At 37.4% G+C, this 72089-nt stretch overlaps 3 protein-coding genes across 3 annotated transcripts; all 3 read left to right on the top strand.

Moving 5' to 3' along the window:
* Positions 1–24955: 24955 nt before the first annotated feature.
* Positions 24956–28995, top strand: LOC145557514 (uncharacterized). The gene is made up of 3 exons (XM_081618691.1): positions 24956–27949; positions 28227–28604; positions 28724–28995. The coding sequence occupies exons 1-3, from the start codon at positions 25003–25005 to the stop codon at positions 28732–28734; spliced, it is 3336 nt and encodes a 1111-aa protein (XP_081474817.1). The 5' UTR covers positions 24956–25002; the 3' UTR covers positions 28735–28995.
* Positions 28996–42881: 13886 nt separating this feature from the next.
* Positions 42882–45432, top strand: LOC145634971 (uncharacterized). The gene is made up of 2 exons (XM_081686293.1): positions 42882–43229; positions 43330–45432. Exons 1-2 carry the CDS (start codon positions 42882–42884, stop codon positions 45430–45432), a joined length of 2451 nt encoding a protein of 816 aa, XP_081542419.1.
* A 10206-nt stretch (positions 45433–55638) lies between these two features.
* On the top strand, positions 55639–59047 carry LOC145600272 (putative glutamine amidotransferase GAT1_2.1). Its single transcript, XM_081656216.1, has 4 exons — positions 55639–56068; positions 57092–57822; positions 58001–58210; positions 58328–59047. Exons 1-4 carry the CDS (start codon positions 55966–55968, stop codon positions 58592–58594), a joined length of 1311 nt encoding a protein of 436 aa, XP_081512342.1. The 5' UTR covers positions 55639–55965; the 3' UTR covers positions 58595–59047.
* Positions 59048–72089: the final 13042 nt, after the last annotated feature.

Here is a 72089-nt window from a genome sequence, read left to right as displayed (position 1 = left end):
CATCATCAGTTGGGATTTGGTGAGGTCGGGCATTGTCCCATTGAATGGTTATGCTCTTGCTGTTTTACGGTGGCCAATTTTGGACTATTACTAGAATAACCTTGTAAAGAAGCATGTCCCTTATGACTTCTCTAGTTACATGCTGGTGTGTTTTTGTTTCCCAAGTACCTGCTGCTCTGTTCTTGCTGTTTTTTTGTTTTGCCTTTTGTTGGTAAGTGTAGACACCTAAAAATGTCTCCCCAAAACCAAACCCGATGATAAATAACCTTTCACCGCCACTATTGGTCGGGTTTAGTATTTAATCCCGAGAGTGCTTAAAAAATCGTATTAAATTCATACTTTTGAACGGTCCATGGATTAGTCTTGATGTTTGGTAAAAAGCATAGTTTTAATTTCAGCCCAAATTTATTAATTAATTTTAAGCCCAAACCTTTTTGTTTTATTATTTATTTTTGGCCCAAACCCTTTATTTATTTTTATTTAATTATTTTCTTATTTTAGCCCGAATAATAAAGTCAGAAAAAAGCCCGAAATTATCAATCGGCACTTAAAAAGCCGAAAGAAATTAGGGTTAAAAATGAATTTAGACGGAAAAACGGACTGGAAGTTCCCGCGTCACGGCAGACTGCCACCGTGTCACGGGAACCCTTCCCGTCTGACGGTGGGACTTCCCGTGACACGGGAGGTCTGCCGTGACACGGGACGTTCCGTGTCCTTTCCGCGTAAACCCTTAACGCGTTTTTCATTCCATTTTCTGAAAATTTCCCGCGTCACTCCAAAATTGTACCGTGTCACGGGGAAGCGTACCGTCTGACGGTACAGTCTGACCATGTCACGGTACGGTCTGACCATGTCACGAGATACTTTTTTAGGGTTTTTATCATTTTAGGGTTCCGTGTGCTCCCTCAACACATTTTCCCTATAAATACCCCCTCATTTCTGATGTACGGGGCAACCAGAATTTTATTATTATTATTTTCCCTCTTCTATGCTATTAACCTAAACACTAGCCTACCCTTTTCACTTCAAAATTCCTTCTTCAAGCACTCAAAGGAGTCCATATTTTACTCGAGGTTCTGTCCTTAAGCCAAGGCGTGAAAGGTAGAATCGTTTGAGGGTTTGGCCTCAAAATCAACCTTATTTTATTTAATTTAATTTAGTTATTCTTTTATTATTTCCTTGAAGTTGCTAACTCGTTTATTATTTTGTAGTTGCAAACAAACAGATTCAAAGTAAGGATCATGCTCTTTTTTATTATTATTATTTTTCTAACAATTTTATGTTGTTGGAATGGTGATAAAATTGGTTTTAATATTAATGTTATTCTATTATATTTTTTATGATCACCATGTTGCATGTTAAAGGGAATATGTAATTGAAAATCACGCCTAATAAGATAATTTGGACAACCGGTTTAGGATCCTTTGTAATCTTATTATTAATTGAAGTGATCACCAAATTTTTAGAATTATGTGTGCATTAATTTTGAACCAATTTAGTTAAATAATAGTTTGGAGCGAATTGAATTATTGTTTGTATACCTTTGAGATCGCAGGAATCATTTTTCACTATAAGAATCGAGTAGAGGCCAATACGGGCGAATGTGACTCCATGACTCATTTCGTACCATCATCCCCGATCCTCCTTTCGTGGTTCCGAACCATATGGAGTTAGTAATCTCATGGATTATGAATGGGGTGTAACCTTCACGGGTCAATCGTTGTTGCCTATCGTTGTCCCTTATCGTGGTTGCCTTTTTATGATCCGTGAACGGTTTACAAGTTCCTTAAAAACTTGTTGGCGGCTCCCTACTTTATTTGTCCCTAATAGTATTTTGTCAATTCCCACTTCCTATGAGTGCCAAGCATATTCATCACATGCTTTTAACGTAGGCGCACTTCGAGCGACGCCTACAATTTGGCGACTCCACTGGGGAGGATTCTTAATTATTTATCGATTTGATTGATCGGTATTTAATTAAGATGAGTGGATGAGACTTGAAAGATTCTTGAAAAAATATTCCTATGATTAATTTGGTATTTTTGCATCTGCATAGACGTTTTAACGTCGCATTCAGGTCTGTCCCGTAGGAAAAATTGGATAACTTGGTTGCGCCCAAAAGCAAACAGGGCACCAGTCAGATTTTCTGACTGCCGTGTCACGGTACAGTGTACCGTCTGACGGTGCACTGTACCGTGACACGGGAATTTCTGTCGTGTCACGGCAGTCCTAAAATCAGTCCGGTGGCTTATTTTCTTTTCTCACAGTCGACTTCCTTCGATTTTTCTGAAAAAACGTATGTGTTCTACATGCGTCTTAGCCCCGGGGGATTTAAGCTCTATCGACCCAAAAATGCTCATGGCAATAAGGGTTCATCCGAGTTATTAAATTCACCCAAACCATGGAGTCGAGTTCGATTTCATCACGAACTCGCGGAGCCGCCCGTTGGCATACACCCTCAAGGGAGGCTGCCTTGCTAACGCGTCCAAACTCTTAACCATGGTACCCTTTTGACACCCAAAGCTTGACCAATAGTTGAACATAGATCTCGACTCTAGGTTGCGAACTTTTTTTTTTACATCATCGTGCCTAAATGCTATGTGGATGTTTGGTGCTAACCCTCATGTGTTTGCTCTCTTTGTTCAACCCATGACCGAGGGTTTTTATTCTCACATAGTAACTATTACGGACTTAAAATCGATTAAAATCTGCAAAAATCACAAAACTGATCTGGAACTGCGCACCGTGTCACGGCATGTTCTGCCGTGTCACGGTGAACAGTGCCGTGACACGGGAAAGTCTACCATCTGACGGTAGACTGCATCGTGTCACGACAGTCTGCACCGTGACACGGTGCCCAGGAAAGTGTCCTGTCAGTCTTTTTCTCGATTTTTGTGCGAATGCTGTGTCCAGTTTTGAGTCGTGTCTAGCTATACGGTCAAAACACGCGTCTATAACCTCACCTAATCACTCACACATTATGTCCACACACTTTTTTTAGTCATGCACCACTTTTCGACCGTATTTTAGGGAAGTCTCGTTTTTGTGTCGTTTTTTTTTCGGAGTAAGTCGGATGGTATCCTCCCATGTTTTTTTTTTAAATTATAGATTTTTAATAAATTTTTTTTTTTTTAATTTCAAAATTATAGATTTTTAATAAAATATTTTTTCGGATAGGTTAAGGTTAAGTTTGGTCATTAAAGGTGCGTTTATTTCGGTGTCACAGCGCTTGGACAAGAAGCAGGGGTAGATTGTTACGGTTCGAGTCCATACCTCAGCAACCTCTTATACCAAAGAGGCGTACAAGGAAACCACCTCAATCATCTCCACAAGATCCGTCTCCAGTCTACTTTCAACCAATGGCCACTAAGGAAGACATTGAGAACCTCAACAGGACAATCGAAAGATTGTCTGACATGATGTAGACACTCACCACTAGAGTCAACACTGTAGTGCAAGACAATCAAAACAACGTCACTACTGCTGCGATGGACAAGATCAAGGAAAAGATGAGCAAGATTTCCGAAGAGTTCACTTATGTGGAACAGCCTGTCACCTCCTCGTCCATAAGAGAGAAGCTTCCTGAGAAGTTTTCCACTACTGATATTCCCAAATTCAAGCCTACTGATAATCCGCTTTTCCATTTGAAGGCTTTTTCTGCAACTATGGCTCTTAAGGGAGTAGATGTGACACTCTTCCCTACGGTGTTTCCTCTTTCCTTAGAGCATGCCTGTCAACAGTGGTTCTATTCTCTGGAATCCAAGCATGTCGCGACCTGAGAGGATGTTACTGAAAGCTTTATGAATCGGTACAAGTGTAACATCCAGGCCAAGACTTCTGAACGTGAACTCTCCATTCTCAAACAGAAAGAGAATGAAGGCTTCACCACTTACTTAAGCAGGTGGAGAGAAACAGCTGCGCTCTTGGTGGATCCTCCCAAGGAGAAGGAAATGGTTCGCTTGTTCATTGCCAATCTGACTCATAAATACAAGCAACACTTGAAGTTTCTGCCTTTAAGTACCTTTGAAGCTGTATATGATATTGGAATCAATATCGAAGATGAACTGATGAAGTCTGTTGGTAGCAACAATAACAACAGCACTTAGAAAAACAAGAAGAACGACACTCCTTCTTCTTCGTCTTCTAAGCCCAATAATGCTACCAACAATATCAACATCAATGATGTGCTGGCCCTTAATGCTCCTCCTCAAAGATTCCAAAGGCAAAGGAGGGTTTATACGCCTTTCGGAATGACTTATGATGCTGCTTATGACCGTTTGCATGGTCAGCGACTAATTATGCCAATCGGACCATTTCCAGAACCTCAGCCTGAGAATAGGACCGCTAGCTATGACCCCAATGCTTATTGCAAGTATCATCAAGGCAAGGGTCATAACACTGAGAAGTGTTGGAGGCTGAAAGATGCAATCCAAGACCTGATTGATGTTAACCAACTTCCTGTCCCTCCAGGGGGCAAGAAGCCTAACATTCAAACAGGTCCTATTTCTTATGATTTGGCTATCATGGGAGATGAAGTCTCCTTTGATCCGTCAATACTCATTCAACTTGTGAATGCACCTCTGCCGGAAGTTGTATTTATCTCAAGCACTGAAAAAGTGAATGGGATCTGGGATAGTGATGATGAAGACGTCTATCTCAAAGACATAGCCTGTTCATCTCTCGGCACCAGTGAAGATGTTTGGGGGGACCTTGAGGTCAAGGTTCTCACCAGAAGTGGACGGTTGCAACAACCTAACCCACCTCCACCTCCACCACAATCACACCCGATAGTTGATCCCATCGACCCTGTGAATAGCGATGTGGTCAAACAACTGCAAAAGACCAAGGTGGAGATGAATGTATGGAAGCTTTTGGCCACTTCCCACGAGCATCGAAAGGCTGTGATGAATGCTCTGGTGAAAATAGGATTCGATGATGACATGACTCCTCAAGGATTGGTCAACTTTCTCACTACTGAGCTGCCGAGTACTAGCAATCTGATTTCTTTTTCTGATAAGGATCTACCCCCGGAAGGGGACCAACATAATAAGGCCTTACACCTCACTGCAGTGTGCAGGCAGATGAATGTTCCCATGAGCCTGGTTGATAATGGCTCTGCAATCAATGTGTGCCCACTCCGTACTGCAAAGAAGTTGGGTATAAAGAATGAAGAATTGACTCCCTCCACTCAAGGGATTCGAGCTTACGATAATACTCGTCGTCAAGCTGTGGGTACTATCGTACTGAATATAACTACTGGGGCTATTGAACGTCGCACCAAATTTCAGGTGGTGGACATTAAGGCCTCTTTCAATCTGTTGTTAGGACGCCCTTGGCTTCATGAGCTAAAGGCGATTCCGTCGTCGCTTCAACAGAAAGTGAAAGCCATAGTTGGAGGGGTTCCGATTACTATCGATGCTTCTCCTATGCGCATTCAAGTTATTGATACTCCTATCGTCCATGTTGAACATGACGAAGAAGATGAAGATCTTTGGGGGTTTTCACTAGATGATGTTCTTGTGATCGAAGAAGAGGAAAAGTGTCATCTCGACTTCGATCCCTATTCAAACACCAGTATCAACGTCATTCTGAAGAAGCAAAGTCACTTCCCTGGAATGACCCTTGGGCTCAAGAAGAAAATGGCTAAATCTTGGGGCCATCCTGGTGCGCTCAAGAAGGATACTTTCGGCTTAGGATTCGAGCCAACAAAGGAAGATCTGAAACAAGCTGCATTGAAAATGAAGGCTCGCAACAACGCTCGAATCACGAAGACGGAAATAGCCATGGATCCATATCCGTTCATCCTCAATGGCCAGAACATCAAAGAAGGGGAAAACTTCCCATGCTATGAATTCCCTGAACCATTTGTCCATAATGGGATCCGTGAACCGGGATTCGAAGTGTTCCTCGATTGTGACTTCATCAATGAAGAGCTCTCCACAGCCGAGAAGTCAGCTAGCCTGAACTCTGATGATCTGGGAATCAACCTTCTTTTCGGAATGGAGAAGAATGAATCCAAGCCGGTCTGCAAAGATAACTCCGAGCTCGTTCAAGCCGTCATAGCGAACAAAGATTTTGACCCCTCCGAGTTAATCGTCCAAGCTGACAACATTTCAAGGGGATGGCGCAAGACATTGAGGATCACTACGCCGAGTGGAGAGAAGTTGGAAATAACAGCTGGCGAGGGTCCTATGTTTGATGAGTCTGAATCGTCTAGGTCCGAGTCCGAGTTTGAGTCTAAGTCTATAGACGAGTCCTTAGAGTCTGAGGCCGACCCTCTTTCTGCTATAGAGTTCAACCCTGAGTCTCTTGTTGAGTCCTCTCTTTCTAGTCCTAATAATTCTGGTGAGGTCGCAGCCGACCTTGCCTCTCTTGATGTATTAGCCAATAAATTCAATGAAATGAGTACCTTTGCTTACGATGCGTGCCATTCCCCTAGCCCTGATCAATATTGCTTTGCTAATGATAAAAATGACAAATAAATAATAAAAGCAATGGAAGAACACGAAAATAAAACAGCAGTTATTGAAGATACAGAAATAGTTAACATTTCCAATGATACGACTGTTAAAGAAGTAAAAATTGGATTAACACTAAGTCAAGATGAACGCAAAGAGCTAATTAACTTGCTTAGTGAATTTGTTGATGTATTTGCTTGGTCATACCAAGATATGCCAGGAATTGACAGGGATATAGCTCAGGATACGATACCACTCATTCCAGGTATGAAGCCTGTCAAACAAAAGCTGCGCCGAATGGAACCAGATGTGGCTCTCAAAATCAAGGAAGAAATCAGGAAGCAATTGGCTGCAGGTTTCATCAGAGTATCCAAGTATCCGGAATGGATAGCAAATGTGGTTCCAGTTCCAAATAAGGATGGAAGGGTCAGAATGTGTGTTGATTACAGGGATCTCAATAAAGCAAGCCCAAAAGATGGGTTCCCTCTACCTCACATTGACATTCTGGTCGATAATACAGCAAACCATGCACTCCTTTCATTCATGGATGGTTACGCCGGATATAATTAGGTATTGATGGCCGAAGAAGACATGGAGAAAACAACATTCATCACACAGTGGGGTACATATTGCTATACGGTAATGTCATTCGGGTTGAAAAACGCGGGTGCCACCTACCAAAGAGCAGCTACAGCATTGTTACATGACATGATGCACAAAGAGGTGGAGGTCTATGTCGATGATATGATTGTCAAGTCTAAAGATCGCCCAGGCCATATCGTCGCACTTCGCAAGTTTTTTGAAAGACTCCGTAAGTACAACATGAGATTAAATCCAGCAAAATGTGCATTCGGAGTCACGTCAGGCAAATTACTTGGATATGTGATCAGTTCCCGAGGGATTGAAATAGATCCTTCAAAAGTAAAAGCGATCATGGCCATGCCACCACCTAAAAATGAGAAGGAGATTCGAGGCTTCATTGGAAGGTTGCAGTATATAAGTAGGTTCATATCAAAGCTCACAGCAATATGTGAACCTATATTCAAGAAGCTTAAGAAGAATGTCCCAGTCACATGGGATGATGATTGCCAAAAGGCTTTTGACAAAATCAAAGAGTATTTGACAAACCCACCTGTGCTAGCGCCAGCAATACCTGACTTTCCTCTTCGACTCTACCTTACGGTCACAAGAGAAACGATGGGAGCAATGCTAGCACAAGAGATCGAAAGCAAGGAGAATGCAATCTATTACTTGAGCAAGAAACTCCAAGGATATGAGACGCGATACACGCCACTCGAGAAGTTGTGTCTCGCACTTGTATGGGCCGCACAGAAACTAAGACATTACATGCTCACTCATACAGTGCATGTCGTGTCTAAGATGGATCCTCTCAAATACTTGTTCGAGAAAGCAATACTCAACGGCAGATTATCAAGGTGGATAGTCAATCTAGCTCAATTTGACTTGAGATTTGTGCCACAAAAGGCCATCAAAGGTTCTGCAGTTTCTGACTTCTTAGCAGACTTTCCGCTAGAAGAAGCTGAAAAAGAAGAAGATGAGTACGATTTCCCTAACGAAGATTTACTTATGACCGAAGACGATAGTTGGACGCTCTATTTCGATGGAGCTTCAAACCAAAAAGGATGTGGTGTAGGAGTCTTACTCGTATCACCCAATGAAGAACACATCCCAATTTCCATGAAGCTCGACTTTGATGTCACCAACAATGCCGCAGAATATGAAGCATGCATTTTGGGGTTAGAAACAGCTGTCGCCTTGGGAATTAGGAGACTCAGAATCTATGGTGATTCCTCACTAATCATTAACCAAATCTCTAAGAGATGGAAAGTGAGAAGTGAAAGTCTCGCTACGTATCAAGCTCATTTGGAAACTCTCACGGAGCAACTAGATGAAGTGGAATATACGTATTTTCCAAGAGAAGAAAACCAGTTCGCCGACGCACTAGCTAAATTAGCATCAATGGTGCGAATTCCAGCTGACACAATCAGAATGCCACTGACCATAGAGAGAAGATATGAACCAGCTTATGTTCATGCACTTGACGATGAACAAGAACCACAGGAAGAAGATGAAGAGCCATGGTATACGGACATCCTTAATTATGTGACAAGAGCAGAATACCCTCCTAATACTGATAAAAGGGCACGCCGTGCTTTGAGGCTCCTGGCCTCACAGTATGTGCTCATCAGGGGAGAACTCCACAAGAGAGCTGCAACGGGAAGGAATCTCTTATGTATAGCCAAGAAAGAAGCACATAAAACCATGGAAAACCTTCATGCTGGTATATGTGGAACTCACATGAATGCTAAGATGCTAGTCCAAAAGATTTAACGACAAGGTTACTATTGGACTACTGTGGAAAGAGATTGTCACGAATACGTCAAGAAATTTATGAAGTGTCAAATCTACGCAAACTTACAGCATGTTCCACCTTCGCTTCTCTACACGTATACTTCTCCATGGCCTTTCTCTACTTGGGGCATTGACATCATTGGAAAAATAACACCACCAGGACAAGGGGGACATGAATTCATTCTCGTAGCAATCGACTATTTCACCAAATGGGTCGAGGCTGCCTCATATGCCAAGCTGACGGCAAAACACGTAGCTCAATTCATTGAGAAAAATATCATATGCCGCTATGGGGTACCACATGAGATGATCAGTGACAATGGAACACATTTCCAAGCCGAATGCGCGGAATTATTGTAAAAATATCATATCAAACATCACCGATCATCACCTTACAGACCACAAACAAACGGAGCAGTCGAATCGGCCAACAAAAATGTGAAGACCATCATCGAAAAGATGACGGAAAATTATAAGGATTGGCCAAGTAAGCTACATTTCGCCCTTTGGGGTTACAGAACCTCTGTTCGTACATCGACAGGGGCTACCCCTTTCTCTTTGGTCTATGGAGTTGAAGTTGTACAACCAATCGAGCTTGAAATACCTTCTCTTCGAATCGCATTGGAAAGCCAACTAGATGAAGTCGACTGGATTAGAGCAAGATACGACGAACTGGTCTTGCTTGATGAAAAACGCTTGGCAGCTTTGCATCATGTCCAAACCTACCAACAGCGTATGGCACGACATTTTAATAAAAAAGTCAAGACTAGAAATATCAAAAAGGGTGACCTAGTGCTTAAGGCACTTCGTAAAAATGTGTTAGATCCAAGAGGCAAATTCAGACCGAACTGGTCAGGCCCGTACATTGTTAAAGCCATCCTGTCTGGCGGAGCGGCATAATTGGTAGACATGGACGGTAACGGCTTCCATAATTTAACCAACTTGGATCAACTCAAGAAATTCTACGCCTAGTCGCATGGGTTCATGACCCAATAGAGCTACGTCTGGCCTGATTCCTTTTTAGGATACGTAGGCAACCCCTCAAGGGGGCCCGGCCACTTTAAAATAAAAAAATCCTCCCTCTGTTAATCAAATATGCGCGTCGGTTCAGCATTGCGTCACGGTAAAAAAAAAAAAAAAAAAAAAAAAAAAGGGGGAATTGCCGCGACACGGGATACCCTACCGTGTCACGGTACTGTTCACCGTGACACGGTGGGCCTGAACGAAGAAAAAAGGAAAGAGGGACTCCCTTGACACGGGAATTTATCCCATCTGACGGGAGAAATGTCCCGTGCCACATCACCCCCTGTCAAAATAATAATAATAATAATTTGTCGTGACGCGGGAATTTGTACCGTGTCACGGGACCCTTTCACCGTGACACGGTGGAATTTCAGTTTTTCCGTTTTATTTTTGGAATATTGGCGCATTCGTTGTGAATTAATTGTTCGAGTTCTTATTTTCGTTCTTCCATTGCGTCCGACTCCTTGACTCGGATAAATAAATAATAAATAAAAGTCATTGTAATTTTTGTTTTTAAGGCTGAAATAAATGTGCTATTATTAAAATAAATGCGACTACAAGTATTGGCATCATATGCCTTATTTTAAATAAATTATGAATAAGCAAAGCACTATTGATCTAATCTCTCTTCTCTTTAGGAACATCCTTCTCTTGCTCAATTAGGTCGGCCTTCACCATTAATGTGTCTTTTGTAGCCCGAACCGTCACACCCCTAGTCGAACTTTCACCCCTTTCACTTTTCTTGAACCTTTTCGGTTGTTTCTCCCTATACACCATCTTTTCTTTACCCTTTCCTTTCACATAGTTCTTCTTTCTTGGCATCTTAGGAGTCTTAAACTCAATTCCTTGTGTTCTCGGACCTAGACGATCTTTAAGAGGAGCTTTCTTATCTCCAAGACGACTCTTTACATCAGACTTGCGTGATCCGAATCGTTCCCTCCTACTTCTAGGGTTCAACCATGCCTTGTATGCACTAGATAAAGGAGGAGGAGCTTGGTCACTTGCGGAAACGGTCCACAAAGGTCTTCCAATCCAATAAACCTCGTACTTGTGAACATTACTTTCATGCAACGATACTTCTCGAGGACTATCGTTATAGCGTGGAATTACTTGTTCAAGTCCATACTGCCGCATCAGTCGAGAGGGACAGTAAAAGGTCAGTTTGGAGATACTAGGAACGCGGCAATATGGAGTTCATTCGTGCCAACCATCCTAGTAAGCCTCCACCAAGGCACCACGCAACAAATGGAAAATTCCCTCTTTGCAAAGAAATTTTTCCAATCTTCATACGACATGTTCGCAGAGTAATTCTTTTTCCTACGGACTAAGTCGTTAGGGCCATATTTTTCAATATCGTCGGGGGCTTCAAATAATTCCAAACGCTCCATCAACCAAATCTGCAAAAAAAAGAAAAGAAAAAAAAAAGAAAATTAATCAAAATAAAAAAAAAATGCAGATTCCCGTGACACGGCAGTTTTAACCGTGTCACGGCAGACACCCACCGTGACACGGTGCCTGTTTTGTGTCACGGGGGCTATTCGGAGCGTGTTTTTACCTGCAGTAGTACCAGAGAGCCCTTCCTGATGGCTTTCCGGTCAGCTTTTGCCTCGTCAAGACCACGAAATGTTTCTCCAAGGCACATCGGCATAGGAGATCTTCCGGATTCAACATGCTCAAGCACAGACGCTAGACAAGCATGTCCTACCCTACCGTTTGCAAATAGTAGCTTGCTAAACATGCAAAAAATATATGCCCTTCTATGATATACATGATAAGACTCAGAGATAGGGCGATTAAAATATAAATTAGCAAGTTTTTCTAAGTCTACTTCATTACCACAAACAATTCTATTTAAATTTGGATCTGTTAGATTCAGATGGCGTTCAAAATCTTGGTAATAATATTCACGTAGGGTAGGCATAGCAATAAGATTTCTAGCAGGGAATCCAAAGATTGCACCAAATTCCTCCGGCAGAGGACAGATTTCATCATAATCAAATTTGAAACAGTGTGATTCTGGACTCCAATAATCTAATGCTGCCCTAAGAAAATCATGTTCGATAGCTACGTGTCGCAGGGCTAGCAAACCCCTGACATGAAATAATTCTAACTCTCTTTTTTCAGCATTGGTCAAAGAATAAGACCAGTCGCGCAATGTATTATCAAAATTCTGAGACATGATTATTGAAATATGAAATTCTAAATTATTTTGTGTTTCGTAATTATGCATATCGTGAATAATCTGGTCTTATTTTATAGCAAAAGCGCTCGAAACTGCCCAGAATTTATCTTTTCATACGCGTAAAACAAACCGCTGAATAATACGCGTCCCGTGACACGGGAAGTTCCACCGTGTCACGGGAACCTTTGCCGTGACACGGAAAGCCCTGCCGTGACACGGTACACAGTGCCGTGTCACGGCACTTTACACGCTTTCTTTTTTCATCTTTTCCCGTATCTATCCGGATTTTTTATAATTTTTTATCTTCACCGTTTATTTTTCAGTTTTTTCTGAGAGTTTTATTTCTAATAAAATTCTCACCTTTTTCTTTTTTATTTTTATCTTTATTTTTTTTATTTTAAGATTTTATTTTTTTTATTTTTATTTTGGGGAAGATATTTTTTTATTTATTTTATTTCTTTATCATTTTATTTTATTTCTTTTCTTTTCTTTTGGGAAAATAATTTTATTTTGCTTGTCTTTTTATTTCTTTTTCTTTTGGGGAAGGTCGGTACCCTCCATTACTCCACTTATGTTTTTTTTGTCGCGTCGTTAATAAATACACAATCACACACAAGGAGTCTCAAACACACACTAACACACACAATAATAAATATATAAACCGTAAATAATGTACAAAGAGTCATAATACATAAATATGTCAAGTGTCATCATAGTATGTACAAACAAAAACCCTCGGTCAAAAGTCCCTAGAGCCAGAATCAGTCTCATCTCCACCCTGTGCATGTGGTCCACCCTGTGCATATGGGAACGGTGAACCGAAGAGTCCCTCGACCATCCGAGTACGGGGAGTAGCGTCCCTGCCAGTCCCCGTAGGCCCAGCAGTAGCCAAGCTCAAGGCAGGACCCGTCCAGCCGGAAAACGGAGTAGACTGGCCCAAAGATACTGGAATCGTCGGTGAAGGCATCGTCCCATACATCGGAACCGAGAACAAGCCCGACAGCGGTGGAGGAATCCTGGATAATGGAGCTGAAAATGAACCAGGATCCAAAGGAGACCCAAACTCGGGAACTGGAGGCTGTGAAAATGACTGACGCTGCCCCTGACTCTGGCCCGGAAAACGCCGAGAAGACTGACCCTGCTGCCACTGAGCCTCCTGAAATGGCTGAGTAGTCTGAGGCTCTCGCTGAGAACGCCGGTGAGCCTCAGGAGATCGTCTACCACGACCAAGCTCCTCCTCGTCCGAGCCTCTGGGCCTCGAGCGCGAGCGGGACCTCCGTCGCTCCTGAAAGATACAAAATCAAAAGGTGTCAACAATGCAAAATAAAACAAATGGTAGAAATGAAAAAAAATAATAAGTGATACCTCAAGAACGTCGCTAGAGCTCCGACAACTCGCACCACGCCGAAGCTTGATGATGCAATACTTCAGCACGTCCACCAGCTTCATGAATCCCATCATCTCCGGGCGGTTAGGCTGAGGATAAAACAAAGAAAAATCAGTAATAAGCAGCATTAAAAGGGTGGATAATGCGTCGAAGAAAACTCACCGGCTCAAAGACCTCGGGCAGAGACTCCTGCGCCTGTCTATAACCCTCCGGCGCGTCAGCAATATGGTCCTCCGTGATACCGATCGGCCCGGGGTAGCGGACAGACTGAGGAGGAATCTGAATCCTCCCCACAAGGTGGATGGTCGTCTGAAAATATGATCGAATAATCAAGTTATTCGACTATTTAGAACAGAGACTAGCAAAGAAGATTCTCAAAAGAAATCATACCTCGGGAAGACGGGGTGGAGGAGCTAGAGAGGGAAGCAAATCCCGCGCATAGTCGCTCTCCATGTGAACGAGCTCCTGCCATGGAAGAGTGTAGCGCTCTCCCCTGTTGATCAACTCTCTGATCAAGCGGGAGTCCAGCATCGACTCTGGCGGAGAGGAAGGCACCACAAAGCGATCGCCGCTATGCTGACGGACGACTCGCTCCCCCAAATACCAGACGAAGCGCCCGGTACCAACCAAAATGGTACGGTACGCTAAAAGACGCAGGGCCTCAGGTAGATCAGTCATCCCGGCCCAAGGACGATACTGGACATCGATGGGAACCTGGAAACCATAAAAAGTTAGGCGTGAAACAACGGAAACAACATCAGAAGGAAAGAACGCAACAAAACTAATCCTTACGCCAACGGAAGAGGTGCCTCGGCGTAGTAGCCCACGAAGTGCCGGAACAGACTCCACCCGCGACTCTCCTCGGTCACGCCAGCTGGCCCCGACGGGGAAGTCATGGACCGCTCCCCGACGCCGGCGAGGAGCCAAGCCTGGGAAGTACTCGTAGAACCATAGCTGCAACAAAAATAATATTTAGCACACGAGTCGAACAAGCTAAAATGAAACAAAAAGGGAAAAGATCATCACCTCTACGACTCTCCACAGGCCATAAACGGTGGTAGGGGACTCGTCATTCAGCTGCCGGCAGCCATGACGAAGAGACAAAAGAAGATCCGCGTACCCAAGACTGGCCCAGCTATAGGATCCTATCTCGGGGATCTTGGCCAAAGAGGGAAGGTAGCAAAGGAGCACGCGTGAACTCCTGTCTGGAGAGAGGGTCATAGAGATCAGGATCAAGATGAAGATCCGCACCCGCTGCTCGGCCGTTGTATCCTCCATCTCGAAGCCGCGATCTAGAACTGAAGCCAGCTCTGATCGTCCACTCCTAGGACCGCCTCGAGACACTGGTCGGGTCCTGATGTGCTGAACAATCGGACCCAACAAATCAGCTACCTCAGCCGATCCCCAAGATAGATCGGACATCTGGCCTACAGCTCGGTCAGTGAAGCGCAGCCCGCTGATCATGCTGAAGTCTAGGGGGGTCACCGTCATCTCCCCCCAAGCAAAGTGAAAAGTGTTGGTAGTATCCTAGAAATACTCCAACAATGCGCGAACGACCGTCGCGCCGCAACCCCAGGGGCTGCGAAACCCTACAACTGCCGCGTAGAAATCTACCAAGCCAGTCGACTCCCATAGGGCGCTCGTAGCAGGATCCCTCGTAATAACCTGGTGAAGTCGAGGGATCAAATCGCCGGCTCCGAAACCATGCTGGCGAAGTGTGCCATCGACTATGCTGGAGAGTGCGCGGTGAGAGACGTGGTTTTCACGGCAGAAAACCAACTGGTCTGGGGTCCACGGAGGTGGAACCCACCTACCCCTACTCGTAGAAGTCCGAGGCTCGGACTCTAAGACGTCGTCGTCCATGCCCTCAGGGACAGTGGGAATGTCCTCCCGAAAAGCTCGACGCCGGCCGTGGGTAGAAAGGTCGCAATCTCGTCTAGGCATGCTATTATCAAAATCTAAATGTTTAGCATCATTTCCTAAACATTTAATTCAAGTTGCATATTTATAAAAAAAATAAAAATCTAAATACTTAGCATCATTTCCTAAGTTATTTAGTTGTTTATTGAATTATATGCTAAATTTTATTAAAATCTGAATGTTTAGCATCATTTCCTAAACATTTTAAGTTGCATATTTATAAAAATCTAAATACTTAGCATCATTTCCTAAGTTATTTAGTTGTTTATTGAATTATATGCTAAATTTTTACCTCAAGGCTAAAAATTGGCAAAATTATGGTATTTAGTTTCTCCATGAAAAACTAATACTACAGTTCTCCTAGCCGCATGATACTATGTTCTCCATGACAATATGGTACATATGCAAAATATGAATCAACACATCATTTCACAAGATTCACCACCATTTTTTCACCATTTCAAGAGCAAAACATGAACATTATTTCACAAAGTAGCACCCAAAAACGGTGATTTGCTCAATTCTCCATCAAATCATGCAATTTTTGTCTCAAATCTCTCACAAACACACATGTATACATATACAAGTAAAATCATGGCAAGAATTTCAACATAAAACTTCAAAATCAAAAACCCCCAAATTGATTTTTTAGGGTTTGTCATGAAATTATTTATGTGAAGCAAATTCAAAGCAATAATCAAAGGAAACTTACATGGATGTTTGTAGAGAGTCGAAAATGAGGAAAATAGCAAGAAATTACAGCAAATTGGTGAAAATTCGAACTCCAAAGCTCGAAAAAACTTCCGGCCACCAGCAGGACCGCCGCGACACGGTCAACGAAATCCGTGACACGGCGAAGCTGTCCCGTGTCACGGTGATCTTCAAAGCTTGACGGAGCTCTGGTGATCTCGACGGCAGCCCCGGCGGAGACAGCAACAGCAGCAGCGAACAACAGTAGCTTCCCGCAGCAAAAAAACCGAAAGCAAAATAAAAAAATAAAAAAAAAATAAAAAAAAAAAAAGAGAGAGAGAGAGAGGGAATGCAGGAAAACCGTGACACGGTTGGTAGAAACCGGTCGACGGGAAGGCAAGTCGAGCGCCGGTGAGAACTTGACGAGACACGGTAAACCAAAGGTTTTTCTTTTTTTTTTTTTTTTTGAAACTTTTGGAGTGAGAGAGGAGATGTGAAATGGTGAAGTAGTGAAACAGAAATGCGTTTTTAAAGACAAAAAAGTAACTGTTCGTGCTTTGACCGATTCAAACAGCGAAAAAGAAAAAGAAAAAAAAATGCAGTCCCGTGACACGGGATCTTGTCCCGTCTGACGGGGAGTCATTCCCGTGTCACGGGAAGTGTTTGACGTGGCGCGACAATTCTGCACTTGGTCAGGGAATATTCCTGGCCTTTTTTTTACTAGTTTGACTGATTATTCGAGATTATTGAGCGGTTATTTTTCGCTAGAATTACGCGGAAAATTCTAACTGATATTTAAGGGGGACTAAAATTACGATTTTACCCCTGGCAAGTGTCAAAGTCTATTTTTTGGCATTTTAAGCATTTAATACGGTCGGATAATCGGCTTAAAATTGTGAATCATCTGCGGCCCACGTTCGGAGATAATCGAACCACCATATACTTACCAATTTCAGCAATAGTCGGCTTTCCTCAGGCTTGGAAAGCGTTATCGATGGATTTTTCTTCAGGTATAGAAAACCGCCAAGTCGGCTTTCCTCAGGCTTGGAAAGCGTTATCGGTGGATTTTTCTTCAGGTATAGAAAACCGCCAAGTCGGCTTTCCTCAGGTTTGGAAAGCGTTATCGGTGGATTTTTCTTCAAGTATAGAAAACCGCCAAGTCGGCTTTCCTCAGGCTTGGAAAGCGTTATCGGTGGATTTTTCTTCAAGTATAGAAAACCGCCAAGTCGGCTTTCCTCAGGCATGGAAAGCGTTATCGGTGGATTTTTCTTCAAGTATAGAAAACCACAAAATTCCTTTGTCGGCTTTCCTCAAGCATGGAAGGCATTATCGGTGGAATTCTTCAAGCATGGAATGACACCAAATTCGTTCGTCGACTTTCCTCAGGCATGGAAAGCGTCATCCAGTAGCTTTCTTCAGGCTTAGAAAACTACCAAACTCTTCAGTCGGCTTTCCTCAAGCATGGAAAGCGTTTCAACAAATGTCACTCGGTAGATTCCTTCAAGCTTAGGAAGCTGCCAAATTCGTTTGTCACCGACACACTGGTGCCAGATACGTATTCTATCCCGTTACTCTTTTATCTGTGGAATTAACATTTTCTGCAGGTATCGGCGTATACAGAATGATTTAGGGTCGCGGAACGTCTTTAATCATTCTCCGTCCCTATCGGCTACTTTGACTATCGTTTTCGAATTGACGTTTCTACAAACTCACTCAAAGTGAGGGCTTCTGTAGACACCTAAAAATGTCTCCCCAAAACCAAACCCGATGATAAATAACCTTTCACCGCCACTATTGGTTGGGTTTAGTATTTAATCCCGAGAGTGCTTAAAAAATCGTATTAAATTCATACTTTTGAACGGTCCATGGATTAGTCTTGATGTTTGGTAAAAAGCATAGTTTTAATTTCAGCCCAAATTTATTAATTTATTTTAAGCCCAAACCTTTTTATTTTATTATTTATTTTTGGCCCAAACCCTTTATTTATTTTTATTTAATTATTTTCTTATTTTAGCCCAAATAATAAAAGTCAGAAAAAAGCCCGAAATTATCAATCGGCACTTAAAAAGCTGAAAGAAATTAGGGTTAAAAATGAATTTAGACGGAAAAACGGACTGGAAGTTCCCGCGTCACGGCAGACTGCCACCGTGTCACGGGAACCCTTCCCGTCTGACGGTGGGACTTCCCGTGATACGGGAGGTCTGCCGTGACACGGGACGTTCCGTGTCCTTTCCGCGTAAACCCTTAACGCGTTTTTCATTCCGTTTTCTGAAAATTTCCCGCGTCACTCCAAAATTGTACCGTGTCACGGGGAAGCGTACCGTCTGACGGTACAGTCTGACCGTGTCACGGTATGGTCTGAACGTGTCACGGGATACTTTTTTAGGGTTTTTATCATTTTAGGGTTCCGTGTGCTCCCTCAGCACATTTTCCCTATAAATACCCCCTCATTTCTGATGTACGGGGCAACCAGAATTTTATTATTATTATTTTCCCTCTTCTATGCTATTAACCTAAACACTAGCCTACCCTTTTCACTTCAAAATTCCTTCTTCAAGCACTCAAAGGAGTCCATATTTTACTCGAGGTTCTGTCCTTAAGCCAAGGCGTGAAAGGTAGAATCGTTTGAGGGTTTGGCCCCAAAATCAACCTTATTTTATTTAATTTAATTTAGTTATTGTTTTATTATTTCCTTGAAGTTGCTAACTCGTTTATTATTTTGTAGTTGCAAACAAACAGATTCAAAGTAAGGATCATGCTCTTTTTTATTATTATTATTTTTCTAACAATTTTATGTTGTTGGAATGGTGATTAAATTGGTTTTAATATTAATGTTATTCTATTATATTTTTTATGATCACCATGTTGCATGTTAAAGGGAATATGTAATTGAAAATCACGCCTAATAAGATAATTTGGACAACCGGTTTAGGATCCTTTGTAATCTTATTATTAATTGAAGTGATCACCAAATTTTTAGAATTATGTGTGCATTAATTTTGAACCAATTTAGTTAAATAATAGTTTGGAGCGAATTGAATTATTGTTTGTACGCCTTTGAGATCGCATGAATCATTTTTCACTATAAGAATCGAGTAGAGGCCAATACGGGCGAATGTGACTCCATGACTCACTTCGTACCATCATCCCCGATCCTCCTTTCGTGGTTCCGGACCATATGGAGTTAGTAATCTCATGGATTATGAATGGGGTGTAACCTTCACGGGTCAATCGTTGTTGCCTATCGTTGTCCCTTATCGTGGTTGCCTTTTTATGATCCGTGAACGGTTTACAAGTTCCTTAAAAACTTGTTGGCGGCTCCCTACTTTATTTGTCCCTAATCGTATTTTGTCAATTCCCACTTCCTATGAGTGCCAAGCATATTCACCACATGCTTTTAACGTAGGCGCACTTCGAGCGACGCCTACAGTAAGTAAAATGGAAAAATTCCATACATACCATCATGGAGCATTTCACCATTTCGATGAAATAATGGTTTCGAAATGAGTCCCATAAACATGGCCTTTATCTTGAATCTCCTTGACATTTGGCACATGTAAGGTTCATCTTCTTTTGCCAATAAGTAGAACCTCCTTGTCTCTGGACTGAGATAAAACCATTTTTTGTCAATATGAACAGTATGTTCCATTAAATCAAATGTTGGATCTCTAGGTGGAATTGCTGGTTGAATATGTGAAAGAACCCACCTAATTCTTTGCACCTTGTGATTGTCTGTCAACTTTGGACGGTGAGTAGATGTGTGAGTTCTTAATATCCCCCTTTTTTCAGCCTATGCACTGTGACATGACTGATTTTTAAGGCACTTGCATAGCTTCTTTCAGTTGTCCTCAAATACAAAGGGACTGATTAGAGTAATTCAATTGAGTACACTCTTGGTTTAGGCCCTGTTCTCCCAAATTTTTTTGTCCTGACATCAACCACACCCCCTTCTTGTCTTTTTTGAGCAAGTCGTGAAAAATTCGAGTGATTGTTGACTTGTGCACACCATATTCTATTGTAAGTTTTGCTTTATATCCTCTTGGTAATGCACCATCTGTTTGTTTTTCTAACATGGCATCAACAATCATTCTTTTTTCTATAAGAGTAAGCTCTGGCCTCTTCCTTTTGTTCACAATTTGATGTTGTTGATGTTGTTGATTATCTGTTTCTACTTCTGTCTGTGCTTCTGTCTGTGCTTCTGCTTCTGAAAACATCTCTGACATCAACTCTTCTTCCATTAAAATCTAATTAAGGTTGTAAAAATCATCATCATCCATTGTTGCTATGCTTCTGTTTTCCTTACAAATGTAGATAAAATGAAGTGAAACTTTGAAGATACAGGATTTGCTGAAGGGAAGATGATTAAAGGCTGGAGTTGCAAGAATTGTTTTCGATTTTTTTTTTTTCTAGTGGGTTTGTAATAATTTTAGGGACATTGTGTTTAATGGAGGGAGTCAGAATTTTGTGAACTTCAATGAATGAAGGGGTCTGTACTTCTGTACTTGTGTATTTATATGGTCTCCTTAATTTAAGTGGAAAATTTGGAGGGATTGTTGTTTAAATTTGGTGAAAAATTTTGACGGAGGGAAACTTTCTCTCTCTTAAAAATTCTGGAGGGAAACTTTCCCCCTAAAAAATCTGTACAGATTTCCCTCCCCCAATTAATGAAAATTTGGTCCCACTTTCTCTCTCCTCAATGTTTAATTGCTTGCATTTACTCACTTAATTTTAGCTTACCAAATTTTGTCTAGGAGTCCGGGAAGTTGCCAAAGTTGCAACTAATAAGAAATGGGGGTAGTAATAAAAATAAACCAAACTGAACCGACCCGAAATTATTTAAAACCGACCCGAACTGGCCCGATAACAATTCTAACCTGTTAAAAACCAAACCGTTACAAACCAAAAATCGATAAACCGAACCCAAAATTGAACTGCAAAGTCGATTGACACCCCCTATACACCATTCATTTTTCAGGCTTATTGATGAATAAAAAGTTATACCGCAAATGCACGGTGTCTGTTGTTAGCAGAGACTTAGCAAATACGGGTCGAATCCCACAGGGAGACAGGTTCTATTAGTTTTTGCCCAATTATTATAAACTATTTCAATAAACGAAGAGTGGTTTGATGATTAATTAACTAAAGTATGACAATAATAAAAATAAGGTTGCTCTCAGATAAATTAAAATCTAGGGCATACGTTCGGTCCACCATGCTTATACCAAACCAAGAAATGCAAACAATCCATTAATAAACAAATTAGGTCGAATAATTAAAGCACTTGTTAATCCTACGGTCGGGAATTAACACTTACGAATTAACATATGTAGTTCGGTCGCTAACATAATCAAATTCGCCAATTGTAATTAAGCCTCTAAAAATATGATCTTTCAATTTTAAATTTTATTAGCTAAATAATTAACTCATGATATTGGCCAATTACATGAATCAAACAATAAAGCATAAATCAATTAGAATTATTCAAACCCTAATTCATAAATTTATAAATAATTAAGAACAAATAATCATGGTATAAACATGGCTTCCCTCACTTAACCCTATAAAACGACTACTTACTCATAATTGAAAAAAACAAAACAAAAGAGATAAATAAACTTGAATTCATAATTAATAAAATAAATAAAGGACGAAAAGAATAATTGAAATACCTCGATGATTGAATTAATGGAGAATGAAAAGCTAGGGTTCAACAATGGAGAGAAAGAAAACTAAGAAGCGTTTAATCTAGAAAAATAATGCATAAAGGAGGAAAATAAAAATCCCTCGAGTATTTATATTCAAGCGTAATTCTAAGCTAATTAAAATAAAAATAAAAAAATGAATAAGCTGCAATATTATTGGATGGTAGATGATGATATGGCAACAAATAAAGTCAGTAGACCGATGACGTGAAAAGAAGTAAAGACTTAAGGTCGCTCGTGGATTCAAAAGGCTGCTCAACCACTCGACCAGACCCGCGGCCGCAGGGTGGTTCCCGCGCCCTGGCAGTGGCGGCAGCGGGCATCGGGTGGCCGCAGGACAGACCCGCAGCTATATCCCTCGGGTGGCTGACTGCATTGCTTAGTTTCAAACGCTCATAACTTCTATTCTAGGAATCTTCTCGGGTCCTGCAACCTATCATTGGAAAGCTCTTCAAGTCTAGTTTCCAATGCAACTTGAATTACTTCATTCCGATTTGTAGAACTCTAGTTATGGTCAAAACAGTGAGAAAAAATCATTTTTGACACCTTGCAAGCCTTCGTTCTTCTCCGTTTCTAACTCGAATTCACTTCCGTAAGGTCCATAGCGACTCTCGTGGATGCTATTTTCATTTTCCATGCATAGAATCCTTAGAACCAACATCCATGAGAATAAATCCCTCGATAAATGAACTCGATTCATCGATTTCCATTCAAATATCATCCGAATCATCTCTAAACACTTCGAAAGCTTCCAAATGACTATGGAATCACCTGAAACATTAAGAAAAACACAAAGGGATCGTAATAGAGCGACATATAATGACTTATGCAGACATGACTCCAAAATCGACTAAGAATACTATGAAAAAGCTCTAAAACTAGCATAAATGTACCTAAATAAAACTATATAAATATGATTTATCACTTATAGCCCTCTAAGATTAGAAAAGATTAAGATTTGATTGATTCCAGTAGCTTTATATAGCTTGAACCAGAGGATAAGTACTCTTGTTTCTCAGGTAGATTTTTATACATGAAGATTTTTAATAATATTTACATTTATTTATTTTAAACCGAATATTTTATATTTATCACCCTTAAAAAACCCCTTTTTACTTAATCACGACTTTTAAAAATTATTTTATTTAACCACTTGAAAGTATTTTTTTTTTTTAAAAAAAAAAAATTAGATTTCATCACCACTTAATTACACACCCTTATGTTCCATTTTTTAAAAAATGCCAACAACTTGCTCTATTAGGTTTTGGGGGACGTTTGGTACATATTTTTTATTAAGATAATTCAAATAAGATTTCACATGACTATATTTTTATTCGTATTTATGTATGAATCATAAAAAGACCATCAAAGGATGAATAACACAAAAGTCAAGGGAAAAAAATTCTAAGATATAAAAGACAGAGAGAGAGAGAGAGAAAAAGAGTAATAATACTTTAAAAGACATAATCCTTCTATTTCTTTTTAAGTGAAATATTTTAACTCTTTATCTAATCATGTTGCCCGGAAATTGCAGGCTTAGAATAAATTATTGCATGGAATTGAACCATACAGAATTGCTGCAAATCGATGCTTGAGTGCAATGCACCCAGTATATAAGTCATTGCATCTTCATTTTCGATAAACGCTCTTGTTCGAAAACAATTGATTAACCTGGTTGAGCTCTTAGAGTTGAGCTCTTGTTCGATATACGTGGCGCTTTGATCATGGGGCCTTAGCAGCTGACCTTATTAGCAGGTATTATTATTACTCCGTATTATTTTTCATGGGCATTGTCTTAATAAGTCTCTGTCTTTAAACATTTAAACTAAACAGAGGAATGGCGGTTGAAGATCCATCAACACCACATGGAATTAAGCTCGTTTCTAGTTTGACAAAGACTTGAGTTGAAAAAATCAAAATGACGTGAAGGGGAAGGCATAGTCATTGACTTGATGAGTCATTTGTAGTTTTATTAAGTCAAGTCAAGCGGAAATAATTAATATGACATCTCCCTCAATACGAGTCACTTGTAGTAGGCTTTTCATCCGTCAAATTTGCCAAAGAATATTCAATAAGAGTATTTTCCATCTTCATATATTCATTAAGGAAATTTTGACAATTACCACCTTCTGTTATGTTCATTTTAGCAATTACCACCATCTATTTTTTTTTTTTTGAAAATTACCACCTTATACTTTCAAAAACATCAAAAGTTACCACCTTCTTGCCCCCCAACTACCACATGACATCATTTGAGACCTATTCTTTCCCTTCCCTCCTTATTTCCCTCATATTTCTCATTCCTATTTGGATTCTCATCTCCCCTTTTACTTTTTTCCCCCCAAACCACCAATAATTATTCGTCAATTTTGATTTGGAGGAGTTAATTGAAGTGTTTTTGATTGTTTGGGGGAAAAAAAGGGAAAGGGGGATGAGAATTGAGTTAGGAATGAGAAATGTGAGGGAAATAGGGAGGAAAGGGAAAGAATGAGCTCAAAATGATGTCATGTGGTAGTTGGGAGACAAGAAGGTGGTAACTTTTGATGTTTTTTTAAAATAGAAGGTGGTAATTTTCAAAAAAAAAAAAGGGTAATTGCTAAAATGGACTAAACAGAAGGTGGTAATTGTCAAAATTTTCATTCATTAATTAACTCCAACTAGTGTCGTATTATGAAGCATATGAATGGGATGTACTTACTGCTGGTAAAATAGGAAAATATACTCGAGATCAATAATATGATAGACTCCGTTACTTTTGCTTTTGCTTCATTTCAAGATCCAAATCTATTCTTACTTTTGCTTCATTTCAAGATTTGTAAATGTTATCTATCTTTCTATCCTATATTGCCCCATTTGTGATACCCACTTAATTTCATACTCTCTCACCCTTAAGAATTTCAAAATAATTTATGAAACTCCATTAAAAAAACGAGTCATTTTCACATTCACCTCATTTTCTTTGTAACTTGGCAAGTATTGCTATTAGGTGTGAGAATAATTTTAACAAAAAGGAGTATTTGATCATTTTAATAGGTACAATAACCATACCTTATAAATAACAGCTACTTCAATAACAATTTCATAAATACGAACTAAGATTTACAACTTTTCAAAGCTAGATATTTACTTGTATTATATGTGAAAAGGACATATGCTATGCGTGTGGAGGGTAGGGGGATTTAAAAATTCTATATAATGAGATGGGAATTAAAGCTAGAAATCACCTCAAAAACAAAACCTGAAAACAAAGAAATTAAAACAAACAAAATGAAGCCATTTCATCCTCTGTTTTTCATACAACCAACCCTTTCCTTGTTGCTCCTTGTTTTAACAATGCAACAACTTACACCAATTCATACCCTCGATAGCACTAATTATCGAGGGAACGAAACCGATTATATGGCATTGTTAGCCATCAAGAGCAAACTTATCGACCGTAGTCCTGACGGTGTTTTGAGCTCATGGAATCACTCTCTTCACCATTGTTTATGGGAGGGTGTCACTTGTGGGCTCCGACATAATAGGGTCGTTGAGTTAAGGCTACCCAGAAAAGGTTTAGGAGGAACCATATCTCCCTTCATTGGAAACTTGAGCTTCTTGAGACTGATTCGATTTTCAAATAATAGTTTGCACGGTCAAATTCCCCCTGAGGTTGGTTGTTTGTTTAGGCTACAATCACTATATTTGTACAACAACTCTTTAAGTGGGGAAATTCCGGCAAACATATTAAGCTGCATCAACCTACAAAATCTTTCTTTAGCCATCAACAATCTACAGGGGGAACTTCCAGTGGGATTAGGAGCATTGTCCAATCTTAAAAACCTTTGGGTTCACTCTAATAAACTCACTGGATCTCTCTTCCAAATAATTCAAAATCTTACTTCATTGGAAATCATACAAGGCCAGGACAATGATTTTACGGGAAATATTCCTGACAGCATTTCTAGGATGAGAAACTTAACTTGGTTGAACATCTCATCTAATCAGCTGTCAGGTATAATTCCCCCATCCATTTCAAACCTGTCCTTGCTTGAGGAATTGGACTTGTCTAATAATCAACTACACGGGGAACTTCCAGTGGGATTAGGAGAGTTATCCAACCTCAAATGGTTATGGGTTCACTCTAATAAACTCACTGGTAAAATTCCTCCATCTATTTCTAACCTTTCCTCTCTTCTACAATTATTATTGGATGAAAACCAACTACATGGGAGACTTCCGATGGAATTAGGAGCATTGCCTTGCCTCCAAATTCTTGGTGCTTCCTTCAATAGTTTGACTGGTATGATTCCCCCATCCATCTTCAACCTTTCCTCCCTTCAACTTATAAATTTGTCGTTCAACCAACTACATGGAAGATTGCCACCGCTTTTTGCTTCACTTCCTCAATTAAAATATATACATCTTTCCTCTAACCAATTTTCAGGACCATTACCAATATCCTTATCAAACCTCACAAGCCTTCAAGTAATTGAGTTGGGTATGAACAACTTCTCAGGTAGCATTTCCAAATTTCATTTTAGACACCTCCATAACCTGCAAACGCTAGATCTTGGTGGAAATAGTTTTGAAGGTGACATCTCTTTTATTAGTACATTGGTTAATTGTAGCAAATTGGATTTACTAGAATTGGAACAAAATCAATTCACAGGATTACTACCGAGAGTAGTAGTCAATCTTTCCACTACTTTAACATTGTTTGGTATTGGTCAAAATTTATTAAGTGGAGGAATTCCTAAAGATTTTAGTAATCTCATCAATCTTAGATACATATCCATGTCAAGAATTGGGCTCACTGGAACCATCCCTCAAGACCTTCAAAAGCTTCAAAAGCTAGAGATATTATATCTCGGTAACAACAAATTGACAGGTGATATTCCTATTTCAATCGGAAATTTATCGCGTTTGAGAACACTAAACTTATCATATAACAATTTGCAAGGCAGAATACCTCCAAGCCTTGGCAATTGCAAAAACCTGTTAAATTTGTATCTATCGAATAATAATTTCAATGGACCATTGCCTAAGAATCTCTTTGCAGGATCTGCCAAGTTTATTGTATTAGATTTATCTTTTAATAAATTAGAAGGGCTCATACCTGTTGAGATCAGCAAGCAAGTCAATGCGATAGAGTTTCGTGTGTCTGGAAATAAATTGATAAGCGAAATTCCAGATGTCTTTAGCAGCCTACCTGAACTTGAAATACTGTATATGGGTGATAATAGGTTCCGTGGTTCAATTCCTACAACATTCGCCTCTTTGAAAAGTCTTTCAGAAGTTGATCTTTCTAAGAACAATCTTTCTGGCATCATCCCTGAATATTTTTCTACCTTTCCCATGATATACCTGAACCTATCTTACAATAATTTTGAGGGAAGTGTACCAACTAAAGGAGTATTTGCGAATACAAGTGCAATAATAGTGGATGGCAATAGTAGGCTCTGTGGTGGAATTTTGGAGCTGCATCTACCAAGATGTGTGGAGAAAAAAGGGAAGAAAAGAAGAATGCTTCTCAAGCTGACATTTATGATAATATGTGCTTTTGTTGGGCTATCAGTCATGGCCACATGCATATGGCTCTACCTGAAACGTCGTAACAAAAAAGGGAAATCTACCTCATTCGATGCACTACGGAAGGAGTCATTCTTGAAAGTGTCCTACGATATGCTGCTCAAAGCAACTGATGGATTTTCTTCGAGTCATCTACTTGGCTCGGGTACTTTTGGATCTGTGTTTAAGGGGATGCTTGATGGAAAGACAGTTGCCATTAAAGTACTCAACTTGCAACAAAGAGGTGGGTCTAGGAGTTTCATGGTAGAGTGTGAGGCATTGAGGAATATCCGTCATCGTAATCTGGTTGGGATTTTAACATCATGCTCAAGTATGGATTTCCAGAGAAACGATTTCAAAGCTCTTGTTTACGAGTTCATGCCCAATGGAAGTGTTGAGAGATGGCTACACGAAGATGGAAATATGAGCCTTCTCCAAAGGTTGGATATAGCCATTGATGTGGCTCATGCAATAAATTATCTTCATTATGAGTGTGGAAGCCAGGTTGTGCACTGCGATCTAAAACCGAGCAACATATTGCTTGACGATGACATGGTTGCCCGTGTAGCAGATTTTGGGTTAGCAAAGGTTCTTGATCTTCCCATGCATCCAAATCAAAGCAGTTCAATTGGCATTAGGGGAACTGTTGGCTATGCTGCTCCAGGTAATTAATATTATGATGTCACTTTTTTTTTATGGACAATCTTCCATTAAATGGTATATAAATCACTTCATCATCATGCATGTGATTTATTATAGTAATGGTTTCTATAATTAATGTCTAAACTATTTATTATATAAAATTTCTACAAAATATTTGGGGACAATAAATATAATATGAGTATTCCGTTTATTATTATAGGCATACATAGGTAGGAAACATAAAATTCTTTTGCATTTATGGATGTAAACTATTTGATGGAAATTTGTTTGTCTTTAAGAGTATGGCTTGGGAAATGAAGCATCTCTTGAGGCTGATCTCTACAGCTACGGAATTCTACTTCTTGAGCTAATGACAAGAAAGAGACCCATCAACGTTATGTTTAATGACGACTTCAACCTCCATATGTATGCAAAGGCAGCATTACCAGATCAAGTGTTGCAGATTGTTGACTCAACACTTTTGGAGGAAGAAAGTGATGAAGCAGATGAAACAAGACCACGAACTCAAGTGGTACTTCAAAAACGAGAGGAGTGCATGGTGTCTGTCATTAAGATTGGAGTTGCTTGCTCAAGTCAACATCCACATGTTCGAATGAAGATAAAAGAAGCTATAAGCGAGCTATATCATGCAAGAAACATCCTTTGCAAACCAAGAGGTACACTAATATAAAACTTGTCCAATCAACTACTTTTCTTGTCATTCAACTAATCTAAAACTTGTCCAATCAACTATTATTATTTATGGTAATGTACTAATGTTAGTGCCTAATTGCAGGGGCAACTTAATGAGCATTACATGAGATGATTGGCCTCGCCGTCCTAAATCCATAGCAAGCCAAAGAAGCTAGCATGTTGCTACTCAAGAGGTGTCCTGCGCATGATTATAAAAGAAATGATACATTTTAGTATGAGCTCAAATAAAAGTTAATTTCTTTTTTTTTTTTTTTTTTTTGCCCGTAGCTATTATATCATACATGCATCCAAGTATTGTAAGTAACTACTGTTCTTTCTTAACATTATAATCAAATCATGTTCCATGATTATGCCTATGCAATAGTTGAATTAGAAATTTCAAACTAATTGTTCTTTTATTGTCCTTAATTTTTGACACTACAAAACAGAGTTAAACTCATTATTGATAATGACCTTAAAGTTGAAAAGTATACATAAAAAAAATATATATAATAATAATAATAAAAATAAATAAAAAAAAAATAAAGAAAGAAAGAAAGACCTTGACACCAAGTGACCTGCTGGACTATTCAATCCGTATGTAAAGGTTGTCTCCCTCAAATCTTTAAGGATTCTCAGTCATCACAATTTCCCAAAGATTATTGAATAATTTTGTACGAAGTAAACAACTAAGCTCGCCATGATAGACACGGTAGAAATAAAAAAACAAAAGCTCGCCGTGTTAGACAGTGTACCATTTTTAAAATCTTTGTGAACTTACAATAAGTTATTGGATGGCTATAATTCAACACAAAACAAAACCTGCAATTGAAGGTGGCTACATTAAGTTATTGGATTATCGTTATACCTTACACGAACTATATAATGGAATGGAAAAGGATGGCTATAAGCCTATAATTCAACACAAAACAAAACCTGCAAATACTTTTAAAAAAAAAAATCATACAAATTGAAGCCAAGCCATCCCAACTACCAAGTCTTTCATATGTACAATCACAAGCAATACTTTCCCTATTGCTTGTATATGGAATGCAACATCTTAGAGACGTCAATGCCCTTATTACGAATAGGTCACAAAAACCCATATTACAACCAAATAATACTTTTTAAAAAAATCCATCCTACAAACGGAAAGTACTACAAATAACGTGTTACAAACTAATGTACGATAGAACATTTATTTAAAATATTAAAATGGGATGCACAAATATAAATACGTAGTATATAAATAGAACAAAAAAAATAAAAACAAAAATGAAACAACTTTAATTTTAGTATAACCAGTGCCTTTAAATATAAAAAGAAAGCAATGTGAAACTCTTTGTTTTTTTTTAATCGAACTTTAATTTTATTTTTTTATGTTTTTTTTGGCTGGTGATGTAACACCCCGTCCTTTTGGAACTGGAAGCGTTAGCGGAATTACGCTTGAACGGGAGGCTACTTAACATCGATTAGAAAAGTCAAGCTTAACCTAGGTCTAAAAGTCAAATTTAACTTATTCACACATCCAAATTAAGTTGTTTAAGCTAAGCGCAAACTATGTGAACAAAAGAAAATAGCAAACAAACTTTAACATGGACAAATCAATTACATTCAAAAGCCAAGGGCAGAACAACCCTTATCGGCCAAACTAGACTAAATTCAAAATAATTAAACAGTCAACTAACAACAAAGGCATACAAGCCTAAAAGTTAGGTTCTAAACTCTCAATCCCCAACCCAGCGTCACAGATATCAAATAAACAAATGAAACCTGCAAATTATAACAATGTTCCACAATCAGTGGGGAGCAACTAGCAGTTCTCCCTCAAATCAGAAATAGAAGATCTTAGACTTAAATTAACAGAAAGAAACCATAACCACAATCAACTTGAAAACTCGAATGAAATCACTTAAAACCATCAAATCATACAAACAATGAAATATTTCAAAATAAACTTAAAACAGAAATATCAATATTAAATCACTCAATTTCAATCATATTAATATATAGACTTCAAATAAGTAATAATTTATTAGATTAAACATTTCAAAACCAAAACCTTCAAAACAGTAGAACTGGCATGGAGGGAACGCTAGTGGCCTCGCAATCCACTTCCTAAGGTTTGTCAGGACGAACCCCCGGTCATCTCGCAGAGACCGTGTCTAAGATTGGCCAACTCCCGGTTATGGGTAGATGCCTATAAGGTCTTACACACCCCCGGACGACAACAATTAACCCAGGTTGAGCTACCTAAGACTCGCAATCCAGGTAGTTAGCATGTTCATTAACCATCGGGAAGCAACTCGGCCTCACACTCGACTATGGCCCCACACACAATTCAAAAATCACTTAAAATAGATAATACAATATATTTCACTCAGAAATCTGCAGAGAAGCCAAAAATGGTCTTACACTCAATTCAAACTGCATAAGAAAATCATATTTCTTAAATTCAATTGAAACTCCCTTTCAAAACACACTTCAACTTAATAAAACACAAAAGGTATCATCTGAGTTTGGGAATATAATTAATTCACTAGTAGAAAAAAAGCATTAGGCACCCCCCATATGGCACCGGTTCAGCCTAAACCGGTGCCAAAAACCGGTCTAGAATTGGGCGGCTTTTTACCAAAAGAGAAAAGGCACCGGTTCAGCCTGAACCGGTGCCAAAAATCAAAAAGGCACCGGTTTGAACCGGTGCCTTTCAAACCGGTGCCATATTCAAAACAAAAAAAACCGCGTCTTTCCTCTTTTCTTCCTCTCTTTCTCTTTCCTTCCCTTCCCTTCCCTTCATTCGTATTCATCCCTTAGCTTCTTTGTCGTGCCTCCACCTTTTCCCTCCACCACAGCCGCCACCTTCACCGGCGCTTTCAGGTGTCGAAAACCACCGCCGTGAATCTCCCTGCCCTACCCTGCCCTCCACCACCTTTCTCTGTGCGAAACAAACAACAGCTGCAGCGCGCACCGCCTCCACCTCCACCAGTGTGCACCGCCTCCACCTCCACCAGCGCGCACCGCCTCCACCTCCACCAGCGCGCACCGCCTCCTCCACCAGCGAGGGTCTTTTCATAAACAAACAAACAACAACAACTGCAGCGCGCACCGCCTCCACCTCCACCAGCGTGCACCGCCTCCACCTCCACCAGCGCGCACCGCCTCCACCTCCACCAGCGCGCACTGCCTCCTCACAGCGAGGGTCTTCTTCCACCTCCAACTAATTTAGGGTAAGTTCATCTTTTCAATTTAATGGGTTCATCTTATTTTATTTAGATTAAAATTGTGCTTAGATTGTATATGAAATGCAAAGAAAATTAATGGGTTCATCTTATTTTAGATTAAAATTGTGCTACATTGTTGGGATTAAAATTGTATGTTTGTGCTACATTGCTGGCTGTGAAATTTGTTTATGATGCCTTGTTTTGGGGAGTTTGGTTTTTGATAATTGAATCAGTTTAAGGATTTATTACTGAATTTTGTTGCTTGGATTCGATTTCAGCTGAATTCTGGCAAAGTTCTTGCTGTTGGACCTGGCCTTCGTGACAAGACGGGGAATCATATTCCTGTTGCTGTCAAAGAAGGGGATACCGTGAATACGGAGGAACTACAGTGAAGCTTGGTGAAAAAGAGTGAGTTTATTTTTCTCCATGCACTTTTCTTTTTGTTCCAGATGGTGATTTCTTAGTCAAATTATTGTGATTGAATGCTTTGACTCTTGATCCTCGATTGAATATATTAGTAATTTTGCATTACCTTGTTCCTTAGTCGAGTTTTTGTATGTTTTAATGTGTATATTAGTGACCTTGATTCTAATTAGTTGTGATTACATTATAGATTTGTGAATAATTTAGAGAATTGTGATTAAATTAGAGAATTGTGCATAAATTAGAGAAATAGTGATATTGCCACTTAATTAGTTGTGAATAAATTAGAGAATTGTGAATACATTAGAGATTTGTGAATATATTAGAGAATTAGTGACGTTGCTAATTTTTGTTTTTTTAATATATAGATTCATATGTGAATTGAAGCAAGAGTTTAATTAGCTTGAGGACTACGTACATATTGAGCTCAAGTGGGTAGTTGCTATATTGGTATGACTACTAAACTTTACTTAGCTATATTTCTTTCTATTCATCCATTTAATAAAAGTTTATTCATGAAATTGCAACTTGTGTATTGTTTAATTGCAAATAAATACAACAATATATAGAATACTTGAATTGCATCATCATATGCCTAGATACCCGTTCAAGGCTTTCTCATTAGGAGAAAGTCTTGAATAGTCCCCAGTTGGGACTGTTCTTGAATGTGTACTCTCACTTAGGTGGTGAATGTATGTTTTCTTTTCGATTTTAAGGAACATCTCGGCTTACCATTTCCTCACTATGTTCTCTGGGTACATATGTGGGTAATTAATTATCTACATCGTGTACTTGGAGAACTAGGGGGAAATGCTGCCGGATTTTCCTTAAAATTGGAAAGTTGACATACATTCACTAGTGAGAGTAGACATTCAAGGATGGGTTAGGTTGGAGTGATAAGGACCCTTTGGAAACATGCATTTTTTCACTATATGAATGGTATATTCACGTTTTGTACTTGAATTTGATTTACATAAAATATGTAGCACTTACACATTATAATTATATGGTGCTATATATATGTTTAGAGACAATTTACTAAATGGAGAAGGATCGTGGTTAAATGTATGGTAGACGCGATACATTGGAATTTTGGAATGGGGTTCAAGAGTTTTGCGAGAGGGCTTTAGCTTATCAACGCACACTGGGAGGCAAAGGCCTTTATTGTCCTTGTGTTGATTGTAATTGTGTGAATGTGGTCGATAGTGTTGAAATCATTAGAGATCATGTATTATATCGTGGGTTTAGGCAATTTTACCATGTGTGGATTTGGCACGGAGAAAGTGGAGAGAACAGTGGGGATCTTGATCGGAATGATGTGCGTGTTAGAAGCAATGAGATTCATGTGGACGAGGAATACGAGAATGATGAGTATATTGTTGATAATGGTGAGGATGGAGCCGATGAAGATCAGGCGGATGAGGTCGAGGATGAACAAGTGGATGAGATGTTGCAAGGTGTTGAAGGTGAAGTGTTTGAATTATTATCGGAGGCTTCCAAAAAGCCTTTGTATCCCGGGTGCAAAAAATACTCCAAACTATCGGCCGTGCTAACACTTTTCAACATTAAGTTGAAGCATGGGTGGACGGACATCAGTTTTACTTCTTTGTTGACCGCATTAAGTGATATGTTGCCTGATGGGAATGAAATTCCTAAGTCTTATTATTACGCAAAGAAGCTCATGTGTCCCTTTGGTTTGGAGTATAAGAAGATACATGCATGTCCTAATGACTGTATTTTGTATCGAAATGAGTATGAAAAACTGCAGGAGTGTCCACGATGCAAGCGGTCGCGGTACTAGCGCATGAGTTGCAATCCTGGCACGGAGGGACCTCCTGCTAAGGTGTTGTGGTATCTTCCCATTATTCCAAGGTTTAAGCGTTTGTTCTCAATACCAAAAGACGCTAAAAACTTGAGGTGGCATGCAGAGGGAAGAAAGAAAAACAGAATGCTGAAGCATCCAGCTGACTCTCCACAGTGGAAGAACATTGATTTGAAGTTTGAGGAATTTGGTAATGAAGTCAGAAATTTAAGGCTTGGGTTGTGCACGGACGGGATGAATCCATTTGGCACTCTTAGTACCCAACACAGCACATGGCCGGTACTTTTAGTGATTTATAATTTGCCTCCTTGGCTGTGCATGAAACGTAAGTATGTAATGCTTTCATTGCTAATAACTGGTCCTAAGCAACCTGGAAACGACATAGATGTTTACCTTGCGCCGCTTATTGACGACTTGAGAAAGATGTGGGACGAAGGGGTTTCCGTTTTCGATGCTCATCAGAACGAGATGTTCACATTGCGTGCAGCCCTTATGTGGACCATGAATGACTTCCCTGCATATGGCAACTTGTGTGGGTACAAGGTCAAAGGGAAAAAAGCATGCCCCATATGTATTGATGACACATCAAGCGTATACCTGACTAATTCTCACAAAGATGTGTACCTACGGACTCGAAGGTTCCTTAGGCGTGATCACCCGTACCGTAGGCAGAAAAAGGCTTTCGATGGAACCGTGGAAGAGGATACTGCGCCTAGACCATTGACTGGTGCTGAGATTAGTGCTCGGGTGAAAGGGATACAAACGGTGTTTGGAAAATCAGAAAAAACTGTGGTCTCAGCTGCTCTGTTTAAGAAAGAATCAATCTTTTGGAAGCTGCCGTACTGGAGAGAACATGACGTTAGGCATTGTCTTGATGTGATGCATATAGAGAAGAATGTGTGTGATGCTCTTTTGGGGACGCTTATGAATATCCCAGGCAAAACAAAGGACGGAAAGGGTGCACGGTTAGATTTGCAAGAGATGGGGATTCGTCCAGAATTGTGGCCTCAAGAAAAGGTCAGAAAGGGAAAGGAGCCGAGAATAGAAGATGAAAGTGTTTCGAAAAAAGGGAAGGAGAAGAGCAAGGGAAAGGGAAAGGCTAAAGATGCGTCAAAGAAGAAAGTTAAGGGTAAAGGGAAGGATGAAAAGAATTATTTACCCCCGGCTTGCTATACATTGTCAAGGGTAGAGAAGCGTATGTTTTGTGCATGTTTGTACGGCATTAAGGTTCCATCAGGGTACTCATCTAACATGAAAAGATTTGTAACCTTAAATGGAGAATTGAAGCTGACAAGTATGAAATCCCATGATTGTCACATTATGATGCAAGTATTCCTACCGATTGCAATCCGTGGTATTCTACCGAAACACGTGAGGGAAACGATTACAAGCCTTTGTTCGTTTTTCAATACAATTTGTAGCAAAGTTCTTGATCCTTGTACACTAGATGCTTTGCAAGCTGATGTGGTTGTGACTTTGTGCAAATTTGAGATGTATTTCCCACCCTCATTTTTTGACATAATGGTTCATCTGGTTCTTCATTTGGTGCGTGAGATTAAGTTGTGCGGTCCAGTGTTCATGAGGTGGTGCTACCCTTTTGAAAGACACATGGGTACATTACAAGATAAAGTACGGAACCGAGCCCAACCTGAAGGAAGTATAATGCAAGGGACAGTGGGTGAGGGTGGAGAAGCATAAAAGAATTGATCAACCTAAGAAGAAGCTAAGTGAACAACAGTCCAAGAGTTCACAAGCGTCGAAGTTGCACTCTTCGAAAGGTTCACCCATGCCACCTACTCCACTTGTTGAAGACATTGTTCTTCAATCGCTCTCTACTGACATGACCTTTCTTCACAACCGTGCTTGTCATTTGGTCGATCCCATGGAAGTTGCACTTCCTAAGGCAATGTTCCACTATGATGAGGATGCAATTGCATGGATCAACAAAGAAGATGTGAAGGAATTTCTACGTGGTGCAAAGCTTAACATTTCCCTCATTCAAACATTCATGAGGTACTTCAATGCCCACATAATCTATACTTTTTTCAAGTTATTCAAATTGATGGTGATTATCCTACATCTGATAAATTAATCAATGTTCATGCACGCAGAGCACTATAGGAGCACTTAACTGACACTGATTCTCCTTGTAAAGTTGGGTGGTTATGCCCCGAGCAGTTATCCACTACTAAAATCATAGGCAACCCCCATGATGTGTTGTATTATGTTGAACAGAGTATAAGGGAATCAACGCGTGCGGGAGACAAGTTCATATTCGCCCCATGTTATAGAGAGTAAGTCTAACCATGTCAAATTCAATCGATTTAGCCTCATTATATGTTGACTCCTAAATATTAATTACCTTGTCTATTGTGAACTTATGTAGGGAGCATTGGAGCCTCATGGTGATTTGTAATTCCACTAACACAATTTATCACCTTGATTCAGCTCGATCATCGGAGAAGTGGCTCGTGAAGTCTATATTGCAAAAGTAAATATATATAGCAACCTATAGTGATGATTATTGCTAATAATAACTAATTTAGTAATCATACGACTAATCAAATTTGATTGTATTTTTTTATACTACAGTGTTATGAAGAAGCTACATTGTCGTGCTCCAAAGGGTCCAACATGGAAGACACCGTTGGTAATTTACATGATATTATTGTGATTATCTTGAAAATCTATGGTAGTAAATATTTGCTCATTTCCTTTGCATGTTTCACTGATGTGATTTGTTTGTCATATGCTAGTGCGCACAACAAGAGAATGGACTTGATTGTGCTTTGTATGTGATGAGATTCATGCTTGACATTGTGACTCATTGTACGGACACTCAACAGCTTGATGAGGTAATTCCTAAAACTTCTTGAAATGCTATATTGATGTGATTTCTAGCCTTAGACACCTAATATTATCCAACAATGACATGTTATGAGAAACAAAAAGGCTATTTCACAAGAAAGGTAGAAAATGGGTTGAATAGAAGTCATATGGGCCATATTAGGGCCATTTTGTGTTAATATGCTCTTTTGATGTGATTTCTTTCCTTATACACCTATAACTAGATAATATTGACATGTTATGAGATAAATAAAGTTCATTTAATAAGAAATGTAGGAAATGGGCAAAGTAAGGTCATATAGGCCATATTCGGGCCATTTTGAGTAAAAAGCGTCGTAAACCTTAATAAAATGCTCTCCTATACAATTTTAGGGCTTACACACATACAACTACCCAACATTGACATGTTATGAGAAAGAAATAGTTCATTTGATAAGTAATGTAGAAAATGGGCTACATAGAAGTCATATAAGCCCTATTTGGGCCATGTTGAGTAAAATGCGTTGTTAAACTTCTTGAAATGCTATATTGATGTGATTTCTAGCCTTAGACACCTAATATTATCCAACAATGACATGTTATGAGAAACAAAAAGGCTATTTCACAAGAAAGGTAGAAAATGGGTTGAATAGAAGTCATATGGGCCATATTAGGGCCATTTTGTGTTAATATGCTCTTTTGATGTGATTTCTTTCCTTATACACCTATAACTAGATAATATTGACATGTTATGAGATAAATAAAGTTCATTTAATAAGAAATGTAGGAAATGGGCAAAGTAAGGTCATATAGGCCATATTCGGGCCATTTTGGGTAAAAACCGTCATAAACCTTAACAAAATGCTCTCCTATACAATTTTAGGGCTTACACACATACAACTATCCAATATTGACATGTTATGAAAAAGAAATAGTTCATTTGATAAGTAATGTAGTAAATGGGCTGTATAGAAGTCGTATAGGTAATATTTGATAAAAATACATATTTTTTGCCTAATTAATTATTTTTAAAATAATGTTTTTGTATTTCAAGTTTTGCAAGGTCCAAAAGGATGGTCCGTTGACAATCAAGGAGCTTAATGAAGTTCGTGACATGTTGGCGTCTTTCATCACCTTCAACATGTAAATGGCATGCATTGTAATTGTAAATTATTTATGTTAACTTTTGAACTATATATAACTTATTATTCATTATATATGTGTACTTACTATTATTTGTATATGTAATCAACTTTTTTTTTTTGTATTGCGTTTGGGAATATTTATATCTCTATATATATATAATTGAATTCTTGTATCTAATATTATTTTTGTATATAATAATTAATAATATTATTATTAGTTATTATAATAATAAAATTATTAATTATTATATTTAATATAATTGCTGGAATTACAGGTTATTATTATTGCAGGTTTTTTTTAAAAAATATTATTGCACGATGGAAAAAAAAAACGAAAAAAAAAAATTATACAAAAGGCACCGGTTAGGCAGGAACCGGTGCCTAAACTATCTACCACCCAAAAAAAAAATGGCGGGAGAGCAGTATTAGGCACCGGTTAACCGGTGCCTATTCTACTCTATGGCACCGGTTAACCGGTGCCTATTAAACCCTATGGCACCGGTTTTGAACCGGTGCCAAAAAGTAGGTTTTTGGCACCCCTCAAATAGGCAGCGGTTCAAACCGGTGCCTTAGACCGGGTTTGAACCGCTGCCTAATGCGTTTTTTCTACTAGTGATTATCGAAATTCAACAATTAAGTGCATTCACAACTCTTGGCGAAGTGATGCTAAAGACAGTGTTATCCTTCTCTAAAGCATTACGACGTCGACAATACAATTACAACCCACACATATTCAAACACACATAGAAATATTTCACCTTAGGGGTTTATAATACCCAAAAATTCACAAATCACTTATTAACATATAAATTCAACTAACATATAATAGTTATAATAAAAATCCCATAAACTCATTTTTATTAAACAAGAAATCCAAACTAGAATTTCATAAAACAACCAAAACAGGACAGCAACATGTAACTCTGAAAATCATCATAAAAACCCAACCAAACATGCTTAAAATGCAAAATAAAAATTAAGGCATATACATACACTCATTAGGCATCATATAAAACCATTCTGGACTTAAAACTCAAGAGGGAACATGCCAAAATAAAATCATGTTTACAGCAGCCTCTACACTAATATACAGCAGTACTAATCCTACCAAATCACCCAAAAACCCACCTTAAACATGAAACTAAGCTTAGCCCATTATAGTACAAACTCTAAAAACATAATAGCACCGAATGAGCTTCAGGTTAAGCATGAAAATTGAGCAAAACATATACATAACCACCTCTATTTACATCATACATGAACTGATGTGGCAGCATTGCGTATGTGTAATTATATCACTTTAAAACAAACCAAAGCTCATAATTTAACTTAGCCCAACAATATACAATACCATAAAACATACTAGGACATAATAGGCACAAGTTTGAACATAAAAAATTAAGCAATTCACTCCCTAATTTTCCATTTTCGTACAGCTCCCAACCCTGAACATACAACAGACCTCAACCTCAATCTAGGGCACGAAATCATACCAAAACTTGCCCCTAAACATGACTCTATAAATTAGGGATGTTCCTTACATGATACTAACAGTAGTAGGGCAGAAATCATGGTAAAACCTTCCATAAGCATGCCGTAAACACTCAAACATGGCAACACTCATAATCAGATTTTAAAGCCCAAAAAAATCATATAAAGACCTAATAAAACATCGTGATAATATCATACAACAACTAGGCTTTTATACCAAATAAATCCAAGCATGAAAAACATGATTTAAACCCATAAAACTCAATTAAATTCAAACGAAATTCTGTCATAGAACCATGTACGAAAATCAGAAAATAAACCAACCCTAATCATGATTTCTAACCTATTAATCCAACCCTAAAACCTAGCATTTCTAACCTAAGGGAAGAAAGGCTAGTTACCTCTTAAATGAAGGCGATAAAAATCAGATTAAAGTGCAGCAAGGGTTGCTCACCAAAACGCCCCAAACGAAGCTCCATTCACCCCTTTGTCTTGATGTTCTTGAGTACAATTGAGTGCTCGAATTTGAGAGGAAAAGCAACAGCAAATTAACCACGAAAATCCCCATGTTTGAGCCTTGGGATCACACAAAATTTTTGAGGGAAAGAAGGAGAGAAACAAATGAGATGCAAGCAGCGAAAATAACGCTCAATCATCTTGTTTTGTACCCTTAAAAGAGAGGAAGAAGAAGGGTCTTGGACAGCCACTTAAAGAGGAGTAAAGGGGGTTTTATTACATGAGTAACTAGGGAGTTTAGGCTTTAAAAACTGATTAATAATCAGCCTTAAGGCTGCCGTGAGAGAGGAGAGAAATTGGGCTTCAAATGAGCTTCATATAAACCCTAACTTAAGGTACACTTATGGGCTTGCATGAATGATTAATTTAGGCTTAAGAATGAGATTAGGAAAGCTACTTATCTTAATCTATTTATTCATGAAAGTTTTAAGGGAAAAACCCGACCCATAGATAAATGCTAGTCGGCTCGAAACTAGACTAGAAAAGGAATGTAACGGAAGGCATTTTAAAACGCGTTCAACTGATACCTCAATAATAATAATGAAAATAATTATTTAAATCACAATATTGAAAATGTATATAAAGTTCATAAGTACCGAAAAGCGACATAAAAGACGAAATGTGACATCAGTAATATTATTCATTTATAATGACCTAATTAATAAACGGACATTATAATGAGTTTTACAAATAAAAGAATTAAAGAATACTTTATAAACAATACAATACCAATTTGATAAACGAGTTGACGGAATCACCCAATACAACTTTATTTATCGATAATGATATGATTGTATGTAAAACGTTTTTAAAACCCCAAAAATCATTTTATACCTATTAGATTGGTACTTTAGTCAAGGAATCACCCATGATGACCTGTATCAATCGCAATAGATTAGATATTAAAATTACATATAATTTAGTAGCACTTACTAAATTGATGCTTAAGCTTAAGGAATCACCCTGTAAGGCTAATATCAATTTAGACAAGTCAAATACATTTGAAATGATAAAAACTCAAATATAGAACCTTTTTAAATAATAACTTTCAAACGTTATGTCCAAAATACTATAATTAGAGTCTAAAAAGGTCGGGATGACCTTTAAAACAAAGAACGGTCTTAATAATTAAATTAGCATTTTAATTTAGAAATTGAGATTTAAATTAAAAATTAGGCTTTATAGGTTGAAACACACACAAAGTAATGGTTCGAAAATACGGGGTGTTACAGGTGATGCGTGTGCACCAATGTATACCTACATAGTTCCGCCACTGTTTGTAACGAAACAGATTATATGGCGTTGATAATTGACCGTCAAGAGTAAACTTATCGATCAGTACGGAAATTCCCACCAACATTTCCGACGTAGCTAACATTTCGGGTTGCAATAGTTTACAAGTTCGGGTTGCGTTAGCCTACAAGTTCTTTATGATTTTATGTAGCTAACAGCTATATGAAGGGAAAACTTCCGATGGGATTAGGAGCATTCTCTAATCTCAAACAATTGTCCAATAACTTACTTTCATAATCAAGTTCTTTGGAGGAGTATGATCCAAACCACTGTGATTAAAATGCAAAATCGAAAGAAAATCTGAAACGGAGGTTTTGCATCTAAAAACCTGTTCATGGAGTCAAATTTTGGTTTATCTACAGTTTCTACTTCTAGTTTTCTACTTTTCTACACTTAATGCCCCTTGTCAGTTGTCACTTGTAAACAAATGTGTAAAATGATGAAATATTATGACTTGATTAATCCTTAATTTTTCCACACTACAAAACACATAGTTTATTTCATTTAAGGCAGGCAAAATTGATAATGACCTTAAATACATTCCATACAGTGGCGGACCTACACGTGTGCACGCTGGGTCACGTGACTCAGCAGTGCCAAAAAAAAAAATTAAAAAAAAAAAACAAGAAAGAACGGCTGAACGACAAAGCACAAAGGCCCAAAATGCGTGAAAGAAACAACGGAAACCTCACAACCCTAAATCCCTCTCTCGCAATCTCGCATCCACCGCTACTTCGCCGGAGCAACCAACCACGCCGGAGCAGCCTACCTTCAGTTCATCCGTTCGTCCCCTTCGTCGTTCAAACTTCAAACAACAGTTTATTGGTGGAATCGTGGTTCGTCGTTCATCCCTAAGGCCCGACTCGGGCGACTGCCCGACTGGACGGCGCCCTCACCCCTCGGAATCTCAGATCTACGCCAGTAACACCACCGAGCACGGCGAGCAGCCGTCTGTCTACCACGGACCACCGAATCACCGATTGAAGGATTTGAACTTTGAAAGTTTGAAGGCAGGCGCCAGGAAGCAGTGAAGCAGCAAGGTATTTACTAATTTACACCTTTTAATTTGTTTTGTTAATTATAAATTTGTATAATTTTAGTCATTTGATTGATTAAATTGAACTGAATTGTTGATTTGTTGTTCATTTTTGTGTTAATTACTTAATTAATTATAATTTCAGATTTTCAGTCATTTATAAATTAAAATTTCATAGTCTTGATCTCTTGAAAATTTGATATTAACAAAATGACAGGTTGTTGGCCTTGTTGCTTGTTGTAAATCTTGTAATGTTGTTCATTGTGGATTTGTGGTATGGATTTGTGGTGTTGAAATGCAGAATTGTTGATTAGGTGGTCATTTGATTCAGATTTGATTGATATTTGAATGTATTATGTGTATTCAAATGAACTGAAATTGTGTAATGTGTATATATGATTGTATAAATGAATTGCTGATTTTTTTTTTGTAATTGCTTATTTGCTTAAATGATTTTCAGAATGAAGCGGAAACGTACTCCAAATAAAATGCAGAATATCGCTAGTTTCTTTGCTAAATGTAATCCTCATCCTCCTAGTCAACAAAATTCTTCTCCAAATGAACAAATTTCCACTCCACATCATATTAGTGAACAACATACCTCTCCCACACACAATTCACCTCAAATTTCCCCTCAAAGATCACCTCATAATTCCACTCACAACTCCCCTCAAAATTCCACTCACAACTCCCCTCAAAATGAAGTGGAACACTCTAGTCCTCTTAATGCTTCGGGAGATGGTGTTAGATTAAGTGAAAATGATCTTGCCAATCTTCCTCACGACCCGGGATTGAGAAGAAAGATGAGTGATTTCCATCCTGATGATAGAGACTTAGTGAGGAGAACTTACATTCAAAAAGGGCCATGCCAACCTAAAAACCATGTATTTCCTCAAAAGACTCATTGCCCCTAAAAAACGTTGATTTTGTGTGAAGTGGTTTGAAACTTGGGGTTCTTGGCTTGAATATAGTGTGGAAAAGGATGCTGCCTATTGTTTCATTTGTTACTTATTCAAGGATGAAAATGCATTTGGAGGTGATGCATTTGTTACCGATGGTTTTCGATCTTGGAATAGATTAGACATACTAAAAGCTCATGTTGGTAAGCACATGAGTGCTCACAACAATGCCGTGTTAGCTATGGATCTGTTCAAGAAACAAAAGTCAAGCATCACCACTACATTTTCAAAACAAAGCAAGGAATCTATGAGTAACTATAGGAAGCGATTGGAAGCATCAATTATTTCTGTACAATGGCTTTTAGTTGGAGCATTGCCTTTTCGAGCTCACGATGAAAAAGAAACTTCTTCAAACAGAGGTAATTTTCTCAGACTTTTGACTCTTGTTTCAAAACTACATCCTGATTATTCAAAAGTTTGTTTGAAAAATGCTCCTGGTAATTGTCAACTTACTTCTCCGGTTGTTCAAAAAGACATCATAAATGCATGTGCAAAAGAAACTACTAAAGCAATACGTGAAGATCTTAATGGTGGTTTTTTTGCTATTCTTGCTGATGAGTCGGCTGATATTTCTGATAAGGAACAAATGGCTCTTTGTTTGAGATATGTAAATAAAAAAGGAGAAGTGTGTGAACGTTTACTTGGTATTGTGCATGTTGGGGATACAACTTCTTTAACTCTTAAGGCTGCTATTGAGTCATTATTAATTCAACATTCTTTGTCTTTCTCTCAAGTAAGGGGTCAGGGTTATGATGGGGCTAGTAATATGCAAGGTTCAATTAATGGCCTTAGAACCTTAATAGAGAAAGAATGTAAACAAGCATACTTTGTTCATTGCTTTGCTCACCAACTTCAGTTGACTCAAGTTGCACTTGCTAGAAAGAATCCTGATTGTGCTTGGCTCTTTAGTGACATGCTTGCTCCTCTCTTGAATTTTGTGGGTTGCTCACCAAAGAGGAAAGAATTTCTTCGTGAAAAACAAGCTCAAGCAGTTGTTGATGCATTATCCCTAGGTGAACTTGAAACGGGTTCGGGTTTAAATCAAGAACGGGGGTTAGGAAGACCTTGTGACACCCGTTGGGGTTCCCACTTTAAAACACTTGTAAATGTTCTTGATATATTTCCTTCAATCCTTGGCTCACTTGATGACATTGCTAAAGCTGCCGAAGCAAAATCTATGGCAGATGATTTTAACAGAGCACAAAGTATTATTGGATGGTTAATGACTTTTGATTTTGTGTTTGTGGCTCACTTAATGGTAACTATATTTGCAATTACAAATGAGTTGAATGTGGCTTTACAAAAACATGATCAAGATATTGTTAATGCAATGGCCATGGTTAACGTAACCAAGACTAATTTGCAAGAGTTGAGAGATGAAGGATGGGATTCCTTTATGGAAAAGATCTTGTCTTTCCCAACCAAATATGAGATTGAGGTTCCAGATATGAATGCGACATATGTTGTTCCCGGGAGAAGGATGTTTAGAGGTAAGCGTCCGGGAGTGTCAAATCTTCATCATTTTCGAGTTGAGGTGTTTATTAGTGTCATTGATCTTCAGTTACAAGAGCTTGAAAATCGATTTCCCGAGATAAGTAAAGAACTTCTTGTGTGTATGTCTTGTTTTAGTCCAGTTAATCGGTTCTCTTCTTTTAACAAAGTTAAATTGACCAAGCTAGCAACATTCTATCCAAATGAATTTTCAAGCTCGGAATTGATTTACTTTGAACACACACTTCAAAATTACTTTGTGGCCGTTAGAGATGATGAAAGGTTTTGGAATTTGAAGAGTCTTAGTGAATTGTCAAAGAAACTCGTTGAGACGGGATTGTCCGAAACTCATAGTAGAGTATACTTGCTTTTGAAGTTGGTGTTGGTTCTCCCCGTTGCAACGGCAAGTGTTGAAAGAGTGTTTTCTAGTATGACGATCGTGAAAGATAAATTGCGTAATAGCATGGGAGATCCAATGTTGAATGATTGTTTGATTACTTTTCTAGAAAGTGATTTGTTTTCGAATGTTAAAATAGATCACATTATTGATCGATATCAAAATATGAAAACTCGTCGTGAACAATTGTAATAGTTTATTGTATTATGTGATTGTAATATATTATTTGTAGTACTTTTAGTTTGTAAGATGAATTATTTAGGTACTATTTGGTTGTAGTATGGATTATTTTTGTTTGATTGAATGATTGAAATGAAGGTGGTTGTCATATATATATTTTTGTTAGTATTTTTGGATTCGAATTTTTTTTTTTTTCTTTTACAGGTGATCAATTATTCAAGGTGACTCACAAGGACGGAAATCCTGGATCCGCCACTGATTCCATATATGATGTTTCCGCATCAATGCACTCAAGTGACCTTGACACAAGTAGAGACAAAGACCTTGACTCAAGTAACTAGAAGGTGAAGGCATAGACTTGATGATTCATTTGTAGTTTTATTAAGTCAAGTCAAGCAGAAACAGTTAAAAGGACGTCTCCCTTAATCTTTATACGCAGTATGTAGGTGGGGCATCTCATTTGTCAAATTTGCCAAAGAATATTCAATACAATTATACAAGTATTAGCTGAGATCAAAATTCCTAGTGTTTTCAAAAAACAAATCATAAAATGGAAATTGACAAATCTATGCCTTGGACAGTTGGACTCAAGGACACATAAACTAATACTGGAATAGTGGTATATAAAATTGAGTAATAATGACTAAATGAAATACAATTGCAGAACAAAATAAGAGCAACTCCAATGGCAAGCTAATTGTCAAATTAGCTTGCCATGCCACCTAAGATTGCAAGGCTATTATTCCTGCTAGCTAATTCATACCACAATGGTTAGGCTAATTAATATTTAGATTTTTCAGCTTTATTTTTTAAATAATTAGTATTTTATTAGAGACAATTAATTTCTAAGCTAATTAGCTTAGGTAAACTAATTTGCTTGGCATTAGCTTGACCAAGCTAATTATTAAATATACTCCAATGGTTGGGCTATTAGCTTGAAAATTATTAAAATTGCAAGCTAATCCTTGAAAGCAACCATTGGAGTTGCTCTAATGAACCATGAAATGTTCTGCAGATATTGACGGCCTCAAAAGAATGGACAAACAAGAGAGGAATTATAGAATGTAGGATCCTACAATATTGTTTCGGGTATGAATTTCATGAAGTAGATACAACTTCTAGATACCCGACGACATACCTGGTCACTTTGTTGAATGTTTAGCTCCCATATAAGTCTTCCATGCATATTGATGTTACACTCCATCCTTAGACTCCTTACTGGATTTTATCTTAAAGCAGGAGAACATCAGAATTATAGAAGCAGAAATATTAGAATGGAGTAAATTGAAAGGAGAAATCTGAATATAGGACCAAACATAAACAAGAGCACAATTTTGTATGATTTACTACACAAATTTTGCATCACGTCCTTTTAAATAAATCTTTTTAAATAAATCTCCATCACAGAAGTTGTATGTGACTTACCCACCTAGCTGGGAGCTTTGCGTCTGCCGTCCGGCCTTCCCTGTTGAGCTGTTACCCATACTGGTATCTGCATTATCATACATGAGTATGTCTATCAGCACATATTCTGAATTTATTGATTAATCATCACAATAGCTCAATCCACTCGAGTAATTTTGTTAACATAATATCATATATATTTAAACATAAACAAGAGCAAAATTTTGTATGCTTCCCTGCACAAATTTTGCAATATATCCTGTTAAATAAATCTTCATCACAGAAGCTGTATGTGATTGAATTACCCACCTGGGTGCTTTGCGTCTGCCATCCGGCCTTCCCTGTTGAGCTCTTACCCATACCGGTATCTGCTTTATCTGCTATACATGAGTATATCTGTCGCACATAGAGAGTATTGATCAATCATCACAAGAGCTCAATCTACTAGAGTAACTTTATTAACATAATATCAGACGAAGTATATTTTAACCTTTTGGTGAAAGTGAAACTAAAACTATGCAAAGATCTTAATCTGTGTGGTACCTCCAATTAGTTTTTGGTGTTACCATAGGTAAACAATACTGTCATATGAAGCATATGACAAATGGGTCATATTTCGGTATTCTTAAACTGTGAAAGGGATGTACTGACAGGTAAACTGTGAAAATATACACGAGATCAATAACATGACAGACCCCGTTACTAACAAAGCCCAGATAAGTCAACAAGTTTATGCTTTAATGTAAATTAAACTTTGATAAGATTTCAATGAGTTGACAACAAATTAAAGTCTGGCACCTCAGGGATCAGTCATCAGATCAGTAGGGAATAAAATTTATACATGAAATCTGCAGCAGATGAAACAGGGTATAACTAAAAAAAAAAAGCTTTGTAAAGTTGACCTTCAAGTCAAATCTAATACTACTCAAGCATGGCCCTCTGATATTCGGAAATGTTCACTCAACCCGACGTGTGCCAGCAGCAGCCATACATGAGTGAGAAGCTCCCCTCCTTGAGCCAACTCTTGAGCATGGTGATCTGACCTACATTGGCTTGCAGCATACACTAGCATCTCCACCCATACGCCGACAATAATCTTCCATTTCCAATCTCTGTTTTGTAAATATTTTGCGAGGCGACAAGCATCAAACAAGACTGACCTGGCAATATATTAGTTTTTATAGTGAGCAACCTTTGTCTGGCTGTTTTAGCATTCTTCACAGATCTTTCCTGAATAAAATCCTTTGCCTCTGCCCAAGTATCCTGAAACCTGATTTTCCCTATTCCATTCGGCGACATGAATGGCCTTATTACTAGTAGGTACAACATATAATTTGACAACAGCTTGCTCACTTGACACTCAACATAGCAAGCTGATTCAGGTCCCGAGTTTTCATCTGTGTGATAGCATAAATCAGTAGCAATATGCCAAACAAGGATGCTTTGATCAAATTCTTTCTCAATGCTCCAGTTGATATCTTGTGATTGGTATCTATCCAGAACCCATGAACCTCGCGAAGTGCAAAATGCCCTATCTTCCTTCAAATCTGATGTATGCTCAAGATTCAGCATGTCCGGAACTCTTTCTGTTAGCTCTGTTTTGGTCTTCATTTGGAGTTTCCGATAGAAATAACAGGGAAACAGTATGCATGATTTAGTTGGATCCGCTTCAAAGCATGAATTTATCAGATTGTACTGCATCATGTGATTAGACCACTTACTGTCGCTACTGAAAATTTTAAGGCATGAGATGGCCTTGTAGATTTGCTTGACTGGCTTCTTCTCATGATGGTCCAGCTATATCAAGGCCCAATCTAAGCAAAGCCAAATAACCATGCCAAAAATCTCAAGAGAAACAGCTCCAACCAACAAAGTGTAAGTTATAATCACATCAACTTCAGAATACTTGTGCTTTTGTGAGAAATAGTAGGCTGCCAATGTGACTAAAGTTGAAGATACAGTGATAAGCCGCAACATGCGACCCCATCTGGTGTAGTTTATGGCAGCCTTTGTGTAAATAGAATCAAAGACAAGAGCAAGCTCTATTTCAACAACATTAAACGCCTCTTTCCATTCACTGTGTAAGAAAAAAGATTTGCTCATCTCAAGCTCTTGAAAGCCAAGGATAAGGTCTGCAAAGAGGCATTTATATATCTGGAAGTATTCATAAGCTCTTTTGGGAATAGATGCTGCTTCAATATGGAAATCTCTTGTATTGTCTGTTACTAAGCTACGAACAACCACCTTGGGATCCTTCATTTTCGTCCATTGAATGTTATATCCTTCAGCTTCTCTCAAAACATATTCTTACATGAATTTACCATAGTTGGGGCCCGGATCAAAGCTAGGAAGAAGCAAGTCCCTGAATTGGTCACTGCTTGCAGACCTTAAAGCCCAGGTTCTCTCTCCGAATTTAATGATTCCAGAGACAAACATTGGGGTAGCGACATAGTTGAGCTGGGTGAGTCTCAAAGACTAGACAAAGATGTAAAATGAAACCAATACCTGTACTAAAAGCCCCAGTAAGTGCCGCAACAACAATGCATTGTCTTCCATGGAGTAAGCAGTAATAGTATCTAGACCACCAAGGTGCAGGAGAAGAATTGTCGCCCACAATGCTGTTAGTACGTTGCTGGAATCGACTGTGTCATCACCTTGTTTATTAGACAAACTGCCAAGAGAAACAGTAGCAACCCAGTCAGCAGATAAGTAGGCAAATCAAAGTGTGCACAAAATTAATGGGAGAGAATTTGGTCAACGTCACCTATTAAAGCAGCTGTGGAGGACATCAATTGGAATCTTGGAAGCGGGAGATATAAGGGCTAAGGATTAATGCCAATGAAGAGAAAGAATAATGGAAGCAGAACTGACGCTTATTGCGTCGCTAACTATGGATCAAAATGGGTTCAAACACGGACAATTACAGATAGCTCTATTCCAATGTGAAATGAACAGCATCGTTAGGAGGTTTTTGATCCATTTACAGTCATCACCATTGCTGTGTTTGACGATTATCACTTTCATGATTATGGTGGGGCAAATGACTAGCATGGGCAAGGTCAGAATTCGTGTTTCTACCCTTGAATCTGGACAGATTAACAGGCATAGGTACCTACTACTAGTCCTGTATTCCTCAGCGGTGGAGATGACAGGGGAAATTAAACTGGTTGTAAGCAGCACTTGTAAATCATGGATTAACATGCTGCAACTTTATTCAAGACCTCTGCTCCCTAAAATGCACTACATTCACCATTTGTGTGTACGGAAGCTTGACCCCTTGAAAGACATAGCCACTCAGATAATCTCAAACTGGCTTGGTAAGGAGATAGTTGACTACATGCTAGAGGTAGACTTGAATATTTGGAGTTTAAGAAAGAGCAAGGAAAATTCCCTCAGAGTCATGAATTTTCTAAGATGGTTTGATCAGATATATAAGCGTGAGAGACCTTTTCTTACTATTTTCTTCCACATTCTTCTCACAACTCTTTTGCTCTACCCTAAGGCATTGCCATTTATTATCTTTTTCTCACTCTTCTTGATTAGCATCTGGAACTACAGTCACAGGGCCGTAGCTGACCCAGGGCAACCGGGGCACATGCCCAAGGCCCACGGATAGGAAGAGCCCAATTTTTCTAGCTTTTCAATCTATAGAATAAGATTATATACATTTTGCATGCAATATTGATTATGTTTTCTAATGTGGCCTGGTGGTTGAGTAACTTATATTCACTTTGGCAGGTCAAAGGTCAAAGGTCAAAGGAAAGGTTTGAGACTCATTGTCTTCATTTTTTTAAATTTACTTCTTCCGTTATGTTAATATTGCAACAAGGAGGAAATTACGCATCCCGAAACACCTTTTATATGCTAAATATCTATAATTGTGTAAGAGTAAAAATTATAAAAAGTTGATATTGTGAAAGTATTTTATGAGACAAATCCAACAAGATCCCACTTGACTATATTTTGCTTAACGTATAACTCATATTATATGGTCAAACAAGAGTGATGAATAGTGCAAAAAGTCCATTGTTGCAGTATTAATAGAACGGAGGAAGTATTTATTTTATTTAATTAACGTTTTTCCTCATTAACTGCTTAATTTTTTTATTTTTTCCTATTTGTAAAAAAAAAACCAAAATTACTTATACTATCAATGACCCACTGAAATTGAAAATACAATATACGGTATATTATTTAAACATTTGAATTTGTATCCAATTTAAAAAATACCTTAATTCATATTTCAATTCATTTATTTTCATTTAATAATTTATACTAGAGAACAATATAATTATCATTTTTGCTCTATTATTTTAATATGTTTGCTAGATATTGGATCACGAAGATATTATCGATGAATTTCAATTACTGGAGAAGGTCGATCTTAAATTTTAATATTTTGGCAGATGAGGCATTTGTATTTACATAAAGTTGACATTTTTAATAGATAGTATGTATTTTACAACACCTATTTTTGTATAAAAAAAAATTAATAATATGATGTAAATTTTAGTAATACAAACCGTTAAAAAAATAGATGGTTTAAAAAGCAATAATAGGAATTTATCTCATACACTTATGTTATAAAATATAGGGCCCAAATATGTTTTTTTGCCCCGGTCCTCCTAAATCTCAGAAACGGCCCCTTACAGATGGCGACGTGCTTGGCACCCACCTCATATGGACTCTCACTTGTCTCTTTGTGATATTGATGACCCCGATGATCAAGATGAGGAATTTGATACATTCCCAACCTCCCAACCATCTTATACTGTCAAGATGAGATATGATCATCTCAGAAGTAAAGGGAGTAGGATACAAGCTGAATTAGAGGAGTCGGCTACTATAGGTGAAAGGTTTCAGTCCCTAATTACCTGGGCAGATCCTAAAGCAACTCCAGTGTTTTTGCTTTTCTATATTTGTACCTCTGTACTATTATGTTTCATAGAATTCAGGATAATTGCAGCTATACTCGGCTTTTACCTACTAAGACACACATGGCTCCGCATCATCAAGTTTCCTAAATCACTAGTCAACTTCTTCACAAGGTTGCCTTCTAAGGCCGACTTCATGTATTTGTAAACTCTAATACAGCTTTTTGCTTTGATGATAAAAAAAACAGTGAAATCAAGTGTGATGATCAACTCGTCTGATCTTTTGTTTATACATACATTGTAACATCGTTTATTCAAGATTTCAATGTATTGTTATACAACTTAGAACTTCTTGTTTATTCCATAAATCTTACTCTCTCCATCCCATAATTTAGAGTCCTATAAAAGCCCTCATTTCTAAGAATTCTAACACACTTCTCCTTGCGTCTATCCTAATAATATTACTCCTAAACATGTGCACAAAGTTACATAAATAGGACTCTTCCCAATTCATATGGAACAAAGAGAGAATCACCATCAAATACCGTTTTTATAAGATGTGCACCAATACACAACAAAAAATTACCTAACGTTTACCATAACCCGCCTTCGATACGAGCTCAGCCCCAATCCTTGTCGGCTGGTCTTAGGCTCAACTTAACTTAGCCGTAATACTACCTACAACTACTAATTACTAAACAACACCATAGTTGGATTAACAGGCATTCAATGAACTGGGTAATTAATTTCTTGTAAAAAAGAGAAGAATAATTTTTACTTCACAATATCCCAAAAACAGAAAATCCCAATTCAATTCCAGAAAAAGAGGATCAAATTCACAATTAATAACCCTGAACAATATACAAATAGGTTCCGGTAATATAAGTTCTGGGTATACTAAAGCAATTATACTATACAATTATTAACAGAGAATTAAGCAGCAAGCCAAAAATACAGTTATGCAAGAAAAGATATATAGTGAACAATATAATCACAAAATAAAGAAAGAATAAGGGAGAATTTAGCTACTTACCAGCCCATGAAAATAAGGGTAAATATTGTTGGGATGTAATCAACAAATTGCTACTGTATTTTACTTGATCTTGTGGAATTATCGCCATTGATGATGTAAATGGAAGTGTTCAGCAGATAATTATTTCTTTGTTTATTTTTGAGGGTTTGGTTTTAAAAAGTCCTACACTCCTACTCAGTACTCACTCAATTCATTTGGGGGGTATTTGGTTAAAGCATACTCCCTCCGTTTTTAAATACTTTTCCGAGAAATTGGAAAAAGTAATAAAATATGGAGGTAGTGGGGTTGGTGGAAGAATTAAAAATTGAACAAAGCAAAAGTAGTGGAGAAATTGGAGGAGAGAAAATATGAAATTAATAAAATATGATATTTGTTGGGTCCACTAGGTGAGAAAAATGAGTTAAATATTGTAAAAGCTTTCCAAATAAGGAAATGGAGCAAGTATTTAAAAATGGCCGATAAAGGAAAGTGGAGCAAGTATTTAAAAACGGAGGGAGTATTAGATACTCCGTATAAGATATAGGGGTGAGCAAAAATTCCGGATACCCGAAATTGGAATCGGAACCGGCAGGTCCCGGAATTGGACCCGGTGGTTCCAATTCCGGGTAATAAATTAAGGACCCGATTATAACCAATTCTCAACTTTTTGGAACCGGAACCGGTTGAGTACCCGGTTACCTAATATATGCTAAACTAAATAAACTTTAAATATTAAAAATATGTTGAATGTATCTAATTTGTAAATTAAAAAAGTAATATTAATACCTAACATAAATACAAATAGCTTCATGCATATAAAAAATATAAGTATTAAACGCTAAAAATGAATCTAACTAAAATAAAAATTATAATTTTTATTATATTTTAACAATTACATACATAAGTGGCTACCCGGAACTGGAACCGGTACCCAGTGATTCCAATACCAATTCCTAAATTTTAGGACCCGGTTGAACCAATTCCAATTCGGATCCGAATTTTAGGACCTGGTTCCAACCAATTCCAAGTCCAGGTCCTAAAATTTTGACCGGGTACCCGGTTTGCTCACCCCTAATAAGATATGGGTTTGTAATGACCAAAATTTATACCTTGTGTTTGTTTCTAGAAATTTCATTTTTTTAAACTCATACCTCAAACTTCTAAGGCATGGGTTTTTGAATCCAAGTTGAGAGGTGGGTATGACCCATACCCATACCTTTAGGTTTAAAATTAAATGAAAACAAACATTTCTAGATAAAAACCAAACACATGAAATTAAGTATCAAGTTCCAATCTCATACCATCCAGGTTTCATTCCTCATTACAAACTCATACCATTGTTTGAACCAAACGCCTCCTCATTACAAACCCATACCATTGTTTGAACCAAACGCCCCCTAATGTTTTTTGAGCTAAAATTATATTTATTTAATTTAAATTATATGTGTGACTATCAAGTCTATCATCCATTAATCTATCACTAGGTCTAGTACTCTACATTCTCACTTATGTAGGTGAGGTATTATAATTTATAAGTCATCGATAATGTATTTTTTTCACTAGATAAGTCATTGATAATTCGATTTTAACTGGCTTAAAGATAAAAATGACACAAGAACTGATCGAATGAGATTATGAGAATTCTAATACTCCATAATTATTAATGACTCGTATAAAAAATGACACACGAATGACTTGATATCGATCCAATACTATGGTAATAACTCAATAATTACTCTAGCTTAATATTAATCTTTTTTATTATTGAACTAGTGTGTACCCCGGGTGATGCCCTCGGTTGCTAGTTTGTGTACTTCTTTAACTTCATGATTATGTTCGACTATTTGAATAGTTAGTGTGTGCAGTGGTTCGGGCGTTGCCTCATGTGTTACTTTTTTCTTACATCATTTGCATTTTCTAATCTTGTGAAAATAAATGAATTATATTATCTCTAATTTACTTAATAAATGAAAGGAATATATAATATTATGTGAAATTTGAAACATTAATAAAAGATGGTTGAGGTGGTACATTTACTATCTATATGTATCGGAGGTTATGAGTTCGAATTTTGTTTTGTTAAATTAAGTGGCTAATTACATAGCACGGATATGAATCGGATTGATTCAATATTGAATTATCCTTATCTTAATCAAACTAAACTCAACCGAACCGAAATCAACTTGATCAAATGTCCTGAAACTAACCAGGTTAAACCATTTTGAACCAGATCCAAATTGTCCAAACCGAATATGAACCAATATGAAGTTTACCCGATCTTAACTCAATAGACTTTGACTCAAAATCAACCCAACCTGAAAGTGACTTGAATCGACTTGAGACAGATTAATAAGGTAACCTTACACCACATACCATATCCGTTATAAGTTAGCCCAAATTACAACTTATTATCCAAATGTCACCTTTATTAAGAGTCTAATCTATACATACGTGCATAGAATGAAAGTTTAGAATAAAAAAAAATACTCCGTATCGTATAGAGTATTGTACGACAAAAACTTACGTCAACACTAAAATAGGGATAGAGAAATGTGGGCCTCGTAGTCCTCAGGATTAAATACACATACACTGAATTTGTCCGTATGTCAAACCACATACGGAAAAAATAAAGATAAAAACGGGGGATTCAATCTAAAAATTCCACCTCAGCATCTAATCATCGTTGACTTCCAAGCTGTAATACACAGCCAGGATAAAGCTGGTAATCTTATGAAATTAAGAAGTATTTAAAATATCATTATATTTTAAGAAAATTACCATATTTGCATGTGTACATATATATACACAAATGTCAATCTCACAAAAAATTATAAAAAATAAAATAAAAAATACCAAAAATCTCCCTTTATTAAAGAAGCGGCGACCCGACCCATGAACGTGATCTAGCTTTAAGTAGTTAAGCTTTCTTTTTCTTTCACACATATAAATTTTTCTTCAACCCTAAAACTTTATTCTTCCAAAAATTTAATCTCATATATAATCTCATTTACAACTAAATCTTTTCGTTTTATTGTGGAACGGAGAGAGTAATAATTTTGATTATAACAATCCTTTGTTATTTCGAGGATTTGTTTTATGAAAGGAAAATTGTGATTTTCTTTTTACAACTTTTTTTTTTTTCTATCCATACATATCTAGAATTTAAGATTTTTTAAACTTTACCAAAGTTTGATCGATTATTCATATTTTTTTTTGTATTAAAATCAAATCGTTAATCTGGTATTGAAAAAAAAAATGACGTCGGAAAAAGTAAGCTCGGATCTCTCGATGATTTTGCCAAGGGTTCTAATTGTTTCTCGCCGTACTGTGCGTAAGAACAAGTTCGTCGATTTTGTAGGTTCGTTCTTTTTTTTCTCCTTGGTTATAACGATATAATTGATGTTTGTTTTCGTTGATTATGAAATACTCACTTTGTCTCTAAAAGTTTTTTTAGATAATAACCATTGAATTATGAAAAACTTTTAATTTATATGTTGAATTATTTGATTGTATGTTAAATTAAATAATTTTAGTTGTAGGTATGAAATTTCAATTGAAATTGAATGCTTGCCTATGATCACCATTATTTGTAACTTTGTTACATCCACTTATTCACATACGTTGTTACGTTACCGGTTTAAATTATATTTGTTTGTGGTATTGTTGAGTATTATTCGTAAAGATTTTGAGGAAGTTAGCAATTGAAAGGGATGTGAATTATTTTAAGGGAGTATTGTTGAGTATGTTGGTCAATGCTGTTTAAAATTAACCTCATTGGGAAAGTACTTTTATTTATTTTATTGAGAATCATTGGTTAAAGTACATGAAAGCATTGGTTTGTACTTTTTTCCTTTGAAGATGTGAGAAAAAAAATTTAAAAATGTTTTAATACTATGAAAAACATAATAATAAAATTCAAAATTTTAGCATGTAACTTGGTCAACTTTGCCAATTACATGAATATTGTCAAAGACGGAATATGCCATAAATGTTTTGATCAAACTCTTAGTTAGGTGAGTTTTGATGTATGTCCACCAACTCTTTAAGTGCTTGGATCAACAAGTTAAAGTTAATGAGTTGTTCCGTCTTAACCAAAGCTCCTTCAGTTGGTGATTTCCCTTACTCGAATCCAGACTAGTCAGAGTCTAGCATAGATTACTAAATGATGTCTCTTAAAAAAAGTTTGGCATAAACATGTTATACTTTGGAGTTAAACATTTGTGATTGAAATCATCAAAGTATGTTATACTAATATACTCTAATGTAAACACCATGTTGTAATTTGTAACATTGTTCGTTATTGGGGAATTATCGAATAACTTCTATTGTAGTTTTAAGTCATTTCTGGAAAAAATTATAACTGGTTCACTTTTTTACTCAGGGGAATACCATTTAGACCTTATAGTAAGCTATGGTGCAGTACCAGTGATTGTCCCAAGAGTTAGTGGTGTCTCAACGTTGCTCGAAAGCTTTGAGCCAATTCATGGAGTACTCCTTTGTGAAGGTGAAGATATAGACCCTTCTCACTATGATTCTGAACTGTCAAACTTCACTGCTGAGGAACTCGAAGAGATAAGGCGAGCACATGCTAGTGATACAGCTATTGATCAAGAGAAAGACTCAATCGAGCTAGCCCTTGCAAAGCTTTGCCTTGAAAGGAACATACCTTACTTGGGAATATGCAGGGGATCACAAGTCCTAAACGTCGCTTGTGGTGGTACTCTTTACCAAGATGTTGTGAAAGAACTTTCTAGGGAACGCCCCGAATGCCAAAGGGTAGCCCATATTAACTACGACGATTATGATGGCCATAGGCACGCGGTGGAGGTGGTGGAGGATACACCAATACATCATTGGTTTAAGGAGTCCTTGGCAGAGAATAATATGGAGATTTTGGTTAATAGCTATCATCATCAAGGTGTTAAAAAGCTGGCGCAGAGATTTGTTCCTATGGCTTTCGCGCCTGATGGATTGATTGAAGGGTTCTATGATCCTGATGCTTATAATCCAGAAGAGGGCAAGTTTATTATGGGGCTGCAATTCCATCCAGAGCGAATGCGACACCCTTCCTCTGATGAGTTTGATTACCCTGGTTGCCCTTTCGCTTATAAGGTAAACTCAGCTTTTTAGTCATTCTATAATCTTCATGTGCTTGCTGTTGATATGGCCTTGTGGGTTGTTATAATAATGTACAAGACTGATAGAATACGTCGATTTTACTGTGAAGTACTGAAGAAATATTGTGCCTGTAAAGATTATCAGTACTGAATATTGTTTGGAAGGATTGCAGGAATTTGTGAAGGCTGTGATAGCTTATCAGAAGAAGCTAAGCAGTCAAGCAAGCGTGCCAAAGGGTCCAAAGCTTAATAAAGAGCAGGAAACCAAGAGAAGAATGATTGTCAAAAGCTTCTCAATTGCAAAGGACATGTATATATCAGGACGGAACTCTGCTGTTGCTGTCAAGGAATCAGAACTTGAACCAGGCGCAGTATTCCTTGAGGTAACGACAGCTAACTTTGAGCTACTATATATATCAGCAAACAAGAGCTTCTTATTGCTTCTTTTGACTTATAATCCGATTCAAACACATTTTAATTAATAAAATGAACATGAACAGGAAAATACAGCTTACAGTGTATTGAGTTTACAACAAGAACATAGGCTAAGGCAGATGGGTGCAACTGTGAGGAACGGACATGGTTATAAGAAGCTGAAGTTGAAGGAAGAGCGGGAGAAAGTGGCAAGGTCAATCATAGGGAAGATGTCAATCGAACAGCTATCTGATATGATGTCGTTTTACTACATGATGGGGCAGATTTGTTCCGAGGTTTTAGAGACCAAGCTTCAACACCTGGAATTGCTTCATGTGAATGATAAGTCTTAGCAGTGGACATGTTTTTTTTTTTTTTTTTTTTTTTTTTTTCTAACTATTATTGAAATAAAAAGGGTAATAGTTGAACTTCTTTGTTACTATTACTTGCATAGCCTCCATTAATGATAAACCGATTTTTGAGATGTATATTTGTTCATCTCATTCAAGGGGTGATATAAAAAGTAGGAGGATGAATAGAGGGCAACTTTTTATCTAATTCTAATTGTTTTCCTCTGCGTTATGTCTCAAAAATTACAATTTCAAATGACAAGTTTAAAGTAGGCAAATTTTCATTTTGGTGCCCTGGTCTATAGCTATTATGATTTAATTTTAGTCATCGTTCTAATATAAGGCATACCTGATGTGAATTGGTGTGTTTGCTTTGGATGTTTCGGTGTGAGCTGCCTTGCTTTGAACACAGGTTTATATGATTTTCCTTCCATGATGTTGGTTGTGCCTGTTCGGACAAGAAATTTAATACCAGTACAAACATTAGGATATTAAATTTGTAAATACAAATTCACAGGGCACCAAAATGAAAATGTAAAAAGAAATGAAACTCGAGATAAATGGTGAGTAATATTGGTTTTTTTTTTTTTTTTTTTTTTTTTTTTTTTTTTTTTTTTTTTTTTTTTGTGTGTGTGTCCTTTTTAAGGTGCAGCTGTAGGTAGTACATACATTTAAGTTGAATATGAATGATGTATGAAGTATTCAATCGCTTGAATATGTTGATCATAGGGGTTTGGGCGACTGGCTAATTAACATCCAATCCGTAGCTCTTGTCAAATAAAAACTTTGCATTTATCCTTCATGAATTGTGCTTAGAATGTTTTATTGATTTGGTAGCGTAAATAAAAGATAATTATCTGGTGGTTGTCCTGTTTTTGCTGACCTGTTACTTCGAGAAAAATGGAGTTTTCAGGGCTTCATTTCGTAGATTCTATGGGAAAATTAATATCAATGTTAAAACTGTCATGAGTTGCTGTGGGTCTTGGCAGTTATTCGGCTGTTTAGACTATTTGTTGTTTGTGTTTTACGGCTTGTGTTGCTGTCTTTTTAGTAAGACGATTCTAGCTTTCTTTGTTCCTTCCATTCCAGGTATGTGAAGAGTGTTTTTCCATACTTTCTTTTCTCGCTGTCTCACTCTTTGTTTCCTTGTTCTTAAGCTTAGCTTTTAAGTTACAAGTTATAACGTTTGTTTTATGTATGTGTTGCCTCCACTTACAGTCTTCCTAGATGAAATTATATTATAACATTGATTTATTAGACGCTAGTTGCTACATGATAGAAAGAACAAAGTAATAAATTGCAAAATTCAAGGTAAAAGTGTTCTTGATCATGTTACACAATCTGTAGTTTACTCAAGATTGATATGCTTCTTCAACTTGAGTTAGTCTCTTGTTATGCATGATATTTAATGACATCCAAGAAAAAATTCCGACTGCCAAGTTTCTGCAGCAGGCGTACCTTATAAAATTACATATTACGACTTGAAAATTAGTAAGGTTTCAAAGTATGAATTCTAGCCTCTCTAAACTATGCTTCTCCTTCTCAATCTCATTCACTTCATGTCAGCATGCTGGTTTTCACCTTGCACGCGGTTTTACAAATAAAATGGCATCCCCTTCTCTTTCTGTGGGTTCACATTTGCATTCATACATCAGTATTTTCCTTTAAGCTTGACCTCTAACTTCTACACCCGCGTTAAATTGTCCTGCTTAGCTTGTGGTTGTGAAGAGTCAGCAATTTTGAAGCAACAATTGCATTGAATTTGTTACGCACTTGACACCATTGGTTGAACATTAGCTGTTTGTATTATCAATTGATGCAGTTCGATCTTCTTTCATCTGATCATAATTTTTCAGGTTCATATTATTGCCCGTCTTCAACAACGTTAACTATACTTATTGGATTGTTTTCCTGTGGAGGCAGAATTCCAGGTTGGTGATCAACATTTGTTCTTTCCCAGGTTAGGAAGATTTTCTGCTGAATGACAATACCTGAAATTTTCTGCTATCTTATTGTGGTACGTAGTAAGATTTATGCATGTTTTGATTGCTTATTCACTTTGTTTTTCATCTGTTGATTTACTGCATTCTTGTATGTTTGTCATGATATTCTACACGTATTCTGCTTGTGTTCATGTGTTGGCATTCCCATAGCATGTTTTTAATCACTTTACATTGATTAAGGGAATAGGGAGCTTGAATCTGAACATCTCTAGACCCCGATTAAGGCAAGGTTTATCATTCATACCTAGCTTTAATCTCGTACAACGCATAGTTTCTACAAAATATTTATGATGAATTACAACTCTTAGTTTTTTTACAAGAAAAATTATTTATAATATCATTAATAATACGGCTTCTACAATAAAAATTTGTAAACCATAGATTTAGAAAGTAATAACGTAACGTTTACAATCAAAACCGTAACTATTTTGCATATTTGACATAGGTCACACTCCACAGCTTCAAGCTTAATTGACACGAGCGGTGTTATCGATGTCTTCACTTCTTTCCAAGTAGAGATTCGCAATTAGCGTTGATGTTTTGATCGTAGAGTTGATGAAAACCCCTAAACCCATATGAATTCAAATCACCTTCCCAATTATTATTAGAACCCTAACAATAAAATTTTCATCCATAAATGAGAATCCGAATCTTAGAAAATAGGAAAATTACAACAGTGCCTTAATTTAGTTTTACAATAAACAAAATTTTTAAAATTACTTTTTATATTTTTATATGAAGTAAAACAACTCGAATTTTATTATAATTTGTAATAAAAAGGCCTCAAGGGTTTTATTTAGTTTTGAAACCCTCATGGTTAATTAACCTTTCACGCCATGAACCGCCAATAGAGCGTCGAGTATTGTATTAATGTTTAGGAACACTAGAAGGAGGAATGGTGAATAATTAGAATATATTAGATTATGATATGAAAAGAAGATAAATTAGATAAAAGTAGAATGTGAGAGTCCAAATTCAAAATTTAACTTTGCCCATAACCTTAGATAGAGCACAAAATATATAAGATCGAAGTCGGAAAATAGAATAGAATTTGTTGAACATGTGTCGTGCCAAAAAATTAGCGCACCGCATTATGAAAACAAGTGTCGTAATACGGTAAGGGAGCACTGTGACTTAGCAAAGCATACATGCTTCACACTATGCATACTGGCGCCTCGCGCCAGATTTCTAGCTCGTGGTGCGCCAGATCGGAATTTCCAATCCATTTTTTTATGCTTTACATGTTTTATGTAGAAATTAAATTTACTAGCATAATGCTCGCGTGTTGCACGGTTTATAAATCACATTACTAATCCCGTAAGGAAAAAAACAAATACTTCCTCTGTTCTATTAATATTGCAACAATGGACTTTTTGCACTATTCATCACTCTTGTTTGACCATATAATATGAGTTATACATTAAGCAAAATATAGTCAAGTGGGATCTTGTTGGAATCGTCTCATATAATACTTTCACAATATCAACTTTTTATAATTTTTACTCTTACACAATTATAGATATTTAGCATATAAAATGTGTTTTGGGATGCGTAATATCCTCCTTGTTGCAATATTAACAGAACGGAGGAAGTATAATTTAAGGAAAATTTGCAAATTACCACCCAAAAATAGATTCATTTTCTAAATAACCACCTATTAAAATTTTATTTTAAATTACCACCCACTAAAATATTTAATTACGCAGATTACCACCTTTTTCAATTTTCCGTTTGATTTCAGGTGTGTGGGGCCCACAGTCGTTACTTCCCTCCTTATTTTTTTTCTTTTTTGTCGACTTCACTATTGCATGCTATTGAAGACTTCTCCTCTATCAATTCTCTCATTCCATTCTCTCTGCAAATTCGCCCATCTCCATAAATTCTCACCCACTCTTCAGATTAGGATCCAAAATTGGAGATTAAACCCTAAATTAGTTCCAGTTCATATAAAACTTGCACTTTGTAATTGGGGTTTTGCGTGAAGGTTCTTTGCAAAAGTCGCCATCTTTAGGGCGTTTTACTGGGGACCACGTGCTGAGTTCATCACCTGACATTGCTTGCTGTCAATGGCGACATCAGAGGTAAGAAATTTAGTTCCTTTCCTTTAATTTTGTAAGTTGTTGGTTGGTGATGGTAGAATTGCAATTTAGTTGAAATTTAGGGTTCAATTTGTTTTGTACTTTTTGTTGAATTCTTTAATGGAGGTCAATTATTGTTTAAATTTTGGTTAATTGTTTAAGTATAGATGTGAATTAGGGAATTTGTTTATTGCTGCTATGTGTATTGGGTTTAGTAAAGAATTCATTTTTGGTTACTTGTCTTAATTTTGGTATTACATGCACAGATTGCTGCTCATTTAGTTGATGTTAAGGTTAGGTTAGGGGGAGAGTTTGTGAACAAAAAAGTAAGGGGGAAGACTTTGTGTGGCTATGAGGGTGGCTGGGAATATTGGAGGTATAAGTGCAAAGTCAATGACATGTTAGTGGACTTGCTTAGGGAATCTTGTATTTGGGGGTTTGTGAAGCTAATGTGCATGTGCCAAACTCATGGAACATTTGGTACAAACAAAAGGAGAAGACTTGGTCAAATGGCAAAAAAGAAATTCTGAGTGAAGATGATGTAAAGGGCTTTTTGGAGACAAAAACAAGGAATGGGTTTGTTGTACTTTACTGTACTACCCAAGAACCCAGCACTTTTCAACCCACCCAAAACAGAAAAACCAAAGCTGATAAGCCCACTGAACTCAGGAGAAGCCCTAGGTTTAAGGTCAATGTGGAAAATACAGATAAGGTTGGAGGGCAGACTGAAGAGGGAGGTGCATCTGAGAGTGTGAAAGGGAAGAAATCAACAAGGAAGAGATTGTTCTCTCAGAGTGTCAAAGGGAAGAAGAAGCAAGGGGAACAGGAAGGTAGTTCTGGGATAGATACATTCAAGGGAAAGGGAAAGTGTGCAGCAAAGGGTAGGAGAAAGAAGAAGACAGGGAGGGAGGTTGAGTTGGAACCAGAAGCTGGATCTGGCTCCTCCAGCTCTGGCAGCTATGACACTGACCCTGATTGGGATATAGGGGAAGAGAAGGGGTTAGATGAGGATGCTGATCTTGAAGAAAATCTGGACAACACTGTTCAGAACATAATTAATGAAGTCAATGCTGATTTGGAGTGTGTACAAGATAAGAGAACTGTTGAGGTGCAGAACAATGATTACTTCATTGAAAGTGAATTGTTGACCAAAGAAGTAATTCTGCAGAGAGAGTTTAGTTCTGATTCTGAGGAGTTGGATAGCCCTAAGTGTTCTGATGATGAAGAAGACAAGTATCCATGGTTTCATGCATCAACAGACTTCAAGAAACCTATTAACTTGCTGAAAGGACAAAAGTTTATCAACTGTAAACTGCTTAGGAGAGCATTGAGGATTCATGCAGTGGAGAATAGATATGAATATTGGTATTTGCACAATGAAAGTAACAAGATAACCATCCAGTGTAGGAGGAGATGTCAGTGCAAATGGAATGCAAAAAAGTGTAGGCTGCCACAGTGTACTTGTGTAGGTGAGAGGAGATGCCATTTTAAGGTGGTTGCAAGGAGATCTGTGAACCAAGATTTTTGGCAAATTAAGAGTGTAAATCTGAAGCATAGGTGTGTGAGGGTAAGAAGCAATCTGAACCTAACTGCTGAGTTTCTAGCAGACAAGTACCTTGAGGATTGGAGAACTGACCCAGGTTGGAAGCTAAAGGGTTTCATTAGGAGGGTGTTAGTTGATCTTGGTATAGAAATCACTTATAGCAAAGCTTGGATGGCAAGGGCAAGAGCTAAGCTACTGATTTATGGCTCAGCAACACAACAATATGCCAGAGTTTGGGACTATGGCAAGGCTCTCATGAAGTATAACCCTAGGACACAATGCAATGTTGTAATTGATGGGATTGAGCAACCTGAGCCCCCATTGTTCCTTAGGATGTTTGTTTGCCTAGCACCTATGGCAAAGGGGTTCTTGTCTGGCTGTAGACCATTAATAGGGGTTGATGGTTGTCATCTTAAGGGTCCATACCCAGGGCAGATACTTGTTGTAGTAGGGAAAGATGGCAACAACAACATTTTTCCCATTGCATGGGCTACCTGTGAAGTAGAGAACACAGAGACATGGGTGTGGTTCCTAGAGAGCTTGATGAAGTCATTGAAAGATGAAAATGAAGGGCTTGGATTTACCTTTATGTCAAACAGGCAAAAGGTGATGCATTATTTATTTTCATTTTGTTTCTTCCTTGACAATTTTGGTTTTTTTATTTTTTTTATTTTTTGTCTAATGCATTGCTTTTGATTTGGTAACAGGGGTTGTTAGAAGCTTTCAAGCAGGTTGTCCCAAATGCTGACACAAGATACTGTGTCAGACACATTTGGGCCAACTTCAAGTTGCAATTCAGTGGAGCAACATTCAAAGAGCTGTTCTGGGCAGCAGCAAGGGCTACAACACAGGTATGCTATGCACACTTAACTGATAGTGCCTCTATTCAAAAAAAAAAAATTTGACAGTGCCTAAATCTGAATTTGATTAACTGGATGTGAATCTGTTTCAATGTGTGTGAGTAAGTGTGTAAAAATTTGTGTGACTTTGTGTGAGTAAGTGTGTTATAATGTGTGTGACTGTTATGTGCTGCTGAATCTGTCAAATTTGGTGTGTTTGTAATCAATCTGTCAACCGAGTGTGTGTGTGTGTGTGTGTGTGTGTGTGTGTGTGGATAAGGTTGGAATTAAGATAATGAATCTGTCTTTTTATGTGTTCCTGTCCATTTATGTAGTTTGATTTTGAAGTGGCAATGGAGTCAATAAGGTTCTTGTCTGAGGATGCATTTGAATACCTAGCTGATATCCCTGTTGAGCATTGGTCTAGACATGCTTTTAGTTCATTTCCAAAGTCAAACATGTTGCTAAACAATGTTTGTGAGACTTTTAATGCTGTGATCAAAGAAGCTAGGGATAAGCCCATTTTGACTCAGATGCAATGGCTTAGGAGGTATATGATGAAAAGAAACAATGATAAATGGGAAAGTTATGAAAAAATGGAGGGAAAAGTAGTTCCATATGTGAAAAAGGCATTCAAAAGGATAGAACCGGCAGCTAGGCATTGCATTGTGCAAGTTTCTAGAGGTGACACCTATGAAGTTGAGTTGAATTCTGACATAGTCAAAGTGGACCTAAGCAAAGGAACATGCACTTGCTACTATTGGGAGCTAACTAGCATCCCTTGTGTCCATGCATATGCATGCATCATGGACAAAAGGGCAGACCCTGAAGAGTATGTGGACAGTGCTTACTTTGTGTCCACATACATGTTAGCATATAAGTATGAGGTGGCATCTATGCCTGGTCCAAAGCACTGGGAGAAAGTGAAGCTAAGGGAGCCACTACCACCAGCCATCAAAGTACAACCTGGGAGGCCTAAGAGTAAGAAAAGGAAGTTGGAACAGGGAGAATTGGTGGGGCAGAGCCAGCAAGAAGAAAAACCATTGAAGAGAAGGGCAACATGTAAGAACTGTGGCCAGCTAGGACACTATGCTAAGACTTGCAAAAATCCATCTGTGACACCAGTGGTATCATCCCCTAAGAAAGAAGGTGGTAGACCACATTTGAACACTGAGTGGGTGAATGACCAAAGAATGAAGAAAGCAGAAAGGGCCTCAAGAAAGGTAAATAAGACTGATTTATGTAAGTTTTGGTGAAGTTCAAAGTGTTTTACCCAATCCCTAAATTTATTTGATCTTGTCCTGCAGACTGCTCTTGGTGGTACACTTGGACCACATAGTATAGGAAGCAAGAAGTTTCCCCAGGAAGATCAAAGGAAGAAGCAGCAGCAGAGTCACCACAGTCTGCAGCACAGTCAGCAGAGTCAGCAGGGGAGTCAACAGTACAGTCAGCAGCAGCCTTAACAGCAGACTCAGTAGACCCAGGCTTCAACTGCAACAGCTGCCACAACCTATGCAAGGGAATTTGAGGCACCAAGAAGCAAGTTGCATGTTATTAGGATGACTACAGATTAGATTACTTTGAACACAATCTTAGTTAAATAATGTCAAGTCTTGTTTTAGGTAGTTGAACAATGTTAAGTACTTTTTTTTTAACTCCAACAATGATGAATGCCTTTGAGTCAATGTTTTGCATAACTGAATGACTACTTGTTGAATGCATTGGCAAGATAATGATTTATGTAAATTTTTTGTCTCACTTTTTGTTGTTTATATGCTTTAAGTCAATAACTCTTGTTTTATCCAAGATCCAAGCACAACTCATGCCAATTATAAAATTGAAACCAAAATAAGTTGCATACCAAAATAGCTTGTTTCATTCATTACTATATACAATAATCAAAGTACAAATCATCTAGGCATTCACTACACCTCCCACTTAAACCAGCTTATTAAGTACAACACAACCTAGAACTAAAAAGACTAAACACATAACAACTACAACAACCAAAAGCCTGCTGTCAGAACCACCATTTCTGTTGCTCATCTTCTTCCTATCACCATTTAGAGCCTTGCATTTCAACCTCAGAGTATCAACCTCATTCAGCAAGCATCTTCTTTGGGCAGTTAAATCATCAACTTGAACTTTGAGTGTGTTCACTTCACCCTTCATCAATTTTTTGTCAAGCAACAGTTGGTTAATCACATCTTTTTGCCACTCAGTCCCTTCACTGTCAACCGATTCAAAACACTTACAGCCCCTAGTTTCAGTGTTAGGGTCATAGAACTTGCAAGCCTTGAATTTCCTGCCTGGGTTAGAAGTAGTCCAAGATGTCAACTTTGCAAAAGGCAAGCCACACTTGCATTTCTTCTGGTTTGTGGGAGATATGTTATTCCAAGACATGATTAGACCTGAAATCAGTATAAAACAAGTCAGATAAAACAACAATAAGAACAAACAACCAAGTATACAACAACTACTTAATCACACCTATTCACTGTGGTGGTTGACCACCATAATCAAGATAACCAGGTGGTGGCCAAGTCCTATTTTGCTTCATCCTGTACTCAATGATACAGTCAGCCAAGAAGCCAGGGTCATCTGTGCTTCCAACATGTATGGTGTAAAATTCCTGATTAGGCAACCTCCTAAACATCTTGAACAAATATCCATCATCTTCTAAAGTCCTATACTTTCCTTTATATATGTATTGGAATATGGGGTACAGAAGGTCAATTGATCCTTCTATAGGATCATCCATATCACGAAGTTGATCTTCAAATGCTATTGATGTATCTTGTAAGTTATTTTTGCCAATCTCATACTCAAGGTCAATAACAATACTCATATACTTAAATCTGAGAACCTTCTTATTCTCTTCCATTTCTGCCACAATAATTACAACAGCAAATAAACATAAAAGCTTGAAACATGCTTCAATCAATACTAGCATGACAAATTGCAAACAAAGTTTCCCCAATATTAGCAGCAATTCAATGACAGATTGTCAATAACAAATAACCCCCAATTATGCCACAATAAGAACCCCCTATTCAAAGAGAAAAACACAATTGGGCAAAGAACATGAACCCTAATTAACTAAACACCCAATTTCCCCCAATTCAAATACAATAAGAATCCTAATTTGCGAAAATATAAACCCTAATCAACTATTCAATCAGTCTTCCCCAATTTAAGCACAATAAGAACCCTAAATTTAAAGATTGAAATACTTTACCTTATGCGAATTAGCCTCTTAAATTTCTTGCGATGCTTCTGCAATTACCAGGGGGTGAAATTCGTGTAAATTGGGGAGAATTTGGAGTATAAATCCCAAAAAGGGGTGGGAGATATGTTTTAAAAGAAAAAATCGGGGGGGGGGGATTCATTTTGGAAGCATCAACTAGCCGTTAATAGCCGTTATATGGGCCCCACACACCTGAAATCAAACGGAAAATTGAAAAAGGTGGTAATCTGCGTAATTAAATATTTTAGTGGGTGGTAATTTAAAATAAAGTTTTTAATGGGTGGTTATTTAGAAAATGAACCTATTTTTGGGTGGTAATTTGTAAATTTTCCATAATTTAATTAGTAATAAAGGGCTCATTTACTAATGGTCGATATAAAAATAAAAGAACCTAATTTGAATAGTGTTTTAAGTTATTTGTATTTTTTTATAAATTAAATTTATTAATTGAAAAATGTATGAATATTGCTAGTGCACAAACTTATTTTCTTGTCATACCTTCCGCTTCAGTAACTACAACTAATTCGAAATATGTTTTACCTGTCATATTCACAAAAATCTTTAATTATTTATTATTATAATAATAAATTTAGCATAAATTTTCCTTGGAAAATATATTTTTTACTTTTAGATGTATATTTTAAAATCTAAGTGAATTTAATTTTACTATAGGTTTGTATAGTAAAAATTTGAAAACTTTATATTATTTAAAATTACATTAGATATGTAGTCTAAAATTACATAGAATGGAAAATATATGAATCAATATAATCACAATTATATTTAATGATTTTCGGAATATTTTGTGTATAACTTATAGTAGGTAACTAGATTAGCTCCCGTGCGATGCATGAATATAGTAAAAAAAAGAGCTATATAAAACAATACTCCATTAAAAAAATATAAATTAAATATTCAATTGGGTAAATGGTTGTCAAAAGGTTTATTAAAAAAAATTGTGAAGAGTTATTTGTATAGTATAATGTATTAAATTATTTTGCAGTCAATATTTAGTTTTTTCCATAAAAAAATGTAAAAGAGAAAAAAAAAAGTTTTGGTGGGTAAAAATTAAAGGAGAAGCTAACACATGTACAATATGGATAAATGAATTATGTCAGCAATTGCTACTTTAGTATTAGTTATAGATTAATGTCATTTGGCTAATAAAAAAAGGAAAAGGAAAAAAAAGGGAGGGGATTTTGGAGGGAAAAAACAGCACCAAGAAATGACATGTGTCATTCCTGGTGTCTGTTTTAGTATTAAACTTGATTAGAACCAGTGCGGTGCACAGTTTATATAAAATCTATTTTAAATGTGTACATTTTAAAAATAAATGGCTATTATACCTAAATATAAATAAGAATTATGAACATTTTGTAATTTTAAATTTTTTATTTTCATCAAAATTATGATATAGTATATATCTGTTCAACGTCGTCTAATTCATAGTTTAATGTAGGAGGTCATTTATTAGTGTGCTATGTAAAATTGTTCCAATTTCCTACGATAAATTGATACGTGTTAGTTGTAATGTAGAAGCTTCTAATATTTTAATTTCAAATTTGTTAAATATGATAGATCTAAAAAAAATTGAAAAAATGACATCATCATTGCATTTAAGCGGAAATTTTTTATTAAGAGAACGACACGTCGTAGCCAGTGACATCAACATCTTCTGTTTTAGTAATAGTTAATAGATATTGATGATTGATTTGTTTGGGTTGTTATTTGACGCATTTTAGGAGTTCTTGTATTAGGCTAGGATTGGTGTATGGATTGATTGATTAATGTGTTGGGCTTAGGAAATAAATGGAAGAGGTTAAATAAAAGGCTTAGGCTCAAAAATGGAAATAAAGGTGGGCTAGGACAATGAAATAGATTGGGTTTATTAATTAGACCTTTTTTTAACAATGAAAAAGAGATTATATTACTAGATGGTCATGAAGACCCAGCAAAACATCAAGAGTTCATAGTACCATAATAAAGATGCAACCCCATGAAGCATTGAAAACCCAAAACTGCAAACATGGGGTTAAATGCCCTGTAAAGGCTCCGAAGCAAAAAATTAGAAAGTAATAAAAAAGAGACTAAGAGTAGAAACTACAACATAAATAAAAGGAAGAGAGTAGCCCGAAAGCTTGGACGACAAAGCAGTAGGATTAGCGAGCCGACATTCATCATGTCCATGCAATCCTTCAGCTCCTTCATGTACACTTCATTGAGAGAAGGAGGGGAGAAAAAGTGATAGGCAGTAGGACTATCTTCAGGTGAGTGTCTTACCATATTAGCAAGATTATGGGCTATTTTGTTTCCGGTGCGCTTGACATGAAGAATATGAACAACCCATTCCCCTGCAAGCAGCTTAGAGATGTCCCCAATAATGGTAGCTAACTTATTATCCATGTACCTAGTTGGATTTTCCGGCATGTATTTAAGAGCCTTGGCATCAATCTCCAACTGCAGAAATCTGATTTGTCTAGCCCAAGCTGTTGAAAGTCCTTCTCGGATGGCAAGTAACTCAGCAAAGGCTACCCCGACTGTGTTAAGATTCATAGAGAAGCCAATTTGCCATTTCCCTTTGTGGTTCCAAATGATCCCACCAGCTCCAACATTGTCGTTGTCAATCCATGACCCATCCGTGTTGATTTTGTAGAAGCCAATTGGCGGAGGGGCCTAAGTTCTAGGTGAATGGTTGGAGCTTGAAGAAGTTGACACCACCTATGACATTTTCATGATAATTTGTAGGTCCACAAAAAATCTATTATAGATAGAATAAACAGATGGGAAACTGTTATCAAAGATAGCTTTATTTCTCATGTTTCAAAGATGCCAAAGAGCTGTTAAAAATAACACTTTCCATTCCTTTGAATTTTTTTTAAAGTTAAAGCATAGCCAATCTTCAAAACCGTGAGAATAAAACATTTGAAGATTAAAATCATGTTGAGGAATATTTTCAAAAATTATGGACCAAAAAGCTGAGGTGTTAAGACATTCTCTGAAAACATGTAAGTTATCTTCAGTAGGGTGTGAGCATATAACACAAATTGGGTCAAAGAAAGGGATTTTTTTTAAAGAGAGTTAAACCTACAAGAAGAATCCCACGAACAGTATCCAAGCATTTTGTACTTTGATGGAAAGTTAATTTTCCAGAATTTTTTCCACGAAAACTGAGATAAGAATGAAGAGGAAAGGTTAGGGGTTGGGGAAATAAAGTGATAAGATGATTTGATAGTGAAGGATCCTGAATTATTGAGCGACCAAGTAATTTTATCTTGAGCTTCATGGAGAAGAGGGAGGGCAGTGACTTTTATTTGGAGAAGAGTTCTATGAGGGATAATATGGGCGATATCATTCAAATACCATTTCTTATTTCTAATAATAATAGAAACTCTCCAATGACATTTGCTATCGGGAATCCTAATACTATAATTTTGGTATATAGCCTTATCACCAATCCATTTATGATACCATAGGGAAGTATCCATTCCATCTCCTATGATAATAGCAATTCCTTTGTTTAGGATATCTCTTCCTTTAAGAATGTCTTTCCAAATGGTAGAGGAGTTAGGGGAGGGAATGCAATCCATTAAGTTTGTGTATTTTCAGTATTTTGCTTTTAGATGTTCGGCCAAAGCTTATGAGGTTGAGTCATTAATTTCCAGCATAACTTGGCCATGAAGCATAGATTCCATCTCCTTAAGTTTCTTATACCTAGACCTCCAGCATTGATAGGATCATAGACCACACTCCAATTAGTTCTAGGTATGTACCTGGTCTTTTCTACTCTA

Source organism: Chenopodium album, chromosome 1 (genome assembly GCF_948465745.1).
Source record: "Chenopodium album chromosome 1, dcCheAlbu1.1, whole genome shotgun sequence".
Classification (NCBI taxonomy): domain Eukaryota; kingdom Viridiplantae; phylum Streptophyta; class Magnoliopsida; order Caryophyllales; family Amaranthaceae; genus Chenopodium; species Chenopodium album.
This window is presented reverse-complemented; position numbering and strand designations above follow the sequence as displayed.

What these genes read in the sequence shown, in the direction of transcription:
- LOC145557514 (XM_081618691.1), top strand. Translation starts at nt 25,003, where the DNA reads ATGAAGCCATTTCATCCTCTGTTTTTCATACAACCAACCCTTTCCTTG. An exon ending in TGTTGGCTATGCTGCTCCAG is followed by an intron (nt 27,950 to 28,226) that starts GTAATTAATATT and finishes TTTGTCTTTAAG; the next exon opens with AGTATGGCTTGGGAAATGAA.
- LOC145600272 (XM_081656216.1), top strand. Translation starts at nt 55,966, where the DNA reads ATGACGTCGGAAAAAGTAAGCTCGGATCTCTCGATGATTTTGCCAAGG. An exon ending in GTTGCCCTTTCGCTTATAAG is followed by an intron (nt 57,823 to 58,000) that starts GTAAACTCAGCT and finishes GAAGGATTGCAG; the next exon opens with GAATTTGTGAAGGCTGTGAT. An exon ending in CAGGCGCAGTATTCCTTGAG is followed by an intron (nt 58,211 to 58,327) that starts GTAACGACAGCT and finishes GAACATGAACAG; the next exon opens with GAAAATACAGCTTACAGTGT.
- LOC145634971 (XM_081686293.1), top strand. Translation starts at nt 42,882, where the DNA reads ATGCAGAATATCGCTAGTTTCTTTGCTAAATGTAATCCTCATCCTCCT. An exon ending in ATCCTGATGATAGAGACTTA is followed by an intron (nt 43,230 to 43,329) that starts GTGAGGAGAACT and finishes TTTTGTGTGAAG; the next exon opens with TGGTTTGAAACTTGGGGTTC.